The 72089-nt window shown below is 36.0% G+C and overlaps 1 protein-coding gene, 1 long non-coding RNA gene and 1 pseudogene across 2 annotated transcripts; 1 reads left to right on the top strand and 2 right to left on the bottom strand.

Moving 5' to 3' along the window:
• Window positions 1–20782: 20782 nt before the first annotated feature.
• LOC130459943 (uncharacterized) lies at window positions 20783–41223 on the top strand. Its single transcript, XR_008919693.1, has 3 exons — window positions 20783–21358; window positions 21467–21592; window positions 40865–41223. It is a non-coding gene; the product is annotated as an uncharacterized lncRNA (long non-coding RNA).
• On the bottom strand, window positions 22155–39936 carry LOC110794039 (uncharacterized; annotated as a pseudogene).
• On the bottom strand, window positions 40205–40855 carry LOC130459942 (uncharacterized). Its single transcript, XM_056827587.1, has 2 exons — window positions 40554–40855; window positions 40205–40453 (listed from the first exon to the last, which is right to left on the bottom strand). The coding sequence occupies exons 1-2, from the start codon at window positions 40701–40703 to the stop codon at window positions 40205–40207; spliced, it is 399 nt and encodes a 132-aa protein (XP_056683565.1). The 5' UTR covers window positions 40704–40855.
• Window positions 41224–72089: the final 30866 nt, after the last annotated feature.

The raw sequence follows: 72089 nt of genomic DNA, 5'->3' as shown, positions 1-72089 counted from the left end.
TTCTTGGTTTTGTTTTTGCAGATTGATCAAATTCAAAAGAGGACAGAGTACTTTTTAAGCATCGAGCTAGAAGCCTAGCACCAAGGAACTTACAACACACGCGCGCGCTGCGAGTAGTTTTTTTTTTAAAAGTTTATTTTTCGCAGCGCTCAATTGCTTTAAACGCTACGACAAGCTCATTTAAAGTTTGACCTGCGTTGACCAAACCATTGTCACAACGCTCATAACTAGCGTGAGTTACAATTGATGAGTTGCAAATGACGATTTCTCTACTAGTGAATATAGACCATTTTAAGTAATGCGTTGTCTTAAATTTATTTGCACACTGCCCCAATCCACCATTTCCAAATTATCGATTCTCTCTTATAAGTTATAAGACATGATATATACGGAGTAGTTCTTTATAGAAAGAGGCCAACAAAGATTACCGTTTCTAGTTCATAATTCTACAATACAGACCAGTAACTATAATGCGGACGAGTCTTTAAGAAGCAATTTTACTAACAGTATATTTAGAGATCGTAATGTTCTTTGCAATTCCATGGTATACTGACATTATCTTTCATGGGAGTCCGGATCCTCTAGAGTTTTAATAAAACTCTACAAGGTAGAGTTGTATCTTAACCATACATTTTAAAATCAATGGCTCATGTTGATGAGAAAATAATAGGGGGAATTTTGGAAAGATAATAGGATACTGACATACACAAACAGTTTTAAAGAGCACAAACAGTTTTAAAACCGACATACACAAACAGTTTTAAAGAGCATGGACTCAAGGAGTATCATAAGAGCATCTTCAACGGTAAGCTAATTTAGCAATTAGCTTGTCATGCCATATAATATATCAAGCTACTTCCCTTTTTAGCTAGTTGGTACACCAATGGTTAACTACTAGCTTGATATTAGAGCATCTCCAATGGTTGTAGCTAGGGATTTGCTTGCAATTTTTAGAAATTCTAAGCTACTAGCTTGACCATTGGAGTTGAAATAATAAATTAGCTTGGCCAAGCAAATTAGCTTATTTAAGCTAATTTGCTTGAAAAAACTTGGCCAATGAAATAATATTAATTTAAATTAAATTAAAATATTGATTGACAAATATGACTACAATAAATACCAAGCTAGTAGCTAACCACTAGGGTACTAACTAGCTAGAAAGGAAAATAGCTTGAAATATTATGTGGCCTGACAAGCTAATTTAGAAATTAGCTTACCATTGTAGATGCTCTTAATGTAGTAATATTTATCAATCAATATTTTAAACATAATTTTATTTAATATTATTTCATTGACCAATTTATTTCAAGCTAATTTATCATTTGAACTCCAATGGTCAAAAATTGCAAGCTAGTCCCTAGCTATAACCATTGGAGATGCTCTAAGAGCGTTTATTTCTTATTCAATTTTAAAAAATCTTACAATTAATTTTCAATTAAACATCTTATTAACTACTCCAAGTATGTTTCAAGTTTCGAAAAATAAAAATTTATGAGACACTCAGTGTTATTGAAATAAAAATTTATCAAACACAACTCAATGTTGTTTCAAGCTGAAGGTGAGTAGGAGTTTCATTTATTAGGTCAATTAAAAGCTACTCCTTCCGTCTCTTTTTTTTTACGTTTGGTATTTTGCACGCGTTTTAACGACTAATTAATGTGCATTGAGATTCTTCTAAGTTTTTCATGTAAACGAGAAAAATTACGTTTATTTATAATGTTTTCACTCTTATCAAAATTCTGATATTGGGAAAATGAGAAAAAATTAATGTCCCTATGGAAAAGTGTGAGGGATTAAATGACCCAATTGATTTAATTGGTTAATATAATAGTTGGACACAAATTTTGATAGAATATTAAATCATTTATGTGATAATATATAAGGAAATGTAAAGAACATTTTGGGACACCCAAAAAGGAAAACGTAAAGAACAAAAAGAGACGGAGGGAGTATAAGCTTTACAAATGTGTATGAATTTAAATAGTATAGTCCTAACAAAAAAGACCTACAATATAAATAGAAAGAACAAAACTAATTCAACATAACAATTAAGACGACCATAAATTTTCTAATTAGTTCAATATGTACTTGTAATATAGCATGATGAGTATGAATACATTATTTTGGTATATACTACTTAAAATGAACATTGTCGATCAACTTGGAAGTAACCAACTTTTTTACTATACCAGCCCTTTAACTTTGAGTATTCCCAAAATGTCATTTTTTTTATTATTTTTTTTTTTTTTTTTGACATGAGCTTAAAGAAAAATACCAAAACTAAGAAACATTATTAAAAGCTAATAAAGTTGTAGATGCGCCCTTCGCGAGATCGTGAGCTCTCTGCACTCTGCACCGATCCACCTTCTGTATACTACACCACTGGAACATTTTCCCAACCCTTTTAATTTCTGCAACAGTCCAAAGCAAATGGACATCAATCAACTCTTCTTTCATCACCATCTTTACTAGCGACTGGGAATCAGTAAGGATTGTAACTTTATCAATGCTTGCCTGCACAGCCCACCGTAACCCATATAAACAAGCCAAAGATTCTGAATGCAAAGCAGAAAAAGTCGTTCCTGACGCAGCTCCACCGAGGATCCTGTGAACATTCTCTTGTTGCCCCTCCAAATACCATCTCATTCCTGCATTGCGGGTATGAGAATGCCAAGAACCGTCTACTAGAATCATATCCATTGCACCTTTTGCACCTGTATCAGAAATGATAATTCTACAGAAACCTGGTGGATAAGTGGAAATGATCTCTGGAGGATGAAGGAAGCTTAAGTGGTGATCTTTATTTTTCTTTAGAAAGCCCTGTTGATCAACCCCCTCCTTAATGATGGCCAGAACTGTAGTGATGTTGGTTGTATCACCTCTGAAAACCCTATTATTCCTGGCTATCCAGAGTGCCCATATTGTACTGCAAAAATAAACAACCCTAGGACTATTTTTCCCATCCTGGCATTGGAATTGCCGGATATAAAAAAGAAACCAATCCATAAAGGAGGTAGTTTCCTTGGTTTCTGAGTGGATAGCTAACGATCCACCCCTCCACACTTGTTGCGCTAGAACGCAAAACCTAAAAATATGCTGATGGTCTTCCGCTTCACTTGCACAATAATCACACGAAACTGGTAATTCAATACCACGCCTATTAAGATTTACTTTCGTAGCAAGACCTTTTTGGAAGATTTTCCAAAACAAGAGCTTCCATTTTGGAAGAATGTCCATTGACCAAAGCAATTTGTAGAGCTCCGAATTGGAATCGTTATGTAGCTGTAAATCATCTTCAGAAGCTAGCATAGCGTAAGCAGTTTTAACTGTAAACTTACCTGAAACGTGGTAACGCCAGTAAAGAAAATCCTTCTTATCTTCAACCGGTAGTTCCATACCAACTATACGACGGGCATCGTGAAATACAAAGCTTTCATTGATGCGCTGATGATTCCAACCTGCATGCAGAGGTAGAATAAAGTGGCTAGCTTTTCATTTACGAACATTACACAGGTGAACTTCTTATTTGTATTCCGGGATTTGACCATAAACCCATCTATCTCTGCCTGCTACTACCTTTCTTCCATTACCAATCTTCCAATCACATCCTTTCAACAGGAGATTGCTTGCACGACAAAGACCACGCATACCCCAAGAGAAACCCCGACCGATATAATTTGTAGGCTTACTGGTTTGCAAAGGATTTGTAAATTTACCTCTACATATGATTGACAACATCGAGTATGGTTTTTGGGCTAAACTCCATGACTGCTTCATTAGCAAAGCATGATTTAGGTTTGTCATACCACGGATGCCCAAACCACCTAAACCCCTAGGAAGATGGAGAATTTGCTTCTTCACAAAGTGCATACCAGGTTTGCATTTTTTAGCCCAAAAGAAGCGAGTAAGAATTCCATCCACCTTAGTAGCAACAGAAATGGGAACCTCCAAGCAGCTAAGAACATGTGACGCCATTGCAATGAGAACAGAGTTAATCAAAATTAGCTTTTGTGATTGAGAAAGGTTTATCGTGTTCCAAGACGTAACCTTAGCTGCAACCTTATCCACAATAAACTGGAAATTTGATTGTTTTCGTCCAGTGAGATCAATAGGAACCCCTAAATGTGTTCCCAAGGAAGGTACCATCTCCATACGCAACAAGTCTGTAAAATTTTGTCGCTCTTCCATCGGAGTGTTTGGGCTTACTTTGAAATGAGACTTCTGAAGATTTAACTGTTGACCTGAAATACCACAAAACCTATTGACTATGTTTGTCATTGCTGAACAACTATCTGTCGTTGCTCTGAAGAAAAGGAGTGCGTCATCCGCAAAGAAGAGATGTGAAATTTCTGGACATCCTCTAGTCAACTTAATCCCCGGCCTGAAACTGACGAATATCTGTACCTAGTTGCAGCATACGGGAAAAAATATCCATACAAAATAGAAACAGAAAGGGAGATAACGGATCCCCCTGACGAATGCCACAATTTGGCCTGAACTGATCTGAAGTATCTCCATTGATAAGGACTTTGTATGAGACCGTTGAGATACATTGATGGATAAGCTGAATCCATTGGCTTGGAAATCCATAAGCCCTAAGGATATGAAGCAAGAAGTCCCAGTGAACTCTGTCATAAGCTTTGCTCATATCAATTTTGACAGAGGCTAGATACCCTTGACCTCTTTGACGCTGATTTATTTTCTCAATGAGCTCATGACTAATAAGAAAATTATCTGTCATGAATCTACCTGAAATAAAGGCATGCTAAGACTGAGAGATAATATCTGGCAAGATGGACTTCATCCGTGCAACCATACATTTTGAAGCACATTTGTAAATTGTATTGCAAAGAATTATTGGCCTCAAATGTCCGACTTCCTCCGGAATATCTATCTTCGGAATCATGACCAGAAGGGAGTGATTCCATTCTTTCAAAAGAAATTCAGTGGTGAAAAAACTCTTGACTGCAGCACAAACAGAATCACCCACTGTATTCCAATGTAATTTGAAAAAAGCTGCAGTAAACCCATCTGGACCCGGAGATTTTGAATTCTCCATTGCAAACATAGCAGTCTTAATTTCAGAGTCCAAGAAAGGCCTAACATGGTTGGCTGATTGTACGGAGGTTATTTGAGGTAAACCTAATTCCCTGAGCACAATGTCAAGTTCGCCATTATGCAAGATAGGACGACCGTAATTAAAAACCTCCTTTAGTGAATCTACAACCAATTCCTTTACAAGATGTTGATCTTCGGCCCAATTGCCATCTTGATCTTTGAGTGTAAGGATCTCATTCTTTTTCTTTCTTACTCTAACTCTAGTATACAAGAGCTTCGTAGGAAAATCTCCCTCAGCAACCCAACTTTCCTTCATTCTTTGCCTCCAAAAGTTGATTTTAATAGTAGCCTCATTGAATGCATTATCAACCCTTCCTATGTAATCTTGTGCTTGAAGTAATGTTTCCACTGTCGAACCCTCAGCTGCTAACGTATCATTCATTTCTCTCCGGTTAACACCCCAAATTTTTTTATGAAATAAACACCACTTTTTAATTTTTAATCTTAAGGAAACTAAACGCCTAGATAGAGTAAACATAGGCGAACCTAAACAAGGAGTATTCCACTCGGAATGAATAAGGTCACAAACTTCAGCAAATTGAAGACACCAATTTTCAATTTGATATGGCCTATGTTTAGGGAGTATGATAGTGGCATTGTAAAAAATAATGGTTGCATAGTCCGACGCAATGAAAGGTTGGTTTGAAATATGACTGTCTGGAAAAGACAAAATCCAGTCATTCGTCATATACCCACGATCTAGACGCTCCAAAATTAAGCAATCACCCTCCCTTTTATTTGTCCAAGTAAATCTAGGCCCGTTAAAAGGGACATCCATAAGTTGACTATTAATTTTCCATTGTGAGAACTCTTCCCAACCTCTAATCGAGTTTGCTCCCCCTAATTTATCATCCAGGTTTTCAAGTTGATTAAAGTCACCTAGGATTAGACAATTTGGATAGGTTAAAAGTATATCTAATATTTGATCCCAAATCAAATATCTATCCTCTAAGTTAGGAGCTCCATAAAAGAAAAGCACATAGTAAAAAATTCCACTAACTTCATTGATTTTACAAAGTACATAGTTGGGAGAACTCAAAAGGCAAGTAACATCGTCAGAGCTCCAACCTAAAACAACTAATCCCCCGCTTGAACCTAGAGCATCTATACCACAAAAGAAGGTAGGCATACTAGATTTTAACACATCTACCACACTATGAACATCCATTTTTGTTTCAGAAAGGAAAAGAAAGTTAGGAACATGAAATCTCAAAAGCCATAAAATATATGGCACCTTAGGGGATTTTATGGCATTCAAACCCCTACAATTCCACGATATAGCCTTCATGAAGTTGAAGAAGGCGAAGCCTCCGCTTTGTAAGCTGCCAGTGAAAGTGCCAGGTCAAGTCGAGTCTCCATATTAGACTTGTTAGTGAAATTTGAATAGTTGCTCTCAACTGTGTTAACTTTGATCTTTTTAGAAATTGGTAAGAATATTTGCTGCTTGCTGCGTTTCCCATGAGTTATAGAGTGCTTAGGCGATTCCAACACCAATTCATCTGCACCATCAAAATCCCGAGCTAACGATAAATCAGACCCACATTTATTCTTCAAAACTGAAACAGATCCAGTTCTTATCCATCTATTGAAACCTCCTTTAAGTTCCAATGTTTTCCGCCTAAGTTTCCTTCTCTTATTCTGCCAGTCTGTGTTACAATATCTATGAGAAGGTAAGTCCTCAACAGAACTACCACGCTCGCTCTCGAACCCCTTCGGATGACCCCTTTTCTTTGACCAATTCTGCTTTTGTTTAGACTTCAAATCCTCTAAATGTGTAGGAGTTGCAGCCCTCCGCGTTGTAGGATCAGTGCTTTTACCATCCTTCAAGCTAGATTGAGGTGAGTGAATAATGGACAATCCTAAAAAGGAATTTGCAGGTGGTATCGAGATTTGAGTTGGATGTTTCCCACATACAGACCGCCTTCTAATACACTCAAGAAAACTTCGTCGAGGTGGGAAACTTGGCACAGGTTCTGGATTACTTGTAATTTCCTTAATTGGAAAACAAAAAATTTCATCAAGCCCATCAGAATCTTCCATAACTTGGTCCACTAAATCTCCAAGATTGTTGGATTTATTCGTACCATTGAATAAGGCAGGAGAGTGAGGTGGAATTGTTGTAAAGTTACCATCATAAAACAACTGAGGCCTTCCTTCAATGAAACTGTTATGAGCCCTTACATCTGAAGACTCTCCAGCCTCAAAAGTAGAGAATATGTTATTATTAACATTTTTGAAATTAGGGTCATATCCAACTCCATCACTATTGATATCATCACAAGAGTGGTCTGAAACTTGAGAATTATCACTAGAATCTGATGAAACTCAAATATGTAATCCCGGCTTAATGGTCGAATGCTGAGATGGGTAATACGGACCATCATCCCCAACATTGAATTCAGGATCAGGAACATTGAGGCCCATTTCCAGCAAGTTAATATGATGATTACGACATCGAAATTTATCAGCTAAGCCTTCAATCTTATTAGAATACAATGGAATATTTGTAGGCCCAAAAATAGTTGTAAAAGCAGCAAATTCTAGTCTTTGTAACCTACTAGTAATCCGAGTATAAGCTTCGTAGTCCATAGCACGACAATTACTAGTATAGTGACCCACTAACCCACATTTTTTACAAAACTTAAACACCCCCTCATACCTAAAATACACCCAAACAGCTTGGCCTTCTTGTAAAGGCACAAAACAACCAGGGATAAGTGGTTTTGATAAGTCAAAATATACCTTTGCTCGAAACTCTAGTTCATCTGGTAAACCATTTCCTTGGAAATCAAGCTTTTCCACAAATCCCACATGTTTAAAACATTGCAAAGCCCACTCTGGATCCAAGCGACCAAGAGGGAGACCTGTAACACCAATCCAAAGACATCCTTGATCAAAATCAAGCTCCTCAAACACCACATCATCTCCACCTCTTCTGAAAGTTATAATTCTTCCATCCATGACCGTAGTATGCTGCTCAATTAAGGCCTCCACATCCTGAGGATGAGAACAGACGAAGATAAAAAAAACATCCAGTTCTTCGAACAGTAATATTTCCACGCTTGAGCCATTGAGAATCAACCAGCTGTTGAACCATAGACCTGGAAGGGAAGTTATTATGACCATAGAACTTTCCAATTACAGAAAGATTCCAATTTGTACCATCTAGAAGAGGGACATCTGGAGGGTCCACAAGTACACCCATTCTATAAGTGTTCCATTGATTTTGCTGAGTCATATTAAAAAAAGAATGGAAAGAAGACACGAGCTAGAAGGAAGGAAAGAGAGAGAGACGAAAATAAGAATTAAAGAAGAGTATTTTTGTAGTTTGTTGTTTCTTTGTAAACAGAGAACCCGGTGAACGAAGAAAAAGTTTAACAACTTAGAAAACAGAGTAATAAAAGGCTTGGAAAAGGGTAAAAAAAAACAAAATAAAGAAGATTAAGAGTCAAAGAGAGTCGAATTAAGTGCCAGGTGTTGAAAACATAAACAAATTAAAGACAAGTAATCAAAACCCCTTTTAAAACTTCGACAACACAACACTAATCCTAAGCAAATTATAAAAAACAAGAAAATAGCGGTAATTTTGAAGCGGTGGGAAGTAAAAGATACGAACCAGTGATTTAAAGAAGTGAAAAACCGAAAATATTTGTTAAATTAAAATACTAAAAAAAAGACAAACCCTAATTGAATTTTACGAAGAACAGCTGCTCTTTGAGATGAACAGAAGCTCAAACCCTAGATTTAGGGACCACCTATTTGCTTAGAGAGAATTTGTTTCACCTGCTTGCTTGATGTCGGTTTGAGAGTTTTTTTAGAATGCTTAAAAATTAAGCTTGTATATAAAATGTTATTTTCCCAAAATGTCATTAGGGAGTAACTAAATATTGTTTATTGAAAATATTCTATAAAGTTCCTCAATTTTGCATAGTCTTCCAAGCACATATTTGACCATTTATATGATTACGTAGTAGTCAAATTTTAATAATCCTCCATTGGAAAATTCATATTGAAATGGATATATTGATATCCAACAAACTAATATATATATTTCTAATATAAGTTAATGGAATATAAGTTTCATTTCTAAAAATTTTAATGTTTATGTTTTTTATACATAATTTCCAATTCACATATTTAAGAATCAATATATTTAAACACAAATGATGAATTTTTTTAAAATAAAGGTTTTATAACTAAAAATTAAGTTGAATCAAACATGATCGCACATGAAACTTTTTCTCGTACATTAAAAAGAAATATTCTAAATAAGAATATCTTTTAAAAAAATTAGAAGTATTATGTAAATTTTTTCGGATCTGTCTCATTTTTACTTAAGAGTATTAGTCCCTTCGTTCTTTAATAAACTTCTTACCAGATCCGTCCCATGAAAAGTAGTATGTAAATCTTATCAGATCTGTCTCACTTTTATATAAAAATATTAGTCCCTTAGCTCCGTTCTTTAATAAACTTTTTATCAGATCCGTCTCATAAGAAGTACTATGTAAATCTTATCACATCTGTCTTATAAGAAGTATTATGTAAAGGAAAAATCTATAAAGGAAATTTTGCTCAAAGACTTCATCCATAATAATATGACTGCAATTCCATCATTCTCATATCTCATAAAAGGTTCACATTAAGAAACATATTTGGAGTAATAATTTAGTGACATAATAGAAAAGAAAACAAGAACAAGAACAAAACATAGGAAACTAAGGTTGATACTTCCGAAATAACAAAATCCTTCAAAATTTCATCGCTGCAAGTTCCTCCAATCCAGGATAACAATCTCAAACACACGTTGCTAGGTACTATGACCTTCCCACCGGTTCCAATCTGCACTCGACCGGGACACCGGGTATTGCATCCGTCATCTCTCCAATAGTCTTAGCATTAACCAAATCGCTAGTTTGTTGGAATTTCTTGGCCGACGGAGGAGCCCTTGAAAATAGCTTCTTTCTCGTTTGGCAGCCAATGGAGAATCTTTGTTGTAGCCAGTGTGAAGAGTAAAGCAACCCTGCTCAAACATAAATTTCAAGTAGAGCTCGAAGTGGTTCATCTTCCATAGGCAACAAATTCTTTTTTTAAATGTCGAAATTTATAATTATTATTTATAGATAATTAACAATAATCGTTAAAGTGTTTAGTTGTTAACGTGCAATATAAAGTGGAAAAAAAACAGAGTAACCAATTCCCATAGCATTGACAATGCCCAAAATAATTAAGGACTACTAAAGTCGATTAACTTCTTATATGTCCCCGTCAAAAAAGCGTCTTATATGACTTGGGATCCCCAACATACACCTATGGAGTACTAAACACGTCCTATGAACATAATTTATTTATAAAGCCGACTCCGGGCTAGTTCAAAATAATTTATGCAATACTATAAGCGGCCGATTAACTTTATGTAGTTGGTTACTTGGTTATGGCACAGGGCCGGTCTTGACTTTTTTGTGGCCTATGAGCGGAAAAAAAAAAAAATTGAGGGCCTTACTTTTAAAGGTACACGGACAAAAAAATTGCTAGTAGATATGATGTGCTTTTTTTATTGAAGAAATGTATGTAAAAAATTGGCATTTCACTTCGTAAGTCTTAATACTACTGCCAAGAAAAAATTAACTCTATTACAAAATATGAAGGCTTGAATACTTTTGACCCTATGCCATTAAACATGAGTTATAGCCTAATAATCAAGCTAATGTAAGACAAAGTCTACACTACTTAACCTCTTCAAATCTCAAAATTGGATGAAAGAATTTTTTTGAGTAATTGAAGGATAATGAAATTTAAAATTGAAAACGACAATGATGTACGTAGTAGCAGACCATTTAGCAAGTCGGTAATAATTTTGGAACTACAATAAACTAAAATTAAATTAATTCTAAATTTCATAATAAAATAAGGAGTGTGATTAGATTAACAAAGAAAAGAAACATTATGATAGAAGGATTGTACATAGCTCTACTTTTAGTTTTCATTTGGATTCAAATTTGGTGACAGAATATCATTACATACTTAGAAAATGAGAAATAAAAAAAAATGGAAAAAATCAAAGAAAAGTAACACTGGCAGAATTCGAACCCGTGTGGGTAGTCTGCCATCTAACGCATAGAACCAGTGGGCTGCACTGCCTAACGCATAGAAATTTGCATGGAATAGTATTTAATCTGAATTTTTTCCTGGGGCCTAGGGCGACGGCCCCTTATGCCCTGCCCTAGGGCCGGGCCTGGGTTATACCCAACATATAAATATAGGAACTACTAAAATAAAAATGGCTTATTAACATTGTATACAAAGTAACTAATTCCTACATAATTGTGGATGTCCAAAATACGTTTAAGTAGTAGTAAGTCAATTGAATTAGTAGTTCTACATGATTGGGGTTGCCCAACAAATATTTATCGAGTACTAATTTACTAAACATACACATCAACTTTATACATAGTACATAGTTGGAGATGTCCATCTTACATTTTAGTACTAAAAATGACCAATTAACTTTATTTATACTTGGATACAACCAAACATAAATTTAGAGACTACTAAAATAACTTATTAACTTTGTATACTAGGTAACTAATTCCTACAAGTATTGGGAATGCCCAATGTGCAGTTTAGGGGAACTAAAGTCAATTAACTTTATAGACAAAGTATATGATTGGGGATGCCCAACATAAATTTATAGAGTACGAAAACACGGTCGATCAACTTTATACAAAGTACATAGTCGGTGATGTCCAACATATATTTATTCAGTAATAAAAGAGTTTAACTTTATTATAGTTGAGTTTAACTTCATTTTGTTAGAAATAGAACCGATTTGTCGAGATTATGTACAAATTAGAAATGATATGTTCATATCAAAAATAATATGTACAGATCAAAACCAGTATGTACAAAATATGTCCAGGTCAGAATCGATATGTCCAAATTATGTCCACATGAGAATTGATATGTTCCAGACATGTCCAAATCAAGCAGATTTGTCCAAATCATATCTCGATCAAAATCTATCCGTCTAGATCAAAACTAATATGAATATGTTCAAATCAAAACCGATCTACCTAGATCATGCACGTCCGTATCAGAACCAATATGTCTAGATTTTACGTCCATTTTAGAACCAATATGTCCAAATCAAAACCAGTATGTCCAAATCAGAACTGATTTTTCCAGATCATAACCATTCATGTCCAAATTAATCATGTTGACATCAAAACCGATTTGTTTATATCATGACTAGACCAGAATCAATCTGTGCATATTGTCCATATCAAAACCAATATGTCCAGATTAGAATTGATCTATCCACATCATGTGCAAATCAAAACCAATATGTCTAGATCATGTCCAGACCAAAAATGATATGTCAAAATCAAAATCGATTTGTCCAGATTATGTCTATATTAGAAAGATATGTACCGGTCATGTCCAGATCAAAAAAAATTTGTCCAAATCATGTTCCATCAGAATAGAACTATACAGATCATGTCCATCTCAGAACTGATCCGTCTAGATCATAATCGATCTACTCATGTCCTGATTAGAACCAATTTATCCAGATCATATCAAGATCATAATTGATCAATCCAATTCATGTGCGTTCATATTAAAACCAATATGTCCAGATCATGTACGTCCAGATCGGAACAAACATGTTTAGATCAGAAATGATCTGCCCACATCATGTCTGGATCAAAACCGATATGTCTAGACCAGACCGTTCTGTCCATATCATAACCGTTTTGTCCAAAGCATAATCGATCTGTCCAGATCACATCCAAATGTGAACCGATCTGTTCATATCATATCCAGATCATAACCGATATGTGCATATCATATTTAGATCATAATCGATTTTCCATGTCATGTAAGTTTAGAACCGCTCTGTCTAGATCATTTTCAAATCAGAACTGATATGTCCAAATCATGTTAGATCATAACTAATATGTCCAGATTAGAATCGATTTATCCGGATCATGCGTAGTTCGAAACCAGTATGTCTAGGTCAGAGCCGATATGTTCCTAGATCAGAACCAGTTTGTCTAGATCATGTCCAGATCATAACCGATATGTCCAAATTACAACCAAATTTTTCAGATCACGTCCAGATCATAGCCAGTATCACGTCTAAATCAGAACAGAATTAGCGTATAACATGTCTTTTCATTTTGTTCATTAGCATTAATAATAATATATACAATATTTAATGTTAATACTTTTTGTTTTTTAAGTTGATGTATTTATATTAAACAATAATTAGATGAAAAATTCAAAGTTCATCTAATATTTCCTCCGTTTTTTAATGTTAGTTCCTTTTCGAATCTAAGACAATCCAACATAAGTACATTTGTCAACTGAATATCAATAGAATCGAAATCATACGGTAGGAGAGAGAAATAATAAAGGGGTTTAAATGTTTAATGGGGATAATAGTTCACTTGGGAGTAAAAAACGGTCATTTGAATATTTATAGGGGTATAATGGGGATAAATATTTACTTGGGGTTTAAATATTTATATTTTATAGGAGTGTTTTTTTTTTAAATTTTGCTATTGTTTTTATTAATTGTTTATGTATGGTAAAACAATATTGGTTTATAGATTATGACAATAATAATAGATACCACACAACGTGATATTAATTTGCGACAATTATTTTTTGATAATACTCCTAATTTAGTCAAATTGATGTATACAATAATATGAAATATATTTACTCAATATTTTGGTCAAATTAACATATTAAGCATATTGAATATCTTGAACAAAGGAGCATATAAAATATTGCATCTTATAATATTAAATGGTTATGTTCAATGCAGTAACTTTAGAAAAAAAATATTTACACCAAATACTTTATTAAAAGATGGCCAAATCATAATTTTAAAATATTCTTACGTATATGGGTCCTAATCTAATTCTTGTTAATTTAAGGTGCGAGCGAGAAGACAGAGCATTAAGAAAGAAGATGGTGAATCCCGTGAATATAATAGTTTGTCCCTATTAGGAAGATTTATTGTCATTGCCTTAGTTAACACTCCAAATGTGCCAAACAAAGAGCCAAACACATTATACCAAGATAGATTTGCTCGTCGACAAGGCAAGCAACTCCAAGCGCTTTCCGGTAAGAATGTTAAAAGATGTCAAAATATCGAAAATATGTCCCTCTTTTCTAAAGTTCTCTATCTAGCATCTACGTCTCCAACACCTGATAATATTATTTTCTGGTTTGACAGTAAACCACCAGTTTAAATGGCGGTTTAGTAGTCTGGTAGAAGCAAGAGGTGTGAGAACCCAAAAAAGTTACTACTAAACCACCAATTCAATTAGTAGTTTACCTTATCATTAATTATAAAATCGCCAATTCAATTAGTGGTTTACCTTAGGTAAACGATGATTGAGTTGACAGTTTTGTGCTGACTCATTAAAAAAACACTAGGTTTATTTCTTGCTTACGTGGACAGTAGAGTGAGAATATTGTGAAAATAAGGCGTATTTCGGGAATTTTGATTACTTCTAACATTTTAGAACAACGCTCAGATTGTGCAGGGGTGTGCATGGTGCTCTTGGTGCACCTGTCCCAAAACGCACATAAATAACAATAAAACGCAACAAAAATAAAAACCGCAAAAAAAAGAACATTAACAAAAGAACATTAACAAAAAGAACATTAACAAAAAGAACACTAACAAAAAGAACACTAATATTGACTAATCAGACAAAAGGTACAAATATAAAAAGCAGTTATATTTTTTCTTGTTCTTTTAAGTTCTGGAAATGTTCTTTTCCAACCAATTTACAGTATGTTCTAATTAAAAAATAAAACGACGAACCTTTGATGAACTTTAAAACCAGATTTATAATTTTTCTTGTTCTTTTAAGTTCTGGAAATGTTCTTTTCCAACCAATTTATGTTCTAATTAAAAAATAAAACGACAAACCTTTGATGAACTTTAAAACCAGATCTATATTTTTTCTTGTTCTTTTAAGTTCTGGAAATGTTCTTTTTCAACCAATTTATGTTCTAATTCCGTTATTTTATTTATCAAAAGATATCTGAAAACAACACTATAAATATGTAAAAAGAACAATTGCTGATTCTAAAAAAGAACACACTGTTTTGATGCCACAGAAATAGAAAGTTATAAGAAAAGAACATTAAAATTTAAAAAGAACATAGAATTAAGAACGAGAAAATTTACCTTAATCACCCGATGCACCTTCATCAACAGCATAAACCTCTTTGAATGAATAAAAAAATTCAAAAAATAGCGAAATTGAAATAGTATTTTGCTTAATAAACTAGTTTTTGTAAACGTAATTCAATTAAAATCACATTTCAGAGAAAGAAGGAGGAGAAAATTTGTTTTGAACTTTCTCTCTCATAAAATCTCTCTTTTGTTGGGAGAAACTAAAAGCACTCCTCTTTCTCTCTCAAGAATGTATTTCTAAAATGAGAAGTTATGAATCCAATAGGAGAAATATTATATATATAGAAAATGAAAAATAAAAAAATTAAAAAAAAGAGGGGGAAGGAGAAGAAATACAAGCCATGTTCATGATAAGAACGGTGCACTTGTTTTTGTTTTTTTTTTTGGGTTTTGTTGTTCTGTTCTTTTATGTTTATTAGATATAAATCTTAATGTTCTTTTATGTTTGTTCTTTTTTCAAAAGTACAATATTGAAGAGCAAAGGAAGCTTTTACTTGACCCGCAACAAATGATGTTAAATCTTCAAAAACAGCTGAAAGAACAAGAAGAAAGGCTGAATAAACAGAGCAATTCCTCAAAAGAACAAAAAGAGGATGAACCTAAAAGAACATTATAAATAAAGAAAAAGAACATTATAAATACAGAAAAGAACATATCATGTAGAACACTTATTTTAACCATGTAAAACAACATTACCAATAAAAAAACGAACAACAATATAGCATAAAAGAACATAATAAAGTAAAGAAAAAGAACATTAAAAATAGCAGAAAAGAACATATCATGTAGAACACTTATTTTAACCATGTGAAAAAAGAACAAAATAAATAAATAAAAGAACAACAAAAATGGTAAAAGAACAATTTGATCTGAAGTGTGTAATATCAAAAGAACAACAAGTTAAAGCAAAAAAGAACAAAGAACAACAACCTAAAGCAAAAAAGAACAACATGTTCAATAATTACTTTCTGTATTATTACAATCTCTTAATACATATATGAGAACCAATATATAAAAGAACAAAAGATAAGACTAAAAGAACATATAAAATCGAAAAAAGAACAGAAATCAAAATCATCAGAAATATATAATCAAGATACATTAATCATCAAAATTATCAAAATATAGAATCAAAATACATTAATCAAGGTTATTGAGAAATGCAGAAATCGAAATGATCAAAAAAATCAAAATAAATTGAAATGATGAAAATAATGAACATGGAAATCAAAATCATCATAAATAAGTAATTCGTTTTAAAAAATTGAAAAATTACCTTCACAAATCGGATTATCAGCAGAGGAATTCAAATTTGAAGAAGAAGAACCAATAGAATTTGATATTGAAGTAGAAAAATCAACCAATATCTGAGAATTTTCCATTACTTTCTCTCTCCTCTTCACAGTTTCTCTCTCATTTCCATAGTTTTTCTCTCCCCTCTTCACAAATTCTGATTTGAAAATTATAAAAAAGAAGGTATATATACCAGAAAAATAGAGTGAAAAACAAAAGAACGAAAAAAAAGGGACAGAGCAGTCATTGTTCTTTTTTTTAACAAAAGAACAACGTTTGTTTTTTTTTTAACAAAAGAACAACGTTTGTTCTTTTTTTATCAAAAAAACAACGTTTGTTCTTTTCTTCTCCGGATTCAACAAGATATCCGCGTTTTATATTTATTGCATGTCGTTTGGGCACCAGTGCACCAAGAGCACTGTGCACACCCCTGCACCATCATATTTGCGATTTTAGAAGGGAACCGCTCGGCAACTTCATTTCAAGAAAAGATGAATTGATATTTGTGTCTACCACTTTGTCACTCTTAAATTGATCAAACTCAACAATAAAGGCTGAAGACGATTAGTCATTCATCTTACAGCTATCACATTCTAAATCTCTTGGTTTTTTTAGCACCATCATACCCGTCTATCAATTAGAGATTCAGTAGCAGCAGCACTACTCCTGCAGCAGTGCTAGACTTGCACTCATTTCTTAATGACTGAACTCGAGAAAATTAGTTTAGCTATCGACAATTTGACACTCAGCCTTAGGCCCGGTTCACTGTGAATACTCTCAAGTCTCAACCTCCGCTTATCCAAGCCACCTGCATATCCACAATTCTAGATCAGTATGTAGTTCAATAATGATTAATTAGAGTAAAAAAGATAGCAGTCAAACAATACTTCCATAACAGGGATGTTATAAACATTAACATGGCTGCGTAACTCTAGCCATAAACAAGTCTATGATATTAAATGCGGAAGCTTCACAATGGACTCAGGCTGTGCACAATTGCCACTTACTGAAGTTGAAACAAAAAATGACCAATAAATTCTGATGGGTGGCATAAATACTATACGTACCCTTCACTTTGAGTCGAACACCAAAAGCTGTAACTCAAAAACAGGATTTAACATATACGAAGTACTTCGTAGATTAAAAGGTTCCTCCGAACCTAATTTCCAATTACAACACCAAAATTGCTTCCTTTAAATCTCAAAAAAATTAATGAGTGAAGACCTTTTGAACCCTATTAATACACCCATATGTTGATATTTGTTATGTTTAAGATCAAGAGTTTGGGAAAGAGTCTTTGTCAAACTAAAACCTGATCTCTCAATTTCATTTCTTTGCAATTAAATATCCCGTCTCAAAAAGTTGTTTAAGCAATTCATTGTCGCATCATTGAAAACATAAAAAGGGTTCTGTTTGATTAGAGTTGGCAATGGGTTGGGTCGAAATCAGGTCGGCCCATTTATAAATGGGTTGAGATTTTCCCAATCCAACCCGACCTGTTTAATTAAACGGGTTCAGATTTTCAACCCAACCCAACCCAACTATGAACGGGTTGACCTAAAGTTGACCCGTTTAATTTATTTTTCACTTTTAAGTGTAAATTGACTTAACTATAGAATTGCGAGGAGATGTTTTTGCGGTATATCTCATAGCAAAAAATAATACTTCAATATGTATTTGACATGAATCAAAATGTCAAATAATTGTTCAATGTTGAAGGAAAAATGAGAAATAAAATCTTTCAAATAACGTTCCACATATGTATATTACATACTTGCTTGAACTTAAACCCCATTTAATTAAACGGGTTGGATTGAGTTGACCTATTTAATTAAACGAGTTGAAAATCTTAACCCAACTCTTTATTATTGGGTTGGGTTGGGTTGGTGGGTTGGGTCAATTTTTACCAGCCCTATATATGATATGTGAACAATCTGTTTCATGTTTTGCGCAAATTTCGCATCAGCAGATCAACAGATAAGATTTACATCATAGTAGATGTACTCTATCATGGTTTAAATTAACCAGATTTATTGTCATTGCCTTAACATTTGAATGGGTTCAAGTGCCCTTAGATAGGCCCAAGAAAGACAATGAATTAGACAAGATTCTATATTGAAGCAAGAATGAGAAACTGCCTGATCAGTTGAGATGATTTTATTTTTGCCACAATAACAAGGTTTATGAAATATAACCCTCTAATATCTGCCGGGCGCCGGTCCAATTTTCTCGCTATAGTCCCTTTCTATCTACTTATATTTTACAAAGATTCAAAACTAAGGTCCTATTTGGTTCATTATTTGTAAAGGAAAGGGAGAAAAAAGAAAGGAAGGGAAAAGAAAGGAAAAGAAGGGAAGGAAAAGAGATTTTATTTTCCTGTGTTTGGTTTAAGGGAAAAAAAATGAAAAGAAGAGAAAGGAAATATAAATGACAAACTTTTAATTTTCTCTTTCTTTTAAATTCTTCCAATTTTGGGAGGAAAGGAAATTGAAATTTTTATAAAGGAGCTTTTCTTCCAATTTCCTTCCTTCTGTTCCCTTTCCCTTTCCCGTATAATTATTTGTACCAAATACAGGAAACATTTTTTTTACTTTTCTTTCTTTTTTTTTCCTTCCAATTCCTCCCAACCAAATAAAGCCTAAAACTATCATCATTAGTGATACTATCGAATATCGATCATCACTTTGCACTTGATTATATAGATTATAGTTAGACGCAATAACATCAAATAGAAATTGATAAGCATTTTGATGAACAATAAGCATTGAACTCACTGATATTAGCTTGGATAGATAACTTGGAGTAATATTTTCTCAATACAAAAAAAACTTTTTCAATTCTCAACCACAAATTCAGTTCATGGTACTAAACAGTAAACACTCTAAATTTAAATGCAAAAAGATTCTTAACATCTAAACTGAACATAGTGATCCTAATAGAAAGCAATCAATAACCAATCAGGGGAATAGAACATGTGAAAATAGTTGTAAAATCAAATTATCAACAGAATTAACTAAGGAATTTAGACTTTTATTGTCGTACCTTAGCTTGGTGTCGTTATACTCAATTCGCCAAATTACCCATTGCCGGCGGAAGAAATCAACAGTTATACGTGTGAGCCGCGAAAAGAAATTGAATCACAATTTTGTGGATGATATGGAAGAGTTGCACACAAATTTGATTATGTCATATCAACTCCTTCCAAGATTCAGAACAAATCTGCATAAGTAAAGGGCCCTCAACTTATTGAAAAAAAAATATGAAAACCCTATCCAATTCATTGCCGCCATTAACTAATCAAATAATTTAGTTAACTCGTAAAAATAATGATGTACAACGCTAAAGGTAGGATCGTAGAGAGGAAAGAGAGATGGAAAATTCGTCGGCTGCGACATGGCAATGGCAAAGAAGAAACTAAAGGTTGGCAAGTTTTACAGAAGGAGGAGGTGTTACTTAATTAATGAACTAGTTCAGGACTCGTGCCACAAACGGTAATCCAAAATAATTTAGAAGGTACTCCTTAGAAATATAATCCGTAATTTGTAACAAATAATTTTTTCATACCATTAAACTATATAACAATAGCTAAAGTGGAAGAAATTATTTATGTATTAAATAGATCATTAAAAAGTAAATATCGGATATTATTTTGAAATAGGTGAACATGTTTGGTCGTATCTTGTAGTTATATGTATTAAGCTTGAACGACACCAGGTTATTAAAGCCTATAATCTCGCTAATTATGAGAGAATGGGTGAAACTTAGTTAGTTATCTGCATCAAAATGTAAGGAGATTATAAATTAATTTTTTTCATATTCCACCATTCTCTATGACCACGAAGATTATAACATTAATATTGATTATAAGTCTATATAATCGTTTTTTTATATTTAATAAATATATGTAAATAAATAGTTAAAAATAACTAAAACATAGAATTGTGGTTAGGTAGTTTCATCTGACTAATAGTAAGAGTTGTATTCGTTAAAAAATAAAAATGTAAAATCTATTAATAAAAAAGTAACAATAAAAATAAAAATAAAAATAAAAATTGTAAGGAACTTAGGAGTTTTTAAAAGTAACAGTAAACAGAAAATTTTAAATTTTGTACACTATTTATTGATTTATGCTCATCCTAATTCGAAGATTTTAGAATTTATTATTTGGTGGTTGGGTTGTAAATCATGTAATTGGAAGTTGTTGGCGGAAGAAAGGAAGGAGAACGTGCTAATATCCTTTTTTTTTGACAAAAAATGATAAGTCTTTCATCAAAACAGCTACCCCACCGGCCCACCCTAAAACTATATATGTGCTAATATCTAAGAAAAAAAAAAACAGAAAATAAAAATCCATGGAAAACATTCTAGTTTCTTCCGCCATCCAAATTCACGTTCTCCAAACACCACCACCCATTCATCTTCTCCAACCAAGTAATCACCATAGCCACAATTCACAAAAATTTCTCAGAAATTCATCCCAACTGTCAAACAAAACAGCTAATCGCAATTTAGAAGGCCTCTTATTATAGGCCGCTTCTTGTTTTTTCCAAGTCTAAATCTTTCTCAAAGCTTCAGAAAAAAATTTCTTAATTTTGATAAATATAGTGAAAAGTATCTGATTTTCCATGAAAACGCGGGTTTGGAACGCTTGAGTTGACATCAGTAAACAAATTGTGATCGATTGTTTGGGACGCATCTTCTTCGTTCCTCCTCTCTACCAATGTTCTGGTAAGATAATTTTGTTTATTTTGCAATTGATCTTAACAAAATACTGTTGAATTTGCATTTTATAATTATAGATCTTTCATGGGTAACTACAATTTTGGTTGAATTCAGGATGTCGAAATATCTCCCGTGCTTATTGCAAAATTAAATCGGGATTATTTTCTCGAAAAAAATGAGATCTGGTCACTACCATTGGAGGAGAGGAAAGAAAGAACTTTCGAAATTTTCGTTGGATCTGTAAGTGTCTTTTTAGCAAATTTACTCAAAGATCTTGTTTGTTATTAAAGATATTTTTTTAAAAAGTTACTACGAAAAATATGCATGTTCGTTTTGATGAAAATTGCTTATTACTGAATTTATATTTCTGCAAGTTCACTGATTTATTATTCAATCTATGGAACAATCTGATTTAAGTTTGAGCATGCATGCTTTATTCGTACATAGTAAAGATGAAAAATACCAAGTTTAATTAATCAAGGTTGTTTGCAAAAAAAAAAAAACATTAATCAAGGCAAAATACCAATCTATAAGTTCCGATGAATGTGTTTCAACTGGAAAAATAGCAAAAAAAAAAATGAAAAAAAAACAATTGAGTTTTGAAGAACAGTTACTAAAATTGTCCATTATGCTTGATGTGTATTTCCCAGCGCAAGACATGATTATGCTCATAATGTATCTGCAATAAGAACATGAAATATTTGTTTTAAACTGTCACTCAAAATATATAGTTAAGTAGGTAAATAAATTTTGACCAAAAAATGGGTAAATAAATAATAAAAAAGAAGTTAAAATTACCTCATTAAGCTAAATTCTGGAAAACTTCTTTGTATACTACATTTTGCGTAGTATTATATGTGCGACCATCTTTATCACATATCAAAATTTTCAACCCACTTTTCCTGGTAACCCTTTATATTGCTACATATAGTTATGACTAAAGACCGGTCTAGGAAGATATAGGCCTACATGAGAAAGAGATTGGCCTTGACTTTTGTTTATAGCCATAGCAAAGCAAACAACCAATGGATATTGCCTGCGCTGAAACTTGAAAGGCAATTTTGTGTCAGATGGGGTCAAGAGTAGTCGAGGTATGAAAACTTTGTGACCAACGTACGTTGCTTCCCGATAGTATTTTAGCCTCAATTATGTGGTTACCCAACTGTGTAACAACTAATCTCGTGCCATTACATAAACCAGAAGGTTGGTCTATGTTCCTAAGTAATATAACAGGGACTCCTACCTTCAGTTTTAGGGTATGATTCGGGAGCCCAGAACACTTGATGTTGTTTAAGAAGTCAGGTGTATATAGCTCTTGATTACCCCGTATATCTGCTTTGCAAATACTATCTGAACTTAGGTATATTTTCTCTTCCCCTGATATCATTGACAACAAATGTTCATTTACCTCCTCTACACACTCGTTTGTTGGAGCAAGAATATTGATAGGTTATGATTCATATGACAAAACATAAATCATGCGGAAAAACCATAAAGCCAGGAAAGCATATTATTTACACATAATCATTTAGCATAGTTTAGATGCATACACTTTGTTGCGTGCCCTCCCTAGCTGCGCCCGAACCGAACAAGAACAAGTCTTTTGGACTCCAAGTGTCGTCCCTCCGTAGATAGTCCACAACACGTCCGGATCCGCCTTAAGCTTGACCAACTAGGATCGCCCTTAAGGTACTTAGAATTTTCGGCAACTTGTAGGCAATTATGTGACTGAATTTTTGCTCTTAAAAATCACTTTGAACACTTGAATACACGATCTAAATTATGAGCCCTTAACTCATATTTATAGACCATGGAATAAGTAATCGAATCCTACTAGGATACGAATTAATTAAATTAGAATCCTAGTAGAATTCTTATTTTAATTAATTTATCTTTTAGGATTAGGAATTTAATCATTAAACAAATCCTATACTTTTTAGGCTTCGTATGTGAACACAAACACTACACGAGCATGACCCGCAAGCGTGCAGGCCATGCCCGCGCACAGCCCACACGGCCGCTCGGCCCACGCGAGCTACAAGCCCACGCGAGCTGCAGCCCACTGCGCGCGTTGTGCGCGCTGCCACGACCTGCTGGGTCTGGCCTTGCGCTGGGCCTGGCGTGGCCTTGGCTGTTCGTGTGGCGCGCATGGCTTGCTGGGCGATGGCCCGGCTTCGTGCTGGGCCTTCGTTTGGCAGGCCTCGTCCGATGCTAATTCGTACGATACGCTTCCGATTAAATTCCCGATTCCGGAATTTATTTCCGATACGAACAATATTTAATATTTTCGATTCCGGAATTAATTTCCGCTTCGAACAAATATTTAATATTTCCGTTTCCGGAATTATTTTCCGATTCCGATAATATTTCCGATTCTGACAATATTTCCGTTTCCGGCAATATTTCTATTTCCGATAATATTTTCCGATACGTACCATGTTTCCGTTTCTGGCAACATCTACTACTTGGATAATATTTATATTTCCGATACGATCCATATTTCCGTTTCCGGCAATATCATCGTTTCCGGAGTATTCATTTCTTGCCTGTAACGATCTCAGCTCCCACTGAAACCAAGATCCGTCGATTTCGAATATCCATAGATGGAGTATTTAATGCCATTAAATACTTGATCCGTTTACGTACTATTTGTGTGACCCTACGGGTTCAGTCAAGAGTAAGCTGTGGATTAATATAATTAATTTCACTTGAACTGAAGCGGCCTCTAGTCAGGCATTCATCTCACTTGATCTCAATGAATTATTAACTTGTTAATTAATACTGAACCGCATTTATTAGACTTAATATTATATGCATACTTGGACCAAGGGCACTATTTCCTTCAGTCTCCCACTTGTCCTTAGGGACAAGTGTGCATTTACCTAATTCCTTTGTCGCTCGATGCTTGCTCTTGAACATAAGGTAAGAGTTGTCATCCTTATTATGTCCAGAGGTGTTTCTCGGTTTCAGAGTTCAACTGATCAAATAAACAGATAATCATAGCCTATGATTCATCCGAGCACGGCCATGCATTTCACAGTTTCTAGCTCTCCGAGTGACCTTGTACAACTTTTAAGCATCTCATCCCGATTTATGGGAGGACAATACCAATCTTGTGATCTTGAGATTAGACTTCGTTTGATAGGTGATTACCTGAGCGTTGCCTTTATAGCCTCCTTTTACGGTGCGACGGTTGGTCAACGTCAAAGCAACCAGTTCTCAAACAAGTAATCTCAAATCACTCAGGTATTGAGGATTTAGTGTCTAATAATTTTAATGAAATTTACTTATGACAGATTTTCATCTCTTACAGTAAAGTTTCATAGGTCTGTCCGATACTAGTCTTCCCAAAGTAAGTATCTATGCAAATGATTATGACATTGCCATGTCCACATAGTTCAAGAAACAGAACTACTAGCCATCTTGCATTCTAGTCGTCTAACGTTTTCTATGCGTCCAATTTTATAGAAAACTCCGACCAGGGACCATTTTCAACCTTTGACATTCAAGTTCACTTGATAGACATTTCTTAGTCACAGGACTGGTCCTGACAATCTATCTTGAATATATCGTCAAATTGAAGGGACTCATCATTTAATAAACCACAAATTAAATGGAAAAATGAATTCTATTCATTTATTGTGAATGATTAACCAATAATGTTTTACAAAGAATTAAACTCTAAAACTTTAAAACATTAAATAAGGACATCAAAGCCATTCTCCAATATGCTTGATTCCCATAGCTGCAGTGTGCGATTTGTGCTTCGCCTGCGGCAGAGGTTTAGTCAATGGATCTGATATGTTGTCATCAGTTCCAATCTTGCTTATCTCGACTTCTTTTCTTTCAACGAACTCTCGTAGAAGGTGAAATCTACGAAGTACATGCTTGACTCTTTGGTGGTGTCTAGGCTCCTTTGCCTGTGCAATAGCTCCGTTATTATCACAATACAGGGCTATTGGTCCTTTAATGGAGGGGACTACACCAAGTTCACATATGAACTTCCTTAGCCATATAGCTTCCTTTGCTGCTTCATGTGCAGCAATGTACTCCGCTTCAGTTGTAGAATCCGCAATGGTGCTTTGCTTAGCACTTTTCCAGCTTACTGCTCCTCCGTTGAGGCAGAAGACAAAACCAGACTGTGATCTGAAATCATCTTTGTCGATTTGGAAACTTGCGTCCGTATAGCCTTTAACAATTAATTTATCATCTCCACCATAGACCAGGAAGTCATCTTTGTGCCTTTTCAGGTACTTCAGAATGTTCTTGGCAGCAGTCCAATGTGCCTCTCCTGGGTCTGACTGGTATCTGCTCGTAGCACTGAGTGCGTACGCAACATCCGGGCGTGTACATATCATAGCATACATTATTGAACCAATCAATGATGCATACGGAATCCCATTCATTCGTCTACGCTCATGAAGTGTTTTTGGGCACTGAGTCTTGCTTAGAGTTATTCCATGAGACATGGGTAGGTAGCCTCGCTTGGAGTCTGCCATCTTGAACCTATCAAGCACCTTATTGATATAAGTGCTTTGACTAAGTCCAATCATCCTTTTAGATCTATCTCTGTAAATCTTGATGCCCATTATGTACTGTGCTTCTCCTAGATCCTTCATCGAAAAACATTTCCCAAGCCAAATCTTGACAGAGTTCAACATAGGAATGTCATTTCCGACAAGTAATATGTCATCGACATATAATACTAGGAAAGCAATTTTGCTCCCACTGACCTTCTTGTATACACAAGATTCGTCTGCGTTCTTGATGAAACCAAAGTCACTGACTGCTTCATCAAAACGTATATTCCAGCTCCTTGATGCCTGCTTCAATCCCTAGATTGATTTCTTTAGCTTGCATACCTTTTTAGCATTCTTTGGATCCTCAAAACCTTCAGGTTGTGTCATAAACACAGTTTCTGTTAAAACGCCGTTTAAGAAAGCAGTTTTGACATCTATCTGCCATATTTCATAATCGTAATATGCAGGGATTGCTAACATTATCCGAATAGACTTTAGCATTGCAACTGGTGAAAAGGTTTCATCGTAATCCACACCGTGGACTTGCCTGTAACCTTTTGCAACCAATCTAGCTTTGAAAACTTCAAGTTTCCCATACTTGTCCTTTTTCAGTTTGAAAAACCCATTTGCTTCCAATGGCTTGGTAGCCATCTGGCAAATCGACCAAATCCCATACTTGGTTTTCTGACATGGAGTCTAATTCAGATTGCATGGCTTCTTGCCATTGCTTGGAGCTAGGGCTCGTCATAGCTTATTTGTAAGTCGCAGGTTCATCACTTTCAAGTAATAGAACGTCATAGCTCTCGTTCGTCAAAATACCTAAGTACATTTCCAGTTGAAATCTATATCTCTGCGATCTACGCGGGGTTACATCTTTAGATTGACCATGATTCTCACCAGATACTTCTAAAGATCTCTGAGTTTCATCCTGAATGTCATCTTGAACATTCTCTAGAGTTTGTTGTTCGACTCGAATTTCTTCGAGGTCTACTTTTCTCCCACTTGTCATTTTGGAAATGTGATTCTTCTCTAAAAAGACACCATCTCGAGCAACAAACACCTTGTTCTCAGATGTATTGTAGAAGTAATACCCCTTTGTTTCCTTTGGATAGCCCACAAGGATACATTTGTCAGATTTCGGATGAAGTTTGTCTAAAATTAATCGTTTGACGTATACTTCACATCCCCAAATCTTAAGAAAAGACACCTTTGGAGGCTTTCCAAACCATAACTCATATGGAGTCTTTTTGACAGCTTTAGACGGAGCTCTATTTATAGTGAGTGCAGCTGTATTTAGTGCATGTCCCTAAAATTCTAATGGAAGTTTGGCTTGACCCATCATTGACCTAACCATGTCTAGCAAGGTTCTGTTCCTCCGTTCCGACACACCGTTCCATTGTGGTGTTCCAGGAGGAGTCAATTCTGATAGAATTCCACATTCTTTCAGATGGTCATCAAATTCATAGCTCAGATATTCACCGCCTCTATCGGACCGCAGTGCTTTAATCTTCTTGCCTAATTGATTCTCTACTTCACCCTGAAATTCCTTGAATTTGTCAAAGGATTCAGACTTATGCTTCATTAGGTAGGTAGACATAACCATATCTACTGAAGTCATCAGTGAAAGTGATAAAGTAGCTGAAACCCCTAGCATTTGTACTCATTGGTCCACATACATCTGTATGGATTAAACCCAATAGTTCAGTTGCTCTTTCTCCAACTTTAGAGAAAGGTTGCTTTGTCATTTTGCCAAGTAAACATGATTCGCACTTACCATAATCCTCTAAGTCAAATGGTTCTAGAATTCCTTCTTTTTGAAGTCGTTCCATGCGTTTCAAGTTAATATGGCCTAATCGACAATGCCACAGATAGGTGAGATCTCAATCATCCTTTTTGGCCTTTTTGGTATTTATGTTATAAACTTGTTTGTCGTGATCTAATAGATACAGTCCATTGACTAATCTAGCAGATCCATAAAACATCTCTTTAAAATAAAACGAACAACTATTGTCTTTTATTAAAAAGGAAAATCCCTTAGCATCTAAGCAAAAAACTGAAATGATGTTTTAGTAAGACTTGGAACATGGAAACACTCTTCCAGTTCCAAAACTAGCCCAGAGGGCAACGACAAATAATAAGTTCCTACAGCTAATGCAGCAATCCGTGCTCCATTTCCCACTCGTAGGTCGACTTCACCCTTGCTTAACTTTCTACTTCTTCTTAGTCCCTGTGAATTGGAGCATAAGTGTGAGCCACAACCTGTATCTAATACCCAAGAAGTTGAATTAGCAAGTATACAGTCTATAACGAAAATACCTGAAGATGGAACGACTGTTCCGTTCTTCTGATCTTCCTTTAGCTTCAAGCAATCTCTCTTCCAATGCCCCTTCTTCTTGCAGTAGAAGCATTCGGATTCAGAAGTGGGTTGACCGACCTTCCTCTTTTCAGACTTGGCGCCAGTTTGCTTAGTTGGGCTGGCCTTGTTGCCACCTTTCTTAGCATTCCTCTTCTTTCCCGATTTCTTGAACTTTCCCCCACGCACCATAAGCACATCCTGCTTATCACTTTTGAGCGTCTTTTCAGCGGTCTTCAGCATACCGTGAAGCTCAGTGAGCGTTTTTTCCAGACTTTTCATACTGTAGTTCAGTTTGAACTGATCATACCCGTTATGAAGAGAATGGAGGATGGTGTCTACAGCCATTTCCTGAGAGAATTGCTGATCCAGCCGACTCATATTCTCAATGAGTCCAATCATTTTGAGAACATGTGGACTTACGGGCTCGCCTTTCTTAAGCTTGGTCTCAAGAATTTGCCTATGAGTCTCGAATCTTTCGACTCGAGCTAGATCTTGGAACATGTTCTTCAACTCACTGATGATTGTGAAGGCATCTAAGTTGATGAACGTTTTCTGCAGATCTGCACTCATGGTGGCGAGCATTAGACATTTCACATCCTTGTTGGCATCAATCCAACGATTGAGGGCTGCCTGAGTGACCCTGTCGCCTGCGGCTTCGGGCATCGCCTCTTCCAGGACATACTCCTTTTCTTCCTGCATAAGAACTATTTGCAAGTTCCTTTGCCAGTCAAGGAAGTTTTTCCCGCTCAACTTCTCCTTTTCGAGAATTGATCGAATGTTGAATGAATTGTTGTTTGCCATAATTAAAACTACAATTGAAAAGAATAAACAAATAAATAACCATTCACAGTTTCTCTTAATAAACTTAAATTCTAGCATACATGCATAATTCAATGTTCATAAAGCATTTTATTCAAGTTATGTGTTCCGGCAGGTGTGAATAAAATGATTCAAAGATCCTAAAATCCATTGAAGAATTAAGCACATTATGTATTTAGACTCAATTCTAAAATCTTTTAGGTAAGAAAAAGCCTTTTGCTAATAGTCTAGAAACTACTCTTGGTTGATAGGTACGTCTAAGAACTTATTAGGTAAACCTATCGATTTTGCGACATAAAAGGACTCCTTACTTATATCGTTGAGTTTCACCAAAACTAACATGTACTCACAATTATTTGTGTACCTTACCCCTTTAGTATCGATAAGTAACACCTCGCTATGGCGGAAAACTATTACTAAGATCGATGAAGAAAGGATATCCAAGTAAGTGTTACTTTGGCATGGCACCTTTTAACTCAATTTTTAAGTTTGGAACTTAAGGCTCTTACTATGTTGGTTAGATTTTAAGTGAACTAAAATCGTTAATCATGCAACATAATCAAGCTTTGATCTCATGCATATTTAAGACATATTTAAAAGCAATAAATAAGTTAAAACATGCATAAGATAAATGTGATCTAGTATGGCCCGACTTCATCTTGAAGCTTCAACTTCAAAGTCCGTCTTGAAAATCTCCGTGGGAGGCGCCATTTTCTTCAAATAGGATAAGCTATAAAATTACAACTATTTGATGGTACACAGACCATATTTGAATTGAAAAACAATTTTGGTACTTTAGACCAATTACATTCAAATTAATGGTACGCAGACCATATTTTCTATCCTATTTGGGCCATACTAGTCACTTCATAACCTGCAAAACAGTACATATACAATATATACCATTCACCCATTCATTATCATGAATGGCCCACATAGCTGGTTAGTAAAACACGTTATGCATCACATAAATATTTGCAGCAATTAATCAAGGGCACCAACAATCTACCAATTATTCAGTCCTTATTAATTCTAATCAAGTTGTTTAACCTTAAGGGATTTGTAGACATAATCAAGAGTTTATGACTAAAACTGCTCCCACTTAAACCAATAACTTTATATGCTTTACTAATTTTAAACATAAAAATGTATTTCCAGTCTAACCGGAAACATACAAGTTTCATTAAAATTTAAAGCTCATATAAAATTATAATTGAATTCATTTATTTAATTTATTTTCAGTTAAATTAAATGAATTTAAATTAATTCAAGGATTTAATTTTAGTAAAATAATTAGTATAAAATAACATTTATAATAATTATAATATTCAAAATTAAACTCCAAGAAAACAATTTAAATTATCAATTTAAAAAGTTAGTTAAAATTATTTCTGAACTGAAAATTCAAAATTAAAATCAAAACGTACCAATCGTCGCAAGACGAGGCACTTGGGCTTGCGCCCAATCCCCATCAAGCTACGAGGCAGCGCGCCCCGCTCGATTGATCGTAGCACAAGGCACACACAGCCACACGCCACAGCTGGCCACGCAGCGCGCAGCCTTGTGCTGTGTCGCGTGTTGCTGCGCGCGCCGAGCGAGGGATCGCTCCCTGCTCGCGCGTTCTGCTTGCTGGCTGGGCGAGCCAGGCGCGCTGTGGCGCGGCAGCATCGTTGTCCACACGTGTCTTGCTCGTCGCTCGTGCCTTGAATCGTCGCCCTCGCCCATCGCTTAGCACACACGGCACACACGCATAGGCTCCCTTGCCTCGTGCGCGCGCCATGCGCTATGTTGCTCGCTGCATTCGTACCGCACGGGCGACGAGCTCCCTTGCTCGTCGTCGCGTGCCCGCACTATACAACACCACTTAAGGGTAACACGTAGCTTCCATTGCTTTGTGCGTGCAACATTAATGAGCGTTTTTATAAAAATTTAAAATTTTTAATTCAAAATTAATGACAAATTAATAAAACATATTAATTTCATAATTTTAGGGCGAAAAAATCGAAAATTTATTAATCAATTAATTTCCGATTAACATGGATTCAAATCTAGGTCATAAAAATTAAAAATTTAACATAAATTAACAATTTTTATGGTGGATTTTAATCATAGATACCTAATTAAACTATTAATTAATTATGAAAATCAAATTAATTCTAAATTATTCGAATTTCAACAAATTAATTATAATTACAAATTAGGTTGTATAATTAACAAGGCTAGGCATTCAAACTTGTTAAACATATACTGTAGGTCAATCAAAAATTCAAAATTTATCAACAAGAATCGCAAATATTTAATTTAACATCTTAAATTTACAAACTTTTGCGTTCGAAAAACTAAAACCTTCGAAAAGTCATAGTTAGGCTTCGAATTTGGGAATTCTGGGTTCGGCCGAAAAATACTAATTTTGTCAAAAATTTAGAATGCCTTTTACATGCGGAATTGACACAAAAAACACTCGATTTTGATGAGTAACGAAGAAACTGCCGAAAAACTGCGTACATATAATTAAATAAACACAATTTGCAATTAATTAACAATTACGAAAATTAATCACCCCTTTTAATTCCTTGCAAATTTGTGAAATTTAACCATGTTCATGCAATTTAGATTATGAAAATAATAAGAGGCTCGTGATACCACTGATAGGTTATGATTCATATGACAAAACATAAATCATGCGGAAAAACCATAAAGCCAGGAAAGCATATTATTTACACATAATCATTTAGCATAGTTTAGATGCATACACTTTGTTGCGTGCCCTCCCTAGCTGCGCCCGAACCGAACAAGAACAAGTCTTTAGGACTCCAAGTGTCGTCCCTCCGTAGATAGTCCACAACACGTCCGGATCCGCCTTAAGCTTGACCAACTAGGATCGCCCTTAAGGTACTTAGAATTTTCGGCAACTTGTAGGCAATTATGTGACTGAATTTTTGCTCTCAAAAATCACTTTGAACACTTGAATACACGATCTAAATTATGAGCCCTTAACTCATATTTATAGACCATGGAATAAGTAATCGAATCCTACTAGGATACGAATTAATTAAATTAGAATCCTAGTAGAATTCTTATTTTAATTAATTTATCTTTTAGGATTAGGAATTTAATCATTAAACAAATCCTATACTTTTTAGGCTTCGTATGTGAACACAAACACTACACGAGCATGACCCGCAAGCGTGCAGGCCATGCCCGCGCACAGCCCACACGGCCGCTCGGCCCACGCGAGCTACAAGCCCACGCGAGCTGCAGCCCACTGCGCGCGCTGCACGCGCTGCCACGGCCTGCTGGGCCTGGCCTTGGGCTGGGCCTGGCGTGGCCTTGGCTGTTCGTGTGGCGCGCATGGCTTGCTGGGCGATGGCCCGGCTTCGTGCTGGGCCTTCGTCTTGTAGGCCTCGTCCGATGCTAATTCGTACGATAAGCTTCCGATTAAATTCCCGATTCCGGAATTTATTTCCGATACGAACAATATTTAATATTTTCGATTCCGGAATTAATTTCCGCTTCGAACAAATATTTAATATTTCCGTTTCTGGAATTATTTTCCGATTCCGATAATATTTCCGATTCTGACAATATTTCCGTTTCCGGCAATATTTCCGATTCCGGCAATATTTCCATTTCCGATAATATTTTCCGATACGTACCATGTTTCCGTTTCCGGCAACATCTACGACTTGGATAATATTTATATTTCCGATACGATCCATATTTCCGTTTCCGGCAATATCATCGTTTCCGGAGTATTAATTTCTTGCCTGTGACGATCTCAGCTCCCACTGAAACCAAGATCCGTCGATTTCGAATATCCATAGATGGAGTATTTAATGCCATTAAATACTTGATCCGTTTACGTACTATTTGTGTGACCCTACGGGTTCAGTCAAGAGTAAGTTGTGGATTAATATAATTAATTCCACTTGAATTGAAGCGGCCTCTAGTCAGGCATTCAGCTCACTTGATCTCACTGAATTATTAACTTGTTAATTAATACTGAACCGCATTTATTAGACTTAATATTATATGCATACTTGGACCAAGGGCACTATTTCCTTCAAATATCTCTATCTTGGAAAAACTTTGGATCATCCAAGTTCTCCAAGACAGAAGGATATATACTATCAACAATTGCTGCAATGGGATTAGTTACCACATCTTTAATCAACACATCATCTGGAATCTCTATGGTTGTTTCCCCAAATCCCGTAAATAGGAAGAGTTTATGGCTGTAAAAACAATATCTTGACGACTTCCCTTTGGGATAACCGGTAAAATTTGTCGATAGTCTCCTCCAAAAACAACTACCTTTCCACCGAATGGTTGTTCCATACTATTTGGATTTGAAAATCTGAGAATATCTCTCAAACTTCTATCTAGAGCTTCAAAACAAAACTTGTTAACCATTGGTGCTTCATCCCAAATAATGAGCTTTGTCTTAATTAAAAGTTCAGCCAATGGTGCTCCTTGTTTAATATCACAAGTTGTATCTTCATTCACATTGATAGGAATTGCAAATCTAGAATGACCAGTTCTACCTCCGGGAAGAAGAAGAGACGCAATTCCACTTGATGCAACATTAAGTACAATTTCACCTTGGCATCGAATAGCTGCCGAGAGAGTTTTCCACATGAATGTTTTTCCTGTGCCACCATATCCGTAAAGGAAGAAAACACCCACTTTATTTCCAGCCAGAGCACCCATTATCTCTTCATAAACCTCTTTCTGCTCATCAGTAAGAAATGAAAGTAGTCTCTTGTGCTCTATATTCAAGGATGTTCTATCATAACGAAGTTCTTCTTGGATTAGTTTGTTAAGCCCATCTGAGACTAAAATATGATCTGGAAACGGCATTGGAGGAAAATGTGCAAGAGTGCGTCCATTACTTCGAAGCAATTTCTCTATTTCGGCTAAAGTGTAGTTCTTTATTTGGTCTTCACTTAATTGCAAGTCTAATCATAAATCAAAATCTAGGTCAGAAAAAAAATGATTTAGTTATACATTAATCTTTGCAAAATATTACATTAGAAAGGGCTGGTCATAGGAAAAATATTATTAGAATTCAAATAAAACGTCACAAAGCTTAAAATACGATAAGTATCCTTAAAATTATGCCATACCAGGTATTTGGAGGATACGTTTTTGCCTATGAAGTATATCGTCTCCAAGGAATTTCCATATTTTCTCCCATACAAATTCTGGTCTAGACATACTGCTTGACAACAATAAAGTCACAAAAAGACTTCTTAAATATTGTGCCGATCCCCAAAAACTTGCTTCTGTTATACCATCAATATATTCTTTGTCATCATCTAGTAATCCATGTGCATAGCAAGCCTCTTTGAATGAGGAGTATAATACACCATTAACAGTCCGGATGTCTTCGTAATATGTTGCACCTTGAATTGTATTCAATAAAGCACTCAAATAGTACAATTCTCCGCTGCCCGGAGGTACATAATATACTCTCCCAATAGAAAATCTTTGTTTCCTCGTGATCCATTCTCTATTTCCATCCTTGTTCCGCACAAACTTTGTTGGAAATTCAGCATAAGTTAAACTTCTTGCTATAGGATCTGTTTTATTCATTTCCATCCAACCTAAGAACATTGACTGATCAATTCCGGGTTTGTTAATAATGTTATCGAGTGGCTTGTCGTCTTCAAATACAATACTTTGTTCATTAGGTAGATGGAAGCTTAATCTTTGAACTGTTGGAGTTCGATAATGAATATCATATCCAAGGATTCTCCAAACTGCTTCACATGGAGAAATGTACCTGTAATTTTAATGACTTAAAATTGATGAATAAGAAACATAATTTAATTATAATTCATTCAAAATTATCCTTGTAATGTCATATATCTTTATTTATTAAACAAAGGCAGTAACAACATTCTGAAAAGTCTACTTTCAATATTTAAATATCCTAGGCTCAGAATAATATAATTTCAATATACATCGAAGCAATCCCAATGTTTGGAAAAATGACATAATTATAAAACTTCTATAATTATTATTCCAAACATTTCAATATTTAAATATCCTAGGCTCAGAATAATATAATTATATAATTTTATCTCTGGATATAAATAAAGATATATCTTAAAGTTTGTAAATTGGAATTAAAGTCCCCATCACTAAATTCATATCCCAGTAGTTATAGATTATGTTTCTGCCTGTCATTTAATCGTCCTTACATGTCCTACGGGTATATGATTTAACGGAAATATTAAGGCAGGAAATTCTGAATGCTCGGCTATATTATTCACGTGACATAGTCAATCTTATAATGTTATTAGAAAATATTTTAAAAAAAGAATACATGTAAAGTCGTTTATGTTATAGGAGACTTACCTGTAATCGTAGTACGACTTAATCTCATCTTTGTTGTGGTTATTCTCATCATCTCCACCTGCTTGACATAAGGCTGCAGTTACTCGATCATGACCTTTATTGATATACTTAAAAAGATATTTTATAGATCTGGATTGGTTGCACCATTCAACATTGATATGAGCTCCATATTTCATGAGTAGATAAGGATTGTATGGAACAACATAACTATTATCTAAAGTAACTCCATTCTTTTCTACTGTCCTACCGTTATTCCTCCTCATATAATTACCATATCCATCATCACCAATCGTTGTTCTTTCATTGAACTTTTTAGGGTAATGTTTTGAACACTTCCCATCTTTCATACACGGGGCTTGAGAATTATGTAAACCACATGGACCATGAAACATGCAATCTCTAACCAAGTTATATAACTTAGGATGTGTTTCTTTGCCGGGTATTTCCGCTAAAATAATCTTGTCGATGTCATTACCACTAAGATACTTGTTTTCTTGGTTCAAGAACAACAAAATATGAGCATGAGGTAGGCCACGCTTTTTAAATTCAACTATATAGATCACTGCACATATAATTAAATAGTTTTAGAATTATTGAGGAGCATCTTTTTACCCACCAAACACAATAAATATATTTGCGGAGTGAATATGAATAATGGATACCAGTAGAAGTACATTGTTAAAGATTAATTTAAAAATTTTGTAAATGCTATTAAAATCTCACTTGACTGTACTCCTCCAAATATTTTTCCATCCTTCAAATCTCTTGTCAACTGATCAAGTTTGATTTTGAAAATTCTACATAGAATATCCGGTCGATCTTCTGGTTTAAGTCCTCTTTGTTGCACATATCTCATGATTTCTGGCCATTTTGGATTGCAAGTGAAAGTGATAAACAAATCAGGATATCCATACCATTTGCAAATAGCCATAGCATCCTGATAGTTTTGAACCATATATCTAGCACCACCGGTAAAAGATGAAGGTAATACAATGCGTTTTCCAGTAGAAGAAGAATTCGTGTTTTCTCCCATTCTAGCCTTTGCCACATTCTTGTAATTATCTGCTCTCAAATTCTTTTGATGGGTCCGGACATAGCACAACCTCTCAGATTCTATCATTGTAAGACCATCAACCAAAAATTATTGGAGTAATTTCCGAGCCCACAAAAGAATCGTGGCCTCGTCACGTCTCTCGTGAATTCTATAAGAAAAAAACTCTCTCATAGTCAGTTTCTTTCTTTTTTGACGTGTGGATGTGTCTCTTAGTTGAATACCAAGTCTGTATCCATCCTCTCCATATGGGAATAGCAATGGATATTGTAGGGCTAGATAAGAGGGGTGCAACCCTGTAATACGTTGTAATTGACTGCTTTGCGTCTCTAATACAGTATCTCTTTCTTCCGTTGAACTTCCAATATCTCCAACAATTAGAGCAGCTACTTCAGAAGCAGTAGGCAAATTATATGTCCATCCGTCAGATTCTCTTCGTCCAATGAGTTTCAGTTTAACACCTCCATGATGATGATTGGATTCAAATCGGTCCCTAGCCCCTCTAAACGCCTTTGCTAGTGGATTATGTTCATCAAGCATACGTCAAAGATCCTCAACAATAGCACCATCTAATGAACTTTTTGTATTACTTGAACTGCATATAAACTCATAAATTATTATTAGAATAAAGATAGTTCCTGGAATATTTTCTGATTTGGCAAGTAAATGTACAAACATACCTGAAAAACTGCATTCTGTTGGAGACTTCGTTTTCAGTATCATAAATATATAATTGTGAAAACTTTGGAGATGATCCTCTCGGTGGTAGTAAACTCCCTATCATGTGGTAATTTTGGCCATGCAATCTAAAGGTAGATGGTCCACGTCCTCTATTCACAGATGAATCAATCTTTCCACCCATTGAAGTAAAAGCAAACATCAAGTTAAATGCTCGTATATTGTCAAGGAAATTCCTGCTTTTAGCACCTTTAATCTTATAGAGATTCTAAAGTATTTTTGGTGGTTCTTGAAGTTTAGGAAGTTGAACCTTTCCTTGCATCCAACATTGTGAAAATTTTGGGTCTGTAAGTCGATCTTTCCTTGCTCTCTCTTCAAACCACATTATTGCCCCACAATATTCACATGTATATATTGGATCCCCAATGTCCCAATATCCTACATTCATGTTTGATAATGTATGGAGGATATGTAAATAACATTATAACATCGCAAAATCTGTTTACATAATACACTTATATTTGAACATAAATCAACATATATACCTTCAGATGCACTATCTCCGGAAATATGACCACCTAATAATTCATGAAAATGACCAGTAAGTATCTTACTAAAAAATAAAATAATGTAATCGTACATAATAAGATAAAAAATAAATTAAGATGAGCAGTATAACATTATTTCCTTACATCATAATGAGATAAATTTATTGGTGATTGTTCATACCTTCTATGTCAATATGATCGTCATCCTCACTAAGTTCATCAATATGCCCTGATGTTATAATGAAAATGACAGATGCATTATCATTTATTCAGTTTATAAAGAACATTATAAGTTGATAAATATTTGGGTGGTCCATACCTTCTGTGTCAATATTTGAATCATTCCCACGAAGATCATCAATAAGATCAATTGCTATCAAGGGAACCATAGATGAAATGCTAGTGTCCTTCACCAGACCTTTGATCACACAATTACATCACAGATTAGGTATATTCTTTAATAAAAATAAAAAAAAATCAGAAAATTAATACCTGTAGAACTACTCGCAAAAATTGCATTGTTCCCCTTACACCTCGTGGGTCTATATTTTTCTGTTGTTGGTATAATTCTTCCATTTTGTATCATGTGTTTTCCCGCTATAAGTGAACGAATAGAATTTTCATTTGTACCAAAACAATTCCCGATGCTAGAACATGGAGTGCCATTTCCATTATTATGAGATAATGTGGATAGTACAATCGGAGCACGAAATTGATTTTGACTTGCAGATGATTTTCCATTGCCATTGGAAACTAAAATATTCAAATATTAAAAGTTCGTAGCTTGTATCAATTCGTTTTGATTGATTATTTGAAATTAAACAACTTTGAACAAACAAAAACATACCATTTGATATATCACCAAGTGGTCTTTCTGTTGATTCGCTGAAGTTGGTGCTTCATATGATAGTCTTTGACGCTTTTCCTTCATTTTTGTTAATCGATTTAACCTTGCTTTTTTCTTATCACCCTGATCCATAATTTCATGTGTTGAAATGATGTGTCAAAGATTTTGAAGGAAAACAAATTATTAAGATGTCCTAATGTTTAACTTTGCGAGATATTTTCTTATTTGTTCACGAATTTGAACAATATTTCTACAGACATTTTACTTCCATCCCTCATGATTGATATTCACTGAATTGATATGCAGTCATATTTTCTTAGAGTATTTATTTTCCTTTTACTGATTTGATATTCCTACCATAATTTTAGGACAACTTGTGATAATTTTAGAAAGATACTTGATCTATACTCTGTATAATATTTTCGTAGATATTTTACAGTGGTATAATATATTTCTACAGAGAATTTACTTCCTTTTTACTGATTTCGTGCCTAATTTATATATGTAAAATATACTTTTTACATAATTACATATATTTTTTACAGTAGTCAATAGATATTATTGACATTGTCAATTTTAAGATTTGAAACCTCATATAATATAATTTTTACAGACTTTCTACTTCTCTTTTACTAATATGAATTTTATTTATACAAACTTTTTATTAATTTTCATATTTTTTGAATATGTACCCTGCAACATTTTTTTTTCTACAGATTTTTTTTTTATTATTCGTAATGTGATCATCATTTTTTCGTCTGAGGTCCATCGCAACTTCTGCCTCGACATCATACTCTTGTATGTAATTAGGTGGGAATATCTGCCATCCTCATAATAGAGAATAATATGCAAATCTTGCGGTGTCTGTGTCTTTTAATGCAGCGAAGTTAGGGACGTTGGCGGCCAATATTGAAATCAAATTATATTGTAAAGTATAATGTTTGGAAACCTATTGGATCCCTATTTTACTGTCCTGATATAGATTAAGACAAAACTTAACACTACCTTTTCAGGAGTATTAGCATCTTGGAAGGACTTTATGAGGTTTTCATCATCAGAGATTCTCGTGACTGTGAATATTGGACAATTTTGCTTAAGATTATAATCTGTAATCCTAATCTTAAACAAATACTTCCTTTTCAAAATTCATCTAAATCTTTAAGAAATGAATCTGAATTGCCTTCCTGCCATCACCATCAACAAATATATGTGTCAATTAACATGGTTAGTCACATACAAACTTAAACCATCAAATAAGATAATATTAAATTATAGAATTGTGTACTACCTGTGCCTGATATTCCCTTATAGATAAAGCAGATTTACCCAAGATATGCACCACTTCACGATCAGCATAATGATTCCACAAAGTGCAACTTATCACATTTTTTCTGAAATTCCCCGTGAACATATTAATAATACATTATTCAAAATCTTTATATAGAAAAAAATTTATTTTAGTTACTGTAGATCTTCCAACTGAATAGTGAGTTGCTTTGTATAAATTCCATTCCTTATATAATCATCACTATTTGTTACTCCAGAAAAATATCCAATCACATCTGTTGCATTAAATATAATGTTATGTTAGCAAACTATCTATATACTATAACTCACATCATATGTTCTGTAAGAAAAGAACTTTATCATACCCACTAAACAGGTGCTATCTAGGCCATTTGAAATAATTGCATCAAAGGCACCAGATCAAAACCATATGTAGGAATATTTGCCGCATGTAAGACGTTAACTCGGGTCAAAATTACAAAATTTATTTTGTATGGGTGACCAGTAGGCTTGTATTCCCCACTACTCTTTCCAACACGATAGTTTGATATAGTATATAGTTCGCCCTCATTGAGTAGAGGCTGAAATGTTCTCAACAAAGATTTCTTGATAGTCGCTTGTATTTTATCACCCTAACATGAAATGAGAAATGACAAACATAATTAAATAATTAGTAATGTGAAGACGATAACAAAGTTGTCGATAAAATTGAAATAAGATAAAAATGATTACCTTTGCATCTAACAACACCATGTCAATAGAGTAAACATCATCCGGATTTTTGAATGACGCCATTGTCCATAAACGAACAACTCTAACTTGTAGTGTCAAATTTTCCGTAGTAGGATTTATGTCCTTGATTATCGCGATAGCTTGTGCCATTGTTGATTGTTGTGTTTGAAAGCTATCGTATGTTTATGTCTTTAATATGCTCAAGTGAACTCGTGGGTTTTTAATGGTTCATTGGCACGGGTTTATACTGCATAGAATATTTTCAAAGATTTTATTCACTAATCTAAAGATGTCAAATATTTTTTTTATAGGCGCTGATTTGAAGAATGCAGCTGAAATAGATAGGTGTCATATTTTTCGGCCCTTATTTGTCAAGATCTCCGTGTTTTTTTTATGCATATAATTTTTGATATGTATAGTTTCCATAATCAGCACTGTATATTATTATATTATTATCGTCTTTGCTTTTTCCGGTGAAATCTTGCTTTATATATTACCCAAAGATTGCTGAAATCTCTGAAATTCTGACCAAATTTATGTAAGAAAATATTAGAAAGTGTATTTATGTTAAGCAATCTATTTATGTAAGGTTGTACAGGGATTTCAGCAATCTAATTAGACCATTTTAAGGAAAGTAAGATAATGCTTTATTATATTCTCCAAAATTGCTAAGATTGCTGAAATTATGACCAAAATTTAAGGCCCTATATTATAGGAAACCGTTTTATTATCATTCATGGTCAAATATATACGTTATATATTCTAGCAGGCTGCCAAAGCTCTTTTTAGTAATAGATTATTTATTTAAGGAAAAAAAACATAATAGCAAAATCTTGATCAGAAATTTACGTATATATTGCAGCAATAATAGCAAATATTATTACGTTAGGAAACCATTAAATGGCAGTTTTGGGTCAAATGACCAAAATTTTTGACAGTCCACGTATTCACCAAGGAAAAAGAATAAGTCAGCCCATTATGCTTTAAATATTCTACAGATTATTAATTTCAGAAAAAAAAGAAATTTTTTGGTGGGAAAATTTTTCACCGGGAATCGACACGTGTCATTCCTGGTGTCTCTTTTAGTATATAGTAATAGATTGTTGTACGAGTACTTAAGTACTCCCTCTGTATTTATTTAAGGGATACACTTGCTTTTTCCGGCCGTATTTATTTAAGAGATACATTTGCCATTTTTAGTATCTTATCAACCCCACCATCTAATTAAATAATCTATCTACACCCCATCCCCACCCCCAATCCCCTAAAATGACATGGTCCCCACTTGTTTTACTTAAAATATCTACCCAACCTCACTTGTTTTATTACTTTATTTCATTCAATTCTTTTTCTTAATACCCGTGCCCGACCAAGTGTATCTCTTAAATAAATACGGAGGGAGTATAAATTACGGAATTTTTATTTTTAGGGGGAAATTACGGAAGTTAGAAGCGTACTAAACAATATTAAAACTTTTACCCTATTAGAATAACAAACAAACAGTACTTTGTATATTATTTTTTATTTATTATTTTTGAAGGGTTCAGATTAAATATACAAATTCAACGGACTAGATCTTATGTGGCTTAGAAGTCGTCCTTAGTCCACGACCTCTATAGAAGCGTCGTCATTCACAACCTCACTAATCACAGATTGCATTCTAGTGGTGGATCACTTTAGAAATCAATTTATAGACCACATTACAACAAACAATAGGTCTGAAATCTTTAACCAGAATAGGGCTAGGAACTTTAGGAACAAGGGTGATAGAGGTAGTGTTAAATTGAGGTAGTAAGGTGTTAGTCAGGAACACCTCCTTAAACGCTGTGTAAACATCATCTTTGATAATGTGCCAAGACTTCTTGAAGAAAACTGCATTAAGCCCATCCAAACCAGGAGATTTATCATCCCCTATAGACTTCAAATCTTGGTCAATCTCACTATTAGTAATCTGCCTAACCAGCCAACTCCGAGCAGAAGCACTAAGAGTTGGACCTTTCCTCAAAGTGGGCAAATGAACAGAAGGAAGAGAAGGAGCAGCAGAACCCAAAAAATTTTTATAGAAAGAAATGATTTCCCTCTGAATAGCATCAGAATCAACTAGCTTGTTTTTATTGGCATCATAAAGAATGGAGATCCTATTTATCATGTTCCTTTCTTTGAGAGAAGAGAAGAAATAGTGATGATTAGAATCCCCCACCTGCAACCATTGAATCCTGAATTTTTGCCTTAAAGCAATCTCATCTATCTTGAGCCACTTCCTTAGATCAGCTTTACATTCAGTTTCTTGCAAATGTAATTCTGGAGTAGGGGAAGTAATCAAAGCTTGTTGTACAGACTCCAATAGTTCCCTAGCTTTAGAAATTTTCTCAGAAATACCAGCAAATTCCTCCTTATGAAGAGCTTTCAGTTTAAATTTCCCTTGCTTCATCTTACACCAGAGCTGAAATATGCAAGATCGTGTAATAGGAGTTTCCCATACAGATTTTATCAAAGGGTCAAACTGACTATGATCAGCAAGAAAGTTCAAAAACCTAAATGGCTTGCCCCCTTGAGGAACATCAGGCAAGCAAGTAACCATTAGAGGAACATGATCAGAGATAGAAAAGTTCAAATACTGCACAGGCACACCATAAAATTCATCACCCAAGAAGGATTACCCAAACACCAATCAATTCTACTTGTAGTTTTCCCCACACCATAACCTTTGTGCCAAGAGAAATAGTTACCTACACTCTGCAAGGTGCAAAGACCAGCTGAAACAACAAAGTTGTTAAAGTCACAGATTTCAGCAGCTGTAACAGGCCCCCCATTTATTCTGTCACCATCAGACAAAAGAGTGTTAAAATCACCTGACAACAACCATGGATGAGTTCCCACACTAGATTGAAGCTGTAATAGGGAGTGCCACATATTCCTTCTAGCTTCAATGATATGTAACCTATACACTGCAGTAAAGTACAGAGAGATATCCCCAGATCTATCTCTAATCACACAATGCACAAACTACTCATGACAATCCAGAATAGACAAGTCCACCACAAGTTGTTTCCAACCTAACCAGATCCGACCCCTAGGATTATCCCTATAATTCTCCCCCAATTCCAATATCTACCAAACTTACTAGATATTTGTTTAAACTTTGTCTCCTTTACTCTAGTTTCAATCAAAGCTATAACATGAATATTATTCTTATATAAGAGCTGCTTCACCTCAACAATCTTACCATGATCATTGAGACCTCTAACATTCCATGTACAAAGGCTAACCTTCTTCATGGTTAGATTCATGGATAACAGCATGATCACCTCCAACTCCTGCAATATCACCATCAGAGATTTCCTTGAAACCCAAGTCACCTGAGAGAACTGTGAATGGATTGCTAGGGCTCATGTTCCTCATCCTAGAAGGTCCCTTAGTCCTTCTAGTTACAATCTTTCAATCAACATTCCCACTAGCTTGTGGAATCACTTGAGTGTGAGGTGGTGTGTGTGTTGTAGTCACCTCATGCTGTGGTTGTGGAGCTTGCTGCACCTGCTTTGGCACCCAAACTTTCTTAACAAATGGTTTAGTAGGCAGAACTTTCTGGACCTTATCACAGTCATGTCCCACTGCACTACATACTTTACATAACTGTGGTTTCAAATCATAAGCCACTGGTTGCTTAAAAGCTTTTCCAGTTGCATCCTCTATTTAGACATGGTCAGGCAGTGAGTTAGTAACATCCTTTTCAATCAACACTCTAGCAAATGAAACTCTTTCCTGTCTGGTTGTACACCCATCTGCAAACAAAGGGACCCCTAACAAACTGCTAATTCTGCTTAGAGAGTAACGGCCCCAACAGTTAAGAGGAAGGTTAGGAAATTTCACCCACAGTGGGATAACCTTGAGAACTTCTTCATAGAAGTTGAAGTCTGCCACCCAAGGCTTAATGATAACTGGTTTACCATAGAAGGTATAAGGTCCACCTGCAACTATAAGGTTCTTATCTTCAACACTAGCAAACTTAAGAATGAAATAGCCCTCATCATGATAGAAAACCTGTGGTTGAGAAACATTATTCCAAACTGCAGCCATAAACCTCTTGAGAGAGGCAATAATAGGGGATTCGCCCACCACATACATAACAATCGCAGCCTGCCACTTATCAGCGATAGACTCAAGTTCCTCCTTCTGAAGTTGGGCTACCTTCCTACCATTTTTAACTAGAGGGTTAATGAAGCCAAGTTCATCCCCTTTTGATGCCATTTTCGAACCAACAAACAAGTTCTTCCAGGGATCAACACGTAAGTTTACTACTGGTTCTACACTATCATGAATGCTACTATTGCCAGGATTAGGGATTTCAGTGTTTGGTTCATCAACAAAATGGTCAATAACAAGGGAGTTTGCAATAACAGATTCCGTACAACATTTTTCATTCAAACGCCTATTCCGAGTTAAACCTAGCTCACGATTCAGCGCAATAATGACTCTATGAAGTTTCTTAGGAATCATACCAGCAGAATAGTGCACTAGATCTGAGTGAATGAGTTCATCATCATCGTCGTTAGTCGGAAACACCAAGCAATCTGGGTTTCCATTTCGAGCATCAGAACGTCCTTGAATCACGTCATGTCTGGGTGAAATCAATCGAGAATCATCTTCCGAAGCCACCGGAGAAGTTACCGGAGCATTGGCCTTCTTTTTCCTCCTCATCAATGGAGGGTGCGCACGTTAGTAGTCACCCTTAACGTGCACCAACACACACAGAGAGAGAGAGAGAGAGAAAATATTATTGAATAGACTTTAATTTTGAAGTCTTTACTTGGTTCAGTATTAATTACACAAGTTAATAATTCAGTGAGATCAAGCTAAGTGAACTGAATGCCTAGCTAGAGGCTGCTTCAGTTCAAGTGGAATTAATAATATTAATCAACAACTTACTCTTGACTGAACCCGTAGGGTCACAAAATAGTACGTGAACGGATCAAGTATTTAAGTGAATATATTATTCATTAAGTACTCCATTTATGAACATTCGAAAACGACGAATCTCGGTTCCAGTGGGAGCTGAAATCGTCAAAAGGGAAAATAAAGAATACTCCGGAAATGATGATATTGCCGGAAACGGAAATATGGTTCATGACGGAAATATAAATATTATCCAAGTCGTAGATGTTACCGAAAACGGAAACATGGTTCGTATCGGAAAATATTATCGGAAATAGAAATATTGCCGAAATCGGAAATATTGCCGGAAACGAAAATATTACCGAAATCGGAAATATTGTCGGATAAGGAAATTATTCCGGATAAGGAAATATTAACGGAAACACAAATATTTGTTCGAAACGGAAATGGATTCTGGAATCGGAAAACAAATCAAGCTCGACGAACGATAAGCCAGCAAGCGAGTCGACCCATCGCTCGATAAGAAAGCGAGCAAAGGCAGCAGCGCCAATGGGACGCGCCAAGCCAGCGAGTAAGGCAGCAGCTCTATGGGCCGCGCCAAGCAAGCGAGCAAGGCAGCAACCATGGGCCGCGCCAAGCAAGTGAGCAAGGCAGCAGCCATGTGCCGCGCCAAGCCAACGAGCAAAGCAGTGCAGGCCCGCCAAGGCAAGGCCACGGCGAGCTGGGCCTTCGGCCAGCTGCGGCTGTGGCTGGGCCTAGGCAGGCACGCGCACCAACGTGGCCCGTTGTGGCTGTGTTAGGTTGTTTCGTCTTGGGCTCCAAGAAAGGTCCGATTGCTTAAATCCCAAGTAACCTTGGATTAAGTATTCCTAGTCCTACTGGAATTGATTTAATTAAGATTGTAATTAATGTTGCAATTCTAATTGAATAAGAATTTCAATCCTAGTAGGGTTGGTAATTCTATTCCTAGTAAGACTCAAATTCCTTATTTCCTACCCTATAAATATGAGGCTAGGCCCTCATAATTATGCACATCAATTACATTGAAAATCATATTCTTTATTCCCATTGCGTTCAAGGGAGAACATAATACAACCTAGCCCGAAAACATAAAACCTTAAGTAAAATCCTAGTTGGTTAAACCTAAGGCGGATCCCAACGTGCTGTGGAATTTCTACGGAGGAGCAACATTTGGTGCTCTAAAGACTTTTTCTTGTTCGGTTCAGGAGCAGCTAGGGAAGGCACGCATCACATTGTATGTAACCTTAATTATACTAATTGACTATGTGGCAATTAATTTGGATTCTGGCTTTATGGTTTTTCCGCATGAATTATATTATTGTATTATTCATAACCTTACAGTGGTGTCACGAGCCTCTAATTAATTCCATAATCAATTATAGTTAACATGGATTAAATTTTATAAATTTGCAATGAATTAAAGGGGTGATTAATTTCGTGGATGTAATTGATTGCAAATTCGTGCGATTATTTGATTATATGTTCGCAGGATTTTTCGGCAGTGTTGTCAATAATGGTCGAAATCTTATGTTTTTATATTGGATTTCGCATGTAAACGACGTTTTAAAATTTTGACAAAAATCAAAGATTTGATGCCGAACCCCGAATTCCCAAATTCGAAGCCTAACTATGACTTTTCGGAGGTTTTAGTTTTTCGAATGCAAAATTTGTAATTTTTATGATGTTAAATCAAATATTTGCGAATCTTGTATGTAAATCTTGAATTTATGATTGACCTACTGTATATGTTTAACAATTTTAAGGTCTAATTATACAACCTAATTTGTAATTATAATTAATTCGTTGAATTTCAAATAATTTAGAATTTGTTTTGAATTTCATAATTAATCGATAATTTAATTAGGATCCTATGATAAAAAAACCACCATAAAATTTGTTAAAATTGAAAAGTGTTAAAATTTTATGACCTAGATTTTAGTCCCTAAGAAAATATGTAATCGGAAATTAATTTGAATAATAAATTTTTGATTTTTTCGTCTAAATTTAGTGAAATTAATATGAACTATTAATTTATCGTTAAATTTGACTATAAAAGTTTTAATTTTTATAAATATCACAAACTTGCACGGACGAAGCAATGGAAGCTAAGTGTTACCCTTAAGGGGTGTTGCAATTGTACGGGCGTGCGACAAAGAGCAAGGGAGCTTGTCGTCCACGCGGTGCTAGGCGACGAGCAAGCACGAACGTGCACGCAAGGCCTCGGCCAGCGCTGTGCACGTCGCGTGCAATGAGCCATGAGGCGAAGGGCGAAGGGGCATGGCAAGGCAAGCACAAGGTAGCACTACTCGCGCCAGCCCCTGCCATAGCTGTGCTCGACGACGAGCAACAAGCAGGCCATGGGCGCTGCAATTTTGCACGCGGCCCATGGGTGCTGCTGTGTGGCCTGCTTGGGCGAGGCGTGGTCTTCGTCCTACGGCCTTGCCTTGGCACGTTGGGTTGTTCGTTTAATTTTCGATTGAGCGTCGATTTTAACTAAATTTTGTAATTTTATTTTTTCTTGGAATTTAATTTTGATTAATTTAATTATTATAAATTATTTTATACTAATTATTTTAATAAAATTAAAACCTTGGTAAAATTATAATTAATTATTTATAATCAACTGAAAATAATATAAAGGGATTTAAAATTATTTTATGTGAGCTTTAAATTTTAATTAAATTTGTAAGTTTCCGGTTGGACTAGGAGATACAATTTTATGTTTAAAATTTTTAAAGCATGTAAATTCTTGGTTTTAGTGGGAGATTTTAGTCATTAAACTATTGATTAGGTCTTTATTCCTTTAAGATTAAAACAACTCGATTAGAACTAATAAGGTTGAATAATTTGTAGATCGTTGGAACCTTTGATTAGTTGCTGCAAATGTTTATGTGATGCATGATTTTTTCTACTAACTTGCTATGTGGGCCATTCATTGATAAATGAATGGATGAATGGTAGGTTATGGAAAGTGACTAGTATGACCCAAATAGGATAGTAAATATGGTCTACGTACCATTAATTTGAATGTAAAATTGGTCTAATGCACCAAAGTTTTTATTTAAATATGGCCCGCGTACCATCAAATAGTTGTAATTAGTTTTAAATATAGCATGTCCTATTTGAAGAAAATGGCGCCTCCCATGTTGAAATTCAAGACGGAGTTTCCAATACATTTTCAAGACGGAGTTTGAAGTTGAAGCTTTAAGATGAAGTCGGGCCATACTAGATCACATTTAAATCTTATGCATGTTTTAAGTTATTTATTGCTTTAAATATGTCTTAATAATGCATGAGATTATGGCTTGATTATGTTGCATGATTAAGGATTTTAGTTCACTTAAAATCTAACCAACATAGTAAGAGCCTTAAGTTCCAAACTTTAAAAACTGAGTTAAAAGGTGACATTCCAAAATAACGCTTACTTAATTGGATAACCTTTGCATCAATCTAAGTAATAGTTTTCCGCCATAGCAAGGTGTTACTTGTTGATTCTAAAGGGGTAAGGTACACAAATAATTGTGAGTACATGTTAGTTTTGGTGAAACTCAACGATATAAGTAAGGAGTCCTTTTATGTCGTGGAAAATGAGATAGGTTTACCTAATAAGTTCTTAGACGTACCTATCAACCAAGAGTAGTTTCTAGACTATTAGCAAAGGATTTGCTTACCTAAAATATTTTAGAATTGAGTCAGAATACATGATGTGCTTAATTCTTCAATGATTTAAGGATCTTGGAATCATTTTATTCACACCTGCCGGAACACAAAAATCTGAATAAAATGCTTAATAAATATTGAATTATGCATGTATGCTAGAATTTAAGTTTATTAAGAGAAAATCTGAATGGTTATTTATTTGTTTATTATTTTCAATTGTAGTTTTAGCTATGGCAAACAACAATCAAAACATCATCAAGGGTTCTGAACTTATGATCAAGTTGAACCTAACAAATTTTCTTGAATGGCAAGATAAGCTGGTTGAAGTAGTGAAACTCAATGGCATTGAGTATGCACTGTTCTACCCCATGCCAAGCTACTATGCAAGAGACATGATTCCTGAAAGACATGCCGCATGGGAAGCGGATCTCAAGAAGGTCACGAGTCTCATGCTGAGCAACATCCCTGACGATTGGCATAGAAGGTTTGTAGCTTACGAACCATATATGCTTCTCGGGCATCTAAGGGATATCTGTCGTGGAAGCACGGAAGAAAGAGACCTAAATGTCCATGAGTTGATTGAATCAATGAAAGGGATAAAGGTTGATCTTCATAACAGATGTTTTAGGCAAGAAGTCCAGGAAACACATGCTCAAATCCTTCGCTCTAAACAAAGAGTTGGTAAACCACTTAGGGATCATGTAAACTACATGTTATCATTGTTTGATCACTTGAGTCTACTAGGTACGCCAATAAGAAAAAGGATGACTGTCTCCATCTTACTCAATTTACTTCATGAAGGATTTACACGCTTCAGGCAGTTCTATATGAGTGAACCAAGAGAAGAAACAATCGGTGAGTTTATTCGGCTGGTAAAAAATGTTGAAATAGTACTCGACTGTGAAGCCAAATATTTACTCAAGCCTAAAGGGAGACCTTTCAAGAAAGGTGGAAAGTCCAAGAGCAATGCTGAGTCAGTTCCCAAAAAGAAGACAAAGCAGGACAAGTCCACATCAAGCTGTCTTTATAGTGATGGAATTGGCCATTACAAGAGAGAATGTTCCAAATACAAGGATGATCAGAAGAACGGAACTACCGTTCCATCTTCAGGTATTTTTCTTATAGACTGTATACTTGCAAATTTAACTTCTTGGGTATTATATACAGGTTGTGGCTCACACTTATATTCACAGGGACTAAGAAGAAGTAGAAGGTTAAGCAAGGGTGAAGTCGACCTACGAGTGGGAAATGGAGCAAGGATTGCTGCATTAGCTGTAGGAACTTATTATTTGTTGTTGCCCTCTGGGCTAGTTTTGGAACTGGAAGAGTGTTTCCATGTTCCAAGTCTACTAAAAACATCATTTCCGTTTCTTGCTTAGATGCTAAGGGATTTAGCTTTTAAATAAAAGATAATAGTTGCTCGTATTATTTTAAAGAGATGTTTTATGGATCTGCTAAATTAGTCAATGGACTTTATGTGCTAGAGCACGACAAACAAGTTTATAACATAAATACCAAAAAGGCCAAAAAGAATGATTAAGATCTCACCTATCTGTGGCATTGTCATTAGGCCATATTAACATGACACGCATAGAAAAACTTCAAAAGGAAGGAATTCTAGAACCATTTGACTTAGAGGATTATGGTAAATGCGAATCATGCTTACTTGGCAAAATGACAAAGCAACCTTTCTCTAAAGTTGGAGAAAGAGAAACTGATCTATTGGGTTTAATACATACAGATGTATGTGGACCAATGAGTTCAAATGCTAAAGGTGGTTTCAGCTACTTTATCACTTTCACTGATGAGTTCAGTAGATATGGTTATTGTAGGGGGTATTTTTGTCGTACTACTTTTTGAATTTCCCCTACGGGCTTTGAAGGATTTGAATTTCGAAGGATTCGCCACCAAACAATTTTTTAGGGTCCCGTTTGGAAAGACAAAAAATGACTCTATTGTGGATAAGGCATTGAATCTTAGAAACGGATGGGTGAGATCCAGGCAAGGCAACGAAGTACTTCTTCCTTGAGCTTTAAAAATTGTATTCAAATGCATGACAAGAAGCATTTTCGGAATACCCTAGTCATGACACTATGTTGGTTTGAACTTGGAATTTAGAACATAGAATTTCTACTTGTATCGTGATCACTTCGCTTTAAAATTAATTGAAGGAACCTAAGGCCGGTTTGTCCAAAAATTATCTTTGTTAAGCGTGATGTAACTTTGCATCTTGTTGGATTTAGCATGTGGGGTGATGAAAGAAATAAACACGTAAAGCGTCATCACAATAAGTAAAGGATTTATTGAAAGTACGTACAAAACCACATCACCTTAAAAATAAGGTGAGTAAAGAGTGTGGAATTGAAATAGCAAGAATAAAGGTGCAATATTGAAATGCGATATTGAAAGGTGCGATATTGAAATGCGTTATTGAAAGGTGAGATATTGAAATGCGTTATTGAAATTGCGATATTGATGACGATATTGAAATTGCGGTATTAAAATGACGATATTGAAATTGCGGTATTGAAATTGCGGTATTGAAATGACGATATTGAAATTGTACTATTGTACTTGAGATCCGAACGCCAAACGACTACTTAATAATAAGTGCGTCCGACACGGATTCAATTCTAAAAATCTCAACTTTAGGCTAAGTTTCTCATCCCAAAGTGTCTTAGATTTTGATTATTGAAATTGATATTGAATATTGAACTTGAATATAGAACTTGAATATTGAAATTAGGAGTCTTGAATCTCAAAGATTAGACCTTTTAATGTTAAAATGCCTCACCTTTGATGTGCTCCATAACTTGGAATTGATTCTAGTTTAAGGAAGTGATTACAAACAACCTTAAACATCATTGAATCTTGAATATTGAATCTTGAACTTAGGAGGCTAAATGTTTAAAGTCCAAACCTTTTAATATGAAAAAAGGTCTCAACTTTAATATACTCCATAACTTTGACATTGATTCTAGTTTAAGGAAGTGATTACAAAAACCCTTAAACATCATGGAATCCACAACTTGTATTTGAACCATAAGAGGGTTTTGATTTTGTAAAAATGTGTGATTGTTGTAAGTAACACTTTTAAGAGTAAAAGTTTCAACCTTACTAATCATTTTTTAAATAAAGATTGAATCTTGTATGGAATAATGAAAATGGTGTTTTGGACAATCATTTGGAGAGGGTTTCAAGAGTGAAACCTCCCAAAGATTACACCTTTTGGCATGATTTTCCTAGTCAATCAAGGGTATGAACCCTAATGATAACATCATAGGATTTTGTATTTAGAAAGGTAGAAGAGTAGAGTGCATTGTAGATTTAAGTAGGGATTCGGAATTACCTAGTTAGGGTTAGGTTGGATTTCCGATTTGTGCTCCCAATTGCTAAAATATTTGAAATTGTATAGGAATTTGAAGATTGGAATTTGATTTTTGTGTTTTGATTTTGAAGGCTGATTTCGAAATTACGACGTTTTGTTTTTGATTTGCTGCCCCAAAATGCTTGGAAATGAGGGTTTAAATAGGGAATTAGCCGGCTAAAAATCCAAAAGCCACCTGCGCCCAGATGTAACACCCTAATAATTCCTTGCTTTTTATAAAACATTTTCCAACTTAAAACACAGGAATTACGAAGATGACACAGCGGAATTAACTAACTTTCAAACATATTAAATAAATAGTTAATGGTCATTAAAACAAGTTGGAACCGTTGAGGCCCAAATCCAAAGTATTAAACCATTTAAAATCCATTAACTGTAGATAGTATTAGTCATGACTATAAATAAAAACAGAGTTTATAAAATACGGAAGAATTAAACTCTGAACTCGAATCCCATGATAAATTCTCCCGCAAGTTATCTCTACAAACCTGCTTTATTAAAATTCTACTCCCCAACAACGCAAATGCAATTGATGGATCATCATAGGGTCATTAAGGCAAAGGCCATGACCAGAAGACATGAAGCACGAAGTCAGCAGAGCCGAGTACGAACAAGCTAGAATAACATTCTATCCTAACATGCTTCACTCGACAAATTAAATAATCCACATGCAAAAGCCATATAATAAACAAACAAACATGGAGACACGACTCGACACTTGACACGACTCTTGACTCACAGATTAATAAAAAGTAGCTTCGAACGGGTAAAGTAAAGTATCCTCAAAAGGAAAGAAAAGGGTGATGGGAGCCAACCATACACCAAAATAAGTCGGGCTACTACCGACAGTCGGGCCATACCGACAGGAATTCCAATGCACAACGGCATAAAAGAAGAATGAAACAACGTCTTGTATCATTCTAGGAGTACAAGTTTTCCAGCATGACTCCCCCCATTGTTCATACTCAAGGTATATACGTTCCAAGAGTTTTGAAGCTCTTTCGGGTTACACTTTACGTTAATTAATATGTTATGTTCAAGGCGACTCAAGACTCTACACAAGACACAATATTCAAACAATTAAACAATTAAACGATTCAATAATGACACTTCATTTTTATTTCTTTTGGACTTGTGATCAAACATAGACTCAAGTGAAATTACTCCCATTTTTCCTTCTCAAAAACATTGTTTGAGATAACCCGACATTGCCTATTAACAAGCGGGGTGTGCCCTTAGCATGAATTGTCCTTAATTCAATTCACATATACTCTCTAACATATTCTACCCCTTGGTAGAATATATATTGCTCACTGGCAATATTCGACTGGCTCAATATTTATGCTAGACATCTTGTACTATAGCATAATAATAATAACAACTTGCATGCGTACTACTCATACATGCAAACCAACTTGAACAACATGATTGACATAATTCAACGATTATAAAAGTCCATAACATGATAGTTCAATAGTATCTATAAAGCATAATTTAATTCATAACATGCTCGTTCACATAGATTCAACAATAATAATAACATGCTCGTTCTCAATATCAAACATGAATTCAGAATAACATATTCATTCCCATCATCAAACATGAATTCACAACAACATATAAGTTCACATGATTCGCATTCAATACACTTCACAAAGTCCTCAAGGGATAGGTGGTCACCCTAGTCTTGTACGTACCTGGAATACCTAAGTACGGGGCCACTATGCGAATCACGACTCAAAGCTAGAAATCAACTCCTATAAACAAAATGGAGAAACTTAATTATTATCCATGTTTACTAAATTTCCAGCAACTATTTAAGATTCTAAAACCTTTGTTTTAATTAGAAATTAATCGTTATTCATTAAATTGATAATCTCAAATAGTCGACTCGAGTCCTAGTATAAAAAACATTGACTTTTGACCTTAAAATCATTAAAAATCAACACTTTAAAGCTTTATAATAAATCTGAACTTTAAGATTGATACCCATAATTTAAATTATCATTAAATTATGTAAATCAATTGCCTATACAGCTGGGATTAAAACCCTAGTAATAAACAATCATAAAAACTATGTTTTGTTAATAAAAATTGACATTTTATTATTATATTAAATCTGAAAATAATAACTTTTCTAATTAAAATCAACCTTATGAATTCAAATACGAAAAACATCATAATACGGTGTTCATAACCGTTCCCAACAATTTAAATAATCCAAAACAATAATAATAATTTAATAATTTAAAAAACAGAATTTGGAAAAGGTTAAAAGTATACGGAGGATGAACGATCAACAACAACAAAACACACACACAACACAATTGTGTTGCGTGTGGGCAGCGGCAGAAGGCAGCACTCGTCAAAGGCAGGGGCGAGCCAAGCTCGTGGCTTGCTTGCGGCCGAAGACAAGGGCGGACGGAGGAGAAGAGAGAAATTATTGCAGCAGGATTTTAGAACGCTCATAACTTCTAATCTATAACTCGGAATTGATTTATTCTTGAGGCAAAGTTCAAGAAATTTTCGAGATCTACAACTTTAAAGAATAAACCTTTTTCTGAAAACGAGCGGAAGTAGGAGAAAAACGGCCAAACATAAGTTCGACGAAAGAAAGAGGAATTTAGGGTTAGAGTTTTACTTTTAGGTTTAATGAATAGTAGTGAGGGATTTTGAGGGTGAGCACTTATATTTATAGGCGTAGGAAACTCAAAGATGGGCTATGGTTTAGGATTCCCTTTCGGCTTCATTAAACATAAGATGAGCTTGCTTAGTTTGTTTGGACTTGAACTTGGAATTGGATTGGGCTAGATTAATTTAAAATCGTTTTACTTTTGAAACCCAATTAAATTCCCAATGGAATAATAAATTCGTTTAGTAATTAATTAAGATAATAAATATTCTAATTAATTAAAAATGCATTTAAATAATATTTAAATGCGATTTAAATTCTAAAAATCACAAAAATACTTTATAAATATAATAAAATATATTTATAAATACAGAAAAATACGAGGTATTACAGTCTACCCTCCTTAAAAGAAGTTTCGTCCCGAAACTTGGGCACGGAAATCACAATTTGAAATCAAAACTTGAAACTTTATGAGACTTTATTGCGTTTTCTTTGAAAAAAATATTTTAGTTGCTGTACTCTTTAAGTAATTCAACATGATAATATGAAGTGCAATTTCCATAGAAGGCACTAAATTAAGCACAAAATAAGGAAAAATAAGGTAAAAGCGCAAAATTCTACCGCACTCTACCTCCCTTAAAAGAAACGAGTTACGGCCCGTAACTCAACTACCCTCGGGAAATAGCTAAGGATAATTCTTTCTCATATCGTCCTCAGCTTCCCGGGACCACAAAACTTCATTAGACCACAAAACTTTCACAATATTAACACCCTTAGTTCGTGTACTACGCAGTTTACAATCCAAGACTTTGACTGGTCTTTCCTCGAAAGATCAAATTTGGTCTAATTCTATGGTTTCCGGTTGCAACACATGCGACTTATCCGGAATATACTTTATCAATTGAGATATATGAAACACATTATGCACTCTATGCAAGTCCATGGGTAAGGCTAGTCTATAAGCTACCTTTCCTATCCATTCTAGGATTTCATATGGGCCTATATGCTTTGGGCTAAGCTTTCCTTTCTTGCCAAATCTCATAACACCTTTCATTGGTAACTTTGAGTAACAATTTGTCACGAAATTTTTGTCAAGTATGCATAGCTCTTTTGGCGATCTTCCGCTGCTTGAATCTTTGATTGAATAGTTCTAATTTGGTTCATTGTGTCCTCTATCATTTGAGCTCCTAACACAATTGTCTTACTGACGTCGCTCCAACACAGGGACATCTACATTTCCTTCCATACAAGGCCTCAAATGGTGTCATTCCTATACTGGCATGATAGCTATTGTTATAGGAAAATCAATCAAATCTAAACTATCTTCCAAACTTTCTTGGAAATCAATTTCACATGCACGAAGCATATCCTCAAGTGTCTAAATGGTTCTCTCAGTTTGTCCATATGTGGATGATGGAACGCTATACTCATTTTCAATGTCGTACCAAAGTTCTTCTGTACACTTTCCCAGAAGTTTGAAAGAAACCTTGAATCCCTATCTGACACGATATCCTTAGGAACTCCATGTAGTCTCACAACATACCTAATATAAGCCTTAGCAAGTTGCTCCATCTTTCTAGGTCTCCTTCATTGGTATAAACACTACTGGCTTGGTCAGTCTATTTACCACAACCCAATTGGTGTCATTTCCTAACTTTGACTTGGGCAAACAAGTGACAAAGTCCATTGAAATACAACCTCATTTCCAACTTGGAAATTCTAATGGTTGAACCTTTCATTGAGGTCTCTATGCTCTATTTTGACCTTCTAACAAGTCAAATATCTAGCTACAACTCAGCTACTTCATTCTTAATTCTTGGCCACCAATAGACCTTCTTCAGATCTTATACAACTTGTCACCGCCTAGGTGAACAAAATATGGTGTATTATGACCTTTTCTCATGAGATTTTCCTTTAACTCTTCACAACATCGAGGAACACACCTCCTTCCTTTGTACCTTAAACTTCCACCATCATGGATCTTAAAATCTTTCCCTTTCCTTGTAAAGTATTTTCCTTGATTCGTTCTAACTTTACATCTCCAATTTTATTCTCCTTATTCTCATCCATGCAAACAATATGGCTGCTAGCTCTATGTCATGGGTAGGGTAGTTAGATTTATATGGTTTTAATTTCCTTGATGCATACGCAATAACCTCCCCGTTCTTCATCAATACACACCCTAAACCATTCTTTGACGCATCACTATACACATCATAATTATCATTTCCATCTGGTACAGTTAACACTGACGCGGTTGTCAGACGCATCTTAGAGCTTGGAATGCTTCCTCACAATTCTCATTCCACTCAAACTTAGTTTCCTTTTTCATCAAAGTAGTCATGGTTTGGCTATCTTAGAGAAATATTGCACAAGCGGCTATAATATCCAACTAAACTAAGAAAACTTCAAATTTCAGTGACAATCTTTGGTGTAGGCCATTCACTATCAACTTTAAACTTGGCAGGATTCACTACAACTTCTTCTTTAGACACTAGATATCCCAAAATGTGACATTCTCCATCCAGAATTCGCACATCAATAATTTGGCATAGAACTGGTTATCCCTAAGTGTATTAACATAGACCCAAAATGTTCAACATGCTCTTTATTGCTCTTCGAGTACACCAAGATATCATCTATGAAAAACACTACAAACTTATCCATAAATGCATGGAACACACGATTCTTCAAGTCCATGAATATGGTAGGTGCATTGGCCAACTCAAATTGCATAACAGTGATCTCATAATAACCTTATCTTGTCCTAAATGCATCATTTGGTATATTGTTATCTGCAATTCTCAATCGATGATAACCTGATCACAATTCAATCTCCAAGAAAATTTCTGCTTCTTTAAATTGGTCAAAATAGGTGTCTATCCTAGGCAAGGATACTTTGTTCTCAATTATGACCTCATTGGGTTCCCTACAGGCTATACAGGGTCTCATACTCTTGTCCTTCTTTTCACAAACACAACTTGTGCTCCCCGTTGTCCTGTACTTGGTCTAATATAACTTTTCTCCAACGACTCCTCCAATTGACCTTTCAACTCACTCATTTCTGCTGGAGTCATTCTATATGGAGCTTTCGAAATAGGTGCGGTTTCAGGTGCTAAGTCTATAGTAAAGTCAATAGGTTGATTGAGAGGTATTCTCGGGATCTCTTCTGGAAACACGTCTAAAAATTCATTCACAACTGTAATGTCTTCAGGTCTATCTTTAACTTGATTATCGAGGTTTCTCACATTGCATAAGAATATTGGATTTCCCTTATGGATTAACTTCACAAGTTCCATTGCCGTGATGGTTCCTATGTTTCTAGACTTACCAAAACGACGGTAGGATACTACTTTACCTAAGCTAGATCTCAAATGAACATTTTTGTTCCTCACAGTCAGTCTTGGCTTTGAACATGGCCAACCAATCTATACTTAAAATTACATCCAACTCCCTTAATTCAAACTCAATCAGGTTAGAAAGGAAAACGGTTTTGGCTATAGTCAAAGGCACATTCCTATGAATCTTGGTACATTTTACTATGATACCAGTTGGTATAATTATGGGTACCTCGATGACTCTGGTTTCCAACATTCTTTCTCTTTTTGTCAGTTCCAATTCTAGCCTTGTTCTTCCTCACCTGTAGTCCATACAGATGAGCAATCTTTCTATATATGTAGGGTATCTAGAAAAGTATAGGTCTCCCCATATAGTAACAACTGCAAATCCATTTGACAATACATTTTCAAACCTTTGAGCCCTAAGCTCCTCCGTTGCCACCACTTCAGGTGCAAACCTAGAAAAATTTATAACTTGGAATAGTATTCAGTCACAACCATCCCATCCATCTTTTGCTCAATGTGCTCTTGGGCTTTCTGCTTTTTCAAGTACGGTTGGTAAAACTTGTTTCTCAAGGCAAATTTGAATGATTCCCATCCAAATCCAGGTATAGCTCTCAAAGCGTTCTCACACCTTTTCCACCACAAATCAGCTTCTCCCCTAAGGTGATACACAACACTATTAACCTTAAGGTTTTCGGGACAATTTACAGCCAATATTGACCTATCAAATTCTCTCTGCCCGTTCCCCAGTACACTTGGGTCAGACTCCCCTTGGTACATTGTAAGATTACTCTGGACTACCATCTTGAACATTCCCATAGCAGGGTCATTAATTGGATTTTGCCTAGTCTCTGCTAGGTTCTAAAGTACCGCGGCTAGTTGCCTAACAACATCGGCTATTCCTTGCTCATCGAAGATTCACTTTAATGACTGGATTTGACATGGACAACACTAAGGTTACGGACCAACAAACCAATCAAATTACTTTGCAACAATGCATAAAAATTTCGAACATGATGGGAAAAGTGGCGCCACCTACTGGCCACCCCCTTGACTTGTTCGTACCACATAGCTAAGTGGTCATGACCACGATGCACTTAGTTAATAATTAATGAGAGAAATAAAACACATAATCCCTTTGCGTTGATTGCTCGAACTCACTTGAATTAAGACAAGCTTAGAAACTTAGAGAATAATATTGAAAGAAAACAAAGTACTCTTATAACTTCAATGAGAATTCCACAACCTTTAATCAATGAACAACTTGTTCAATTGAAACCATAAATAGTAACTTCGCTACTTCATTGTTCAACATTAATTGGGAGAACTAACTAAGTCAAATAATACTCAAATGTTAGCGGCATCACGCCTATCATCTATTTCTCTGTAATACTTGGGAGTAAAATCTTGATCCTCTAGATCATCCATGTTATCTTCCCGATCAGAATATTTATCCATAACCTCATCATCCTATTGTGACACTCTATTAACATCATTATTAGCTTTCTGTTCTATCCCAAAACCATTAGACAACTTCAATAATAGGTTCACAAACCACTAGATTCGGATTCAGATTCGAACCTCAACAACTTGATCATCATCATTCAATTCCTCATTTCTTCCATTTCATACTCAATCATCATCATCATCATCATCATCATCATCTTTATCCCCATCTCATACTCATCATAATCTATGTCACCTAGACCTAATCCCATAACAAATATACCATCTTCATAGCACCTTAATGCTAATTCCATGATAGTAGTCATAACCTCAGTATTATACCTTCATCTACCATCTACATTATCACACTTCCTCCAGTTAGGTGTATCATCCTCAAAATGCATATCACTAAACTTATACTTAAGCTCTATATAAGGTGTTCTATGGGGTAAACAATATACAATCATCTCAGGCATAACATCAATTTTTCCTCAAATGTGGCGTATTCTTAAACGTAGCAAAATAGTTGCATGCAAACTCAATCTTCTTCACATACAAATGTGGAGTCTCACTATCAAGCTCCTCTAGCTGTCTTAGATTGGAAAACTTTGAAGGCAACATTCTTAATTCCTAAAAACACACACTTAAGAGTTTCACTAATCGTGTTCCCAACAAAATTCAACCCCCAAGGAGAGAAAACAGTTTAAGTTCGTGGAGCCATACAATTTCAATGCACAAGTACATGCTTAATCATGAATCGTGATGCAATTAATCTCATAAAGCAAAACAAAACAAAACATGATCAAACTTGAGTACATACATGCACAATAAATACTTCACACATAGCACTTAATTAATGCAAACCTAAATTAAATGCCCTTCTTAATCTACCCTTTCTCACTTAAAGAAGAATAATAATTTTCGAAATTAATTTAAATAAATAACTCCAAATAAGCGAAATTATTAAAATTAAAATTGAAAACTAAAAAAATTAATCGAATAATTAAATTAATTAATCCGATTATTTTCCGAAAATAAATAAATAAATAAAATAAATAAATAATTCGGATTTTTTATTTTTTTTAAAATTCGGAAATATCCGAAAAATTCAAAACAAATCCGAAAATGAATTTGGAAATTTTCGAAAATTTAATTCGACTTTGTTCGAATTTAATAAATCTGAAAAATATTAAAATAAAATCGAAATATTTTAAAATAACTTAAAATAATTGGTATTTGACTTTTCGAAATATTGAGTACTCAAAATAGCATTTTGACTTTAGGAAAACAATTTCAAAAATCCTAAAGTTCCGCAAATCGTAGTTTAAGGATTTACCACCTTGCACTATTAGTTAATGCAAAGCAGCTCTTAAACTAAAGCTTTGCAAATACCACTTTGTAACACCTTAATAATTCCTTGCTTTATATAAAACATTTTCCAACTTAAAACACAGGAATTACCAAGATATTACCGCCACCATGATAACGGCTAAGGCTATTTACCAGAATTACGCTGCGGAATTAACTAACTTTCAAACATATTAAATAAATAGTTAATGGTCATTAAAACAAGTTGGAACCGTTGAGGCCCAAATCCAAAGTATTAAACCATTTAAAATCCATTAACTGTAGATAGTATTAGTCATGACTATAAATAAAAATAGAGTTTATAAAATACGGAAGAATTAAACTCTCAACTCGAATCCCATGATAACTTCTCCCGCAAGTTATCTCTACAAACCTGCTTTATTAAAATTCTACTCCCCAACAACGCAAATGCAATTGATGGATCATCATAGGGTCATTAAGGCAAAGGCCATGACCAGAAGACATGAAGCACGAAGTCAGCAGAGCTGAGTACGAACAAGCTAGAATAACATTCTATCCTAACATGCTTCACTCGACAAATTAAATAATCCACATCCAAAAGCCATATAATAAACAAACAAACATGGAGACAAGACTCGACACTTGACTCACAGATTAATAAAAAGTAGCTTCAAACGGGTAAAGTAAAGTATCCTCAAAAGGAAAGAAAGGGGTGATGGGAGCCAACCATACACCAAAATAAGTCGGGCTACTACCGACAGTCGGGCTATACTGACAGGAATTCCTATGCACAACGGCTTAAAAGAAGAATGAAACAACGTCTTGTATCATTCTAGGAGTACAAGTTTTCCGGCAAGACTCCCCCCATTGTTCATACTCAAGGTATATACGTTCCAAGAGTTTTGAAACTCTTTGGGGTTACACTTTACGTTAATTAAGATGTTATGTTCAAGGCAACTCAAGACTCTACACAAGACACAACATTCAAATAATTAAACAATTAAACGATTCAATAATTACACTTCATTTTTACTTCTTTAGGACTTGTGATCATACATAGACTTAAGTGAAATTACTCCCATTGTTCCTTCTCAAAAACACTGTTTGAGATAACCCGACATTGCCTATTAACAAGCGGGGTGTGCCCTTAGCACGAATTGTCCTTAATTCAATTCACATAGACTCTCTAACATATTCTACCCCTTGGTAGAATATATATTGCTCACTGGCAATATTCGACTGGCTCAATATTTATGCTAGACATCTTGTACTATAGCATAATAATAATAATAATAATAATAACAACTTGCATGCGTATTCTGATAATATCCGATTTCGATAATATTTCCGATTCTGACAATATTTCCGTTTCAGGCAATATTTTCGATTCCAGCAATATTTCCATTTCCAATAATATTTTCCGATACGTACCATGTTTCCGTTTCCGGCAACATCTACGACTTGGATAATATTTATATTTCCGATACGATCCATATTTCCGTTTCCGGCAACATCATCGTTTCCGGAGTATTCATTTCTTGCTTTTGACGATCTCAGCTCCCACTGAAACCGAGATCCGTCGATTCCGAATATCCATAGATGGAGTATTTAATTCCATTAAATACTTGATCCGTTTACGTACTATTTGTGTGACCCTACGGGTTCAGTCAAGAGTAAGCTGTGGATTAATATCATGAATTCCACTTGAACTGAAGCGGCCTCTAGCTAGGCATTCAGCTCACTTGATCTCACTAAATTATTAACTTGTTAATTAATACTAAACCGCATTTATTAGACTTAACATTAAATGCATACTTGGACCAAGGGCATTATTTCCTTCAGTCTCCCACTTGTCCTTAGGGATAAGTGTGCATTTCCCAATTCCTTTGTCGTTTGATGCTTGCTCTTGAACATAAGGTAAGAGTTGTCATCCTTATTACGTCCAGAGGTGTTTCTCGGTTTCAGAGTTCAACTGATCAAATAAACAGATAATCATAGCCTATGATTCATCTGAGCACGACCATGCATTTTACAGTTTCTAGCTCTCCGAGTGGCCTTGTACAACTTTTAGCATCTCATCCCGATTTATGGGAGGACAATCCCAATCTTGCGATCTTGAGATTAGACTTCGTTTGATAGGTGATTACCTGAGCGTTGCCTTTATAGCCTCCTTTTACGGTGCGACGGTTGGTCAACGTCAAAGTAAGCAGTTCTCAAACAAGTAATCTCAAATCACTCAGGTATTGAGGATTTAGTGTCTAATAATTTTAATGAAATTTACTTATGACAGATGTTCATCTCTTACAGTAAAGTTTCATAGGTTTGTCCGATACTAGTCTTCCCAAAGTAAGTATCTATGCAAATGATTACGACATTGCCATGTCCACATAGTTCAAGGAACAGAACTACTAGTCATCTTGCATTCTAGTCGTCTAACGTTTTCTATGCGTCCATCTTTATAGAAAACTCCGACCAGGGACCATTTTCAACTTTTGACATTCAAGTTCACTTGATAGACATTTCTTAGTCACAGGACTGGTCCTGACAGTCTATCTTGAATATTTCGTCAAATTGAAGGGACTCATCATTTAATAAACCACAAATTAAATGGAAAAATGAATTCTATTCATTTATTGTGAATGATTAACCAATAATGTTTTACAAAGAATTAAACTCTAAAACTTTAAAACATTAAACAAGGACATCAAAGCCATTCTCCAATATGCTTGATTCCCATAGCTGCAGTGTGCGAGTTGTGCTTCACCTGCGGCAGAGGTTTAGTCAATGGATCTGAGATGTTGTCATCAGTTCCAATCTTGCTTATCTCGACTTCTTTTCTTTCAACGAACTCTCGTAGAAGGTGAAATCTACGAAGTACATTCTTGACTCTTTGGTGGTGTCTAGGCTCCTTTGCCTGTGCAATAGCTCCATTATTATCACAATACAGAGCTATTGGTCCTTTAATGGAGGGGACTACACCAAGTTCACCTATGAACTTCCTTAGCCATATAGCTTCCTTTGCTGCTTCATGTGCAGCAATGTACTCCGCTTCAGTTGTAGAATCCGCAATGGTGCTTTGCTTAGCACTTTTCCAGCTTACTGCACCTCCGTTGAGGCAGAAGACAAACCCAGACTGTGATCTGAAATCATCCTTGTCGGTTTGGAAACTTGCATCCGTATAGCCTTTAGCAATTAATTCATCATCTCCACCATAGACCAGGAAGTCATCTTTGTGCCTTTTCAGGTACTTCGGAATATTCTTGGCAGCAGTCCAATGTGCCTCTCCTGGGTCTGACTGGTATCTGCTCGTAGCACTGAGTGCGTACGCAACATCCGGGCGTGTACATATCATAGCATACATTATTGAACCAATCAATGATGCAAATGGAATCCCATTCATTCGTCTACGCTCATCGAGTGTTTTTGGGCACTGAGTCTTGCTTAGAGTCATTCCATGAGACATGGGTAGGTAGCCTCGATTGAAGTCTGCCATCTTGAACCTTTCAAGCACCTTATTGATATAAGTGCTTTGTCTAAGTCCAATCATCCTTTTAGATCTATCTCTGTAAATCTTGATGCCCAGTATGTACTGTGCTTCTCCTTGATCCTTCATCGAAAAACATTTCCCAAGCCAAAGCTTGACAGAGTTCAACATAGGAATGTCATTTCATATAGTACTAGAAAAGAAATTTTGCTCCCACTGACCTTCTAGTATACACAAGATTCATCTGCGTTCTTGATGAAACCAAAGTCACTGACTGCTTCATCAAAACGTATATTCCAGCTCTTGGATGCCTGCTTTAATCCGTAGATTGATTTCTTTAGCTTGCATACCTTTTTAGCATTCCTTGGATCCTCAAAACCCTCAGGCTGTGTCATAAACACAGTTTCTGTTAAAACATCGTTTAAGAAAGCGGTTTTGACATCCATCTGCCATATTTCGTAATCGTAATATGCAGCGATTGCTAACATTATCCGAATAGACTTTAGCATTGCAACTGGTGAAAAGGTTTCATCGTAATCCACACCGTGGACTTGCATGTAACCTTTTCCTACCAATTTAGCTTTGAAAACTTCAAGTTTCCCATCCTTGTCCTTTTTCAGTTTGAAAACCCATTTGCTTCCAATGGCTTGGTAGCCATCTGGCAAATCGACCAAATCCCAAACTTGGTTTTCTGACATGGAGTCTAATTCAGATTGCATGGCTTCTTGACATTGCTTGGAGCTAGGGCTCATCATAGCTTGTTTGTAAGTCGTAGGTTCATCACTTTCAAGTAATAGAACGTCATAGCTCTCGTTCGTCAAAATACCTAAGTATCTTTTCGGTTGAGATCTATATCTTTGCAATCTACGCGGGGTTACTGTGAGGGGGTCGAAACAGCACGAGGCTAATGCGTGACCTCGTCCCTCGTGGGCGTGACGTTGTCAGATCAAGTGTTATTGGATTTCCTGTGAGTTTACACCCAATCGACTAGTAATATAGGAGTCGCCATTCAGTTTTTAACGACAATGAGAAAAACTGACAAAACCCGGTTATCGTGACATAAAGGGAGTGCCATTATGTTCGACCACGACGACCATAGGTTCCCTTGTGATCCCTGGTGTGGGGATCGCTCAACGTACACCCGCAGGGGAGAGATTGAGAGTTCGGGGGACTGTAACTACCGAGAGGAGTGCTCATCGATAATACTCCAGAGGCAGGTTATCCTTACTAGCTCAGCATAAATAATTGAAGGGACATGCGTTAAACTATTAAACTATTCTGAATTGATTTTAGCAATATGTAACACATAATACTAAATCGATCGTGATTATCTTATTTAGATTGATTTAAGGTGCCTAGCGTGATAATTCAATAGTCCAGGGTATTATCTTATTAGGCGTGATAGATCAATCAAATTAATAGTTTGACAATTTTATAAAAGGGTGATGAAAGCGATTAAATTATATCAGGGACACATTACAACGCACCCTTGAGAGGTGCGTTGTGGTTCTCAGAAAACTAACCACTTGGCTTTGCTATTTCTCCTTTTATTTAGCGAATCTCGGGTTTCCAAGCAATGTTCCAGTATTTAGGCTTAATTCATCAAGCTACAAGGGGCAGGATGCGTTCTGTTCGACTTTTGGGTCGATTGCGACAGAACGCCGGATCAATTTCGCAGCGTGAGGCTTAGGCTTAAGGCTAGAGTCAATACTCAGATTATGGAATTGTGTGTTATTTTCACGTCGATTTTAGGCTGTATTTATAGGAAAAGAGTGTGGAAGGATAGATTTGAAGGACATATGTCCTTCACCCAAGGTGCATTAAGTCTAATACCAAGGTTCAGATTAATTGCGAACAATTAATTCAGTGAGATCAAGTGATCGGAACAGCTAGCTGGAGCAATGCTTCCGATCAGTGAGTTCTAATGGATATTGAACTCACAACTTACTCTTGACTGAACCTACAAGGTCACACCAATGACACGTAACAGATCACCGGATTAAATGAATCGGAAATTCATTTAATAGCTTTTCGGGATTTAAGTTGGAAACGTATTATACGATACGACCTTGCATCGGAATCATATATCGTATCGCGAATATTCGTAAGCTAGGCGAAACGAATAAATCGTATCGTACGACGGTGATTCGTCGTATACGAAACGATAAATAATATATCGGAAATATATTAAACGCGAATACGAAGAGCGGCCCACGAGCCGAGTGCACGAAGCACTCGAGGCCCATGGGCGTGCGCTAGGCGAGCAAGCAAGGGCCAAGGCAACACAGCAGTGCTGGCCCATGGCCGAGCGGAGCTGCGCGTGTGCGCGCGGGCCTATGCAGCGACACAGCCACAACAGCGAGGCCCATGGCCCAGCGCGCTGTGCTTGTCTCACGCGTGGCTTGCTAGGCGGCCTTGCCTCCGGGCTTGGTCGGTTAGTAAGGTTATGTAAATAACCTTATTACCTAATTTCCAACTTACTGCAATCACAATTCAGATTACTCAAAACCCTAGAGACACAGAGAACCCTAATTCTCTCTGTGCCTCCAAAGTGAGTTCTTCCCAAAAAGAAGAGTATCTTGATTAATTGTCTAAGCTACGATTATCAAGACGGATCTGATCGTGTCGGTGAACCAAGTAGAGGAACGACAACTGGAGTTCTTCGTTCGTGTTCGTTGACGGATTATTGTGGAAAACACGCTTCGAATGTAAGTATGCTTAATCTGTGCTTTATACATGTTTCCTGGCTTTGGGGATTGTTCCGCACATGTTATTATGTTTAACTGTATTCCCCTACAAGATTTTAAGATATGAATCCAAAAAGAATCCGGAGATAAAACGGCCCCAGGCACTTTCAGCGCCCAGGGCTGGGCGCCGAAGATTTCGGCGCCCAGATCCAGGCGTTGAAAATGGGATCTGGGCCGAGTTCTTGTCATATTTGGACTCTTAGAACACGGAGATTTTTGGGAGATTTATCCGAGTCTTTTAGTGCGTATTAACTTATGACGGAATGCGTCTGGGCCCGTTACGTACTCTAGGTTTGTTAGGAATTTAATTAATACGTAACTCTTATTTTCGATTTATACCAGGAATAGAATTCCTTTGTAAATTCTATCTCTTTTAGGATTTATGTTGGAGTGCAACACTTAATTCTGACAGGTTTCTATCTTTTATGATTTTGCCACTTTTAACAACTACCTTTTACGGCAGTTACTATTCTTAGCAGGTTTCTATAAATAGCAGCTTTGGCTGAAATGAAAGGGTGATTGAGATTCGTTATTTTATAGGAGATGCGTTGCCAAGTGGAGATTTATGTTCTCATCATCGAACCTTCCCTTTCGGGAATGGGGACAAAAGTAGGCGTCTACAGTTAGCCCCCACTTTGACTGAGTCTCGAGATGAGACGATGGTCAAAGTACTAGACGGAGTGCGTCATACAAGTCATGGTGTATGTGACCTGTTTTGCGAGGGTCTCACGATCCCCCGAGTGATAACATTTGACTTAAGGGTCATCACATGAAGTGTTAACACATTCCTCACGCGTCATTGGAATTTGTTAACTGATAGTATAGAAACTCCCTCACTTTGTCATTGGAAGTATCTAAAGATGTTTTCGAAATCAAAGCTATAAAGTGTAACTAGGCCTGGCCAAGCCCAATCACGAGGTAAAACGTTTTTAAAGATTCTCATTTTCAGGGTTAGCTAAACGAGATAACCCCCTTGTTTTTATAGGACGTAAAACGAAGGAAAATCCAGCACATCGCTTTTTTTGGAAAAGAGGAAAACCAATCCTTTGATTTTTGGAAAAGGGAAACCATCCTTTGATTTTTGGAAAAGGGAAACCATCCTTTGATTTTTGGAAAAGGATAAACCAGGAAAAGTTATTGCTGCAGCGACTAAGGACCTGCGCGGTTAGTGACGCAGACCCCGCCCGCTGAAGGTGGGCGAGCCTGTTTTTGTTTTGAAGATTTTATTTTCTTTTCATTTTCGAAAACTGAGGACCTCCGCGGTTAGTGACGCAGACCCCGCCCGCTGAAGGTGAGCGAACCTGAATTCGTCTTTTCGATTTGGGGACTCGTGTAGTTCGTGGTGCGATCTTTCCCGATCGAGGTGGGCCAGTCCCTATATCATTTGTTCTTAGGATTTCTCTTGAGAATTTCTTTTTATTCATTCCTGTAAGAGCGAATTCTTTTGAGGGATGCTCGGATTTAGCTGCAACCTAAATGCGGGTTGGCAACGTGTCTAAACGGACCATCGTTTCGTGGTCGTCTGCCTTTCGTGGTTTTGAACAAGTCTTTACGGCTCATAGGATGTATGTCACTGTTTAGAACTGGCCTAGTTATGCTATTACTTGGGTCCTTGTGAAATGACCGGTGGGACCATATGTGAATGTTAATGGAGATCTTTTGCTTTGAGGTCGAGTTCATTTTTGAATTTGTCCAAGCACGGGACGTAGCTTGGAAACGTTGTTTCAACTTGCATCCCTTTTTTGAAACGCATATTTTCTTTCTTTCGAGCCCCCAAGCATTTGTACTTGGTGGTTGTTCTTTGCCAAGAGAAGTACGTATTTTATAACGTCCGTAATCGTGTTTGGGATCGTGCTCGTAAGTGCGGGCGATCTTTGTAGTGGTATGCTACTTTGATGAAGTCGTGGAGTGCGACTTCATTTTCCGTGCGACAAAGTTTGCTCCCTTTTTCAATAATTAATATATCGAGCTTACTTTGGCCCGGATTGATCTTTTTGACAAATAAACGCTTTTTAATTTGAGAAACCAACGACTTGATTTTTTTTTGTGTTTCGAAGAATGACCTTGATTATTATTTTTTCTATATTGCCTTGAAAAATGTACACATATTTTTTCTTGAGATGAGTCTAAGTTTCGACAAGCTTTGACATTTGTTTTCACTATTCGGGCTCTAAAGGTGCTTTGGGCTTGATCTTGATTACAACAGGGCCTCGTGTCTACTAACACGGTTTTAAGTCCTTTCCTGCTCCGCGTTTTGAAGGATCCGGTCCTTGGGCTACATTTCCGGCGCCCCTGGCCAGGCGTTAAAAATTTCGGCGCCCAGCCTTGGGCGCTGGAAATTCTATTTTAGCAGTTTTTCTTAGTTCCGGATTTCTTAACGCGTTTCCGAATGGGATTAGGATGTCATTTGATGCTTTCGTGTATATATAGGGGTTAAGTACGTCTTTCTTTTTCACCACTCTCAATCTTCCTCTCTTTTGCAATTGCTTAGCCTTTATTCTTCCCTACTCTTGCCATGTCGATTCCTCCCTTCTCCCTCCAACGAGTTGTTAGGCGCTGGCTAAGAGCCATTAATCCCACAGAAAAGGCTTTGTTGAAAGGATACCACTTAGAAGCATTCTTAGGCTTACAACAAATTAATATTGATTCTAATTTTCTGTATGCGGCCCTAAACTTTTGGGATTCTGATCACCATGTTTTTGTCTTTCGGGGCAATGAAGTATGCCCTTTGCCAGATGAATTTGCCGCGATCCTTGGTTATCCTACCAATGCTACTCCTGCTACCCCTGGCACTGTTGAAGAGGGTAAAACAACTATAGGGGCTTTCGTAGGACTAGATGCTAACATGCTCGCTGAGATCGTTGTGGGTGATAAGGTTAATTTGGAAAAGCTTGTAAAACATCACTTTAGACCTAGTAAAAATATGACCGAATAGAAATTGAATATTCGAGCACTTGTATTCTGCTTGTTGAACCACTATTTACTGTCGACTAACAATGGCGAGTTCGGTGACATAAGGTTAATCCCCTTGATCAGCCAGATGGAGAGTTGCTATTCCATTATGCCGTTGGTTGTTGCCGAGACCTTACTGAGTGAGGATGAGTTAAAAAAGGATGCCAAGTCTGAAATTTTTAAGGGGAGCCCCCTATTGCTGCAGGTAATCGATCGTTTATTCGCGCAAAGTAATACACATATTTTTTCTTTTTCTTTTCTTTTTTCGTTTGCCTCGACAATCCCCTACCTGGAGCTGATTTTCAGCGCCTAGAGCTGGGCGTCGGAATTTCTGGCGCCTGGTCCTGGGCGTTGAAAGTGCGTCCCAGGCAGGACTTTCGTTTATTATTATTTTTCTGATCGTACCCGTTTTTTGCAGATTTGGCTCATGGAACGACTTAGGCTTTTAGAAGCTCCTGCCGATCCTAAACATTATCACCCTATAGCCTTGGGTAACCGAAAGTATTTGCACCAAGGCCAGGACGAGGCCGAGTGGGCCTCCTATTTCACTCATGGCATATGCTCTATTAAGTGGGTGGTACCGTGGTGGGGTTTGACTAATATGACGGGGGGTTCCGAGGTGTTAGTTTATGTTTCTTTGTTGGGGCTATCTCGGCCCGTTTACATCTTTCCTTACCGAGTCATGCGACAATACGGCTTAAGGCAGACTATCCCGTTTTCCGATACGGTACAACCTAAAGTAGCGGTCTTTTCACAAGCACGGGTTCAAGCGTGGGCTAAGTATTATGGTGGCCTCCCGCGTTGGACCGTGACTACAGATGGCTTTGTGGGTCTTTCCGAAAACTACAAGTTGTGGATGAGTTCCGATGATAAGGCTGTGAGAACTAAGGCTCGAAATGAAGAGCCGGCTGAGCTTTTGATACCTCGAGGTAGGGCTAAGTATGAGAGCCGTGATCCTGCTAATCCTCGCGACCATGGTATTAAGACTGTAAAATCTCGTCCTGATCGAAAGCGAAAGGAAGTTCCTCCCCGTTCTAGTTCTAGGCCTAAAAAGGTGCCTAACATGAAGGGGCCTGCCGTTCAAAAAAGAAATGCAAGCTCTCGCGGAGATCGTCGCCGGAATAATGTATGGGTTAGGAAAGTTCAGCCCCTAGTAGAACCAGTGGCTAATCCAATTGATGTTGATAATCCTTCCCCTACCATTGTTTGTTCCCTTGAGGCTGAGCGGGCTATAGCTGTTCAAACTGAAAATGTTTCTGAGGCCTTGGCATCCTTGGAATTTAGTGTCAAGGAGCCTGTTCTTATGGAGATTGATATAGGGGCAGCGCAGAAGCCTGTGGGGGTGGACCCTGCGAACATTGCCCTCTACAAAACTTTATTTGATGATCCGGAAGAACTTGAGTAGTGTAGTTCTTGTTAGGGTATAGGTGCCCTTTATTTATTTCAGTTGTGTTTGTTTTTCATTCCTTAGCACTTTTTGTTTTCCTTCTTATTATTTTTAAATATTAATAAAGGCGTAATTTTATTTTTCTTGTTTTCGTTTTGCTTCTCCCTTTTTTTTATTTGCTCATTTTCAACACTTATGCACATTATATTTTTTATTTGATTGGACCGAATCCATACATAGGATTGCCTACGTATCC

This window comes from Spinacia oleracea, chromosome 4 (assembly GCF_020520425.1).
Source record: "Spinacia oleracea cultivar Varoflay chromosome 4, BTI_SOV_V1, whole genome shotgun sequence".
Classification (NCBI taxonomy): Eukaryota; Viridiplantae; Streptophyta; class Magnoliopsida; order Caryophyllales; family Amaranthaceae; genus Spinacia; species Spinacia oleracea.
The sequence above is the reverse complement of the archived record's forward strand: the minus strand, read 5'-3'. Positions and strand labels throughout refer to the sequence as shown.

Excerpts from the sequence above, each read along its gene's own strand:
- LOC130459942 (XM_056827587.1), bottom strand. The coding sequence starts at position 40,703 with ATGGCACAAGCTATCGCGATAATCAAGGACATAAATCCTACTACGGAA. Across the intron at positions 40,454-40,553 it reads TGGTGTTGTTAGATGCAAAG|GGTGATAAAATACAAGCGAC; the intron begins GTAATCATTTTT and ends ATTTCATGTTAG.